The following is a 72,089-nucleotide window of genomic DNA, read 5'->3' as shown; positions in this document are numbered from 1 at the left end:
GAGTTGCCACAGTTTCCTGTTCCTTCCCTTGCTGTGCAACTCCAACTGGACATTTGCACTGGTTTCCTATGGAAGACTCCAAAGTATCTTCATCTGGCAACTGATCAGATGTATCCTACTCTACTTTAACTTAATTTGGGGATCCATTGTTCTATCCTGCTGTGATGTTTTCTGAGTTAGATTTTCTATACTAAATCCTTCACTTTGCAGATAATCCATAACCTCAGTTTCAAATTTCTCTAACTTCTCCATTACTAATCCTCTTTTCTACTTGTCCTCTTTGTTTTCTTATTTTTTGTATTGTAAAATTCTCCATGTCTGGATGGCTTTTCCTCTATTTTCTTCTAATATCTTTGGTGCTACTCTTTTTGTTTTGATTATTTGTGCTTTCTCCTTTGCATAAATATTGCCCCATATTAAATCTATTTTTCCCATGTCCATATTTCTTCTTCAGATGTCTCCTGATCCTCCTTACTTTGGTGCTCATTGCTCCATCAAGCTGTGATGTAATCTGTGTTAAACTTTCTACACTAAATCCTTCACTCCAAAAGTGTTCCATAACTTCAATTTCTATTTTTTAACTTCTGCTTTACGAATCTTCTGTTCTACATTCCCTCTTTGTGATATTATTATGTTCTGTTGTGAAATGTTCCATATCTGGATGCCGTTGCCTTTATTTCTCTTCAATTATCTTTGGGGCTGCCTTTTTTGTGTTGATTAGTTTGGCTTTCTCCTTTGCATAAATATTGTACCAGAACAGATCTCTCTTTCTTTTCCATCTCCATATTTCCTTTTTATACCTTTCAGAAGTTTCTAGATTTGGAGGGGGCGTGGCCAAGGATGAACACAGGATAGCAGCAGATTTCTTCAGCTCCACCAATTTCATTACATTGACAGGAATTAATTACCTAAAAAATTAATTCTTGAAGTAATTTTCTTTCTAAATATGTTTGTTTTATATAGTTCTTGAACTATATCTAAAAAAGAAAGGAAATCTTAATAATATTCCTGTCAGAAATTACTTTGGAAATTTTCCTGTCAGTTTATCAGTCTGAAATGAGTTCCAGTAAGACAAATTCTCAAGACTCCAGCATCAAGAAAGAACTTCAGTCTCTGATAATTATAGTCCAGCAACTTACTGCTAAGATGGATAAAATGGATACTAAAATAGACACTTTCATAGAAAAACTACAAAACAAATAGACTTGTTACATATGGACCTGCAACAACAGAAGATCCAGATGACAGGCATAGAAGAAGCTGTGAATGACATGGAAAATAAAATACAAGAACAGGAAATCAACATTGAGTTTCTGCTGAAACAAAATACACATTTACAAACAAAGCTGGATGACCTGGAAAATAGATCTAGGCGCAATAACATTAGGATTTTTGGACTGCCAGAAAATATTGAAGGTAACAATATTACTTCTTTTTAACAACATGGCTCCCTAAAACTTTAGATTTACCAGAAACATTCTCTTTTGGTATCGAAAGAGCACATAGATCTATAGCTAATACTAACTCTAACAAAACTATCCTAGATCAGTTATAGTTAGATTTCTATCATCTTTTGATAAAGAGATGGTTCTTAAATCTGCTTGGGCTAAAGCTCCTGTTAAGTTTAATGAGACAACTGTGCGTTTTGACAATGACTATTCTTCCATGGTAATTGCTAAAAGAAAAGTTTTTCTGCCACTAATAAGGGAGCTTAAAAAGCACAGTTTAAAACATACCTTCTGTTTCCTGCCAAGCTTAAAATCTTCCTTCCTGATGGTCCTAAGGTCTTCGATGATTTAGACTCTGCTTTACTGTTTGTCAAAGAAAAAGGATTTTGGATAAAATAGAAGAAATGGAATGGGCTAGTTCTTCATTAAAGAGATTGGCAACTGAAGCTTCCTGGAAGACTTCAGAGAAGAAGAAGAGACTAAAAACAAATGATTTGTTATATGTTTTTTCTCTCTCATCATTTTAGTTCATTATTAATCTTTTTGAATATAGTTCCTGCATTTCCAGAAAGCCACAAATATTTTGGAAAATATTTAATCAAAGTTATTCTCTATGTGCAAAGAAATGTTTTGTTTCATAACCAGTCAAAATGCCTGAGGATTTAATGGCAGGCTGTGACTCGATTTGTTTTTCTTTCTGAAAAAGTAAGGTTAGTAATTTGATACATTTTTTATCTTTACCTTTTTTTCCTTCTTCTTTTATTATTTTCTTTGTTTAAACAATGACATTCTATTTAGATTATGTAGTGGGTAAAGGGTGGGGGAGGGCAGGGAGAGAACAGTAATGAAAATATCATTAATAGAATAATAACATATTTATTTCTTGTAAAAGTTTATAAGTTCTTCAAATGCTATTTCTAATTATACTTTCTTGATTATACTGCTTATGCTTGTTTGTAAATAATCTGTCATGCTTTAACAAATAATAATCAGAACTAAATAAGAGTAAATAATATGTTTTATTTTTAACTCTATTAATATAAACAGTAAGTAACATTCCATTGTATATACTTCTTACAGCTTTCTCTTACATTTTTTATTTCTGCCTCACTCCCTTTTATTTTCTACTCTCTTTTCTTTTCTTTATTAATATATAGAAATGCTTTTGACTGTGTGGGCACAGTGAATAATAGGATTTGTATGAAAATTGAGTTGGGAGAAGAATACTGAGTTTTATTACTTGTTGGTAATTTTGAGTTTAATTTCACTTGCATAGAGGCTGTGATGATCTGTGGAATACATTGTGGAGGTTCTGTCATGTTTAGATGCATTTACACTGCTAAATGAATGTTTGTCACTAGTTTTTAATAAGTTTCCCACCAAAATGTTAAGAGAGACAATCTGGGATGTGGGCTGTCTTATGCACAATGTCCTTGAGTTACCTCAGAATCTTCAAATCACAGAATTCTCACAGAGAAACTGAAAGCAGTTAGTATAAACATTGACAAGGTTATCACACTGACACACCACAGATTCAGGAAAAATACTCTGTTCATAAAAAATGTCAGCTATAATGAGTTTAAATGATGTAGTTTCTTGTAGTAAGTAAATGTCTTATTTTAGAAGGCATAAAATATGAAACATTTATTTAAATGTTTTTGAAAATCTACTTAACAGCAGCATAATAATCTGTGTTAAAAATTTGTGTTCCAAACATATACTTTACTATAACTCATTTAATTCATCTGATTGACAAACATAAATAATCTTATAACTCTATTCTGGAAGAAATGTCATGTGATATATTTTAAAGCAGTAGGTTAGCATGATTGTAAAATCTGGTTACCAATATGTGTTTGTTGTGCATTATTTTGTATAAAGCAGACAGATTTATTCTAGGGACAGCAAGTAGGACAGTGCTCTACAAAGGCACAACTCAGTGAGATCAGATATATATATATATATATATATATATATATATATATATATATATGTGTGTGTGTGTGTGTGTGTGTGTGTGTGTGTGTGTGTGTGTGTGTGTGTGTGTGTGTGTGTGTGTGTGTGTGTATGTATGTGTGTGTGTGTGTGAGTGTGATGGCTTTTTTTTCTCAGAATCTGCATAACTATCTAATATGATTTCTAATAATTTCTATGAATACAATATTTTACTCTATTGACAAAATGAATGTTTGCCACAAGTTTTAATAAGTTTCCCACCAAAATGTTAAGGGAGACAATCTGGGATGTGGGCTGTCTCATGCATAGTGTCCATGAGTTTCCTCAGAAGCTTCACTCACAGAATTTTCACAGAGAAACTGAAAGCAGTTAGTATAAACATTGACAAGGTTATCACACTGACACACCACAGATTCAGGAAAAATACTCTATTCATAAAATATGTCAGTTATGATGAGTTTAAATGATGTAGTTTCTTGTAGCAAGTAAATATCTTATTTTAGAAGGCATAGAAATGAAACATTTATTTAAATGTTTTTGAAAATCTACTTAACAGTAGCATAATAATCTGTGTTAAAAACTTGTGTCCCAAACATATACTTTACTATAACTCATTTAATTCATCTGATTGACAAGCATAAATAATCTTATAACTCTATTCTGGTAGAAATGTCATGTGATATATTTTAAAGCAGTAGGTTAGCATGATTGTAAAATCTGGTTACTAATATGTGTTTGCTGTGCATTATTTTGTATAAAGCAGACAGATTTATTCTAGGGACAGCAAGTAGGATTGTGCTCTACAAAGACACAACTCAGTGAGATCATATATATATATATATATATATATATATATATATGTGTGTGTGTGTGTGTGTGTGTGTGTGTGTGTGTGTGTGTGTATGTATGTATGTATATATGTGTATGTGTATATGTATGTGTGTGTGTGTGTGTGTGTGTGTGTGTGTGTGTGGGTGTGTGTGTGTGTGTATATGTGTGTGTATATGTATGTGTGTGTCTGTGTTTATGTGTGTGATGGCTTTTTTTTTTTTTTTTTAGGTAATAACGCAGGTGTTTCTGAGAATCTGCATAACTATTTCTAACAGATACAAAACTTATTCAAAAATAGATAGGGTCTTTATTTCTAACCAGATGGTAACAGATTTAATTAATTCCAAAATCATTTCATGTCCTATATCTGATCATAACTCAATTGTTTTTGAATTCATGATAAAAAATACTCATAATGTTCAGATCAAAAGGATACCAGCATATTTAACTCAGCTAAAAGACTATAAAGAATATATACTTTCAGAAGTACAACATTTTCTAGACATAAATAATACTCCTGAAGTCTCCATTGTCTATGTTTGGGATGCCTTAAAATCATATCTATATGGACAAAGTATCAGATGGTATAATAACAAAAGGAAATCTTGGGATAAGGAATTGTTAGATATTCAAAGTAAACTGGACTCTTATAAGCATAATAATAAAGAAAATATTATGGACAAGAAAGTTATTGAAGAAATAAACAAACTAAATGAGAAATACAAAGAAATTTTAACTCATAAAGTTAAAATAACTTTAGAGAAATACAAGTGTTTGTCTTATTCAATAAGCCCCAAATACTTACATAGACTTAAAAATAAAACAAAAAGATTGAATAAACAAAACCATATCAAAGAAATATTTTCTCTAAGGAAAAAGAAGAATGTTTCTAGTATACCAGAAATACTGGACAAATTTAGAAATCACTTTCACAAGATTAACCATAACAACATTAACATGGAACCTAAAGATAAAATACAGGAGTTTATAACCACAAACATGAATAAAAAGCTTAATAAACAACAGATTAAACTATTGGACAAGAGTATTTCATATACAGAAGTTATTACACAAATAAATAAGCTTAAATCAAACAAAGCACCGGGTAATGATGGTATTATACCAGAGATATATAAAATCCTTTCTAAAACTACATATTCATTAATACATAAGGTTTTTATTCTGGCCCAAACTGAGTTAATAACCCCCCCATCTTGGCAATATACATTTATTTCACCAATTTTAAAACCTAATAAAGATCCAACTAGATGTTCTTCATATCGACCCATCTCATTACTTAATGTTGATTATAAAATGTTTATGAGTATTTTTGCTGATAGATTGAAGACAATTATCCCCGGCATTATAGACATAGAAGAATATAAGAAGAACTTTAACATTAATTGATTTTGCAAATAGGAAAAAGAAAGATTTAACACTTATTAGTCTTGATATAGATTCAGCATTTGATTCAGTAAGTTGGGACTATCTGTTTACCTTACTGAAATGCACAAATTTCTCTGATGCATTTGTAAATTTAATTGAGCATTTATACAAAGGAACGCTGGCTTATATTAAGGTAGGAACATATGTTTCACAAAAATACCCATTCTTAAAGGTACAAAGCAAGGATGTCCACTTTCTCCACTATTATTCACTTTAGTAATGGAGCCTTGGGCTAATTTGATTAGAAACAGTACTGACATAGAGGGTTTTGAAATAGAAGAAAATGCAACATCAAAATTCAACTTTTGCAGATGATGTTCTAATTACATCAGCAGGATCTAATTCTTCTATGCAGTCTTTATTTGATAAAATGATGAATTTTAAAAGTATTTCTGGTTTAATATTCAATGAAGAAAAACTAAAATACTACCTCTATATACACGAAAAAATACTCTCATTAGTGATTTTACTAAATATGTACCCAACTCAGGTCAGATAACTTATTTAGGTATAATACTATCTAAGGATATTAAATCTATTATATATAATAACTATAATACCTGTTTTCTTAATATATAAAATCTTTTAATACCTGGAATAATATGTTTTTTACTATGGAGGAGAGACTTACAATTATTAAAATGATAATATTCCCAAGATTTTATACTTAATACAATCAATAATACTTTCACCTACAAAAATAACTATCAAGAAACTGAATACACTAATGTTAAATTTCTTATGGGCACCTAATAGACCTAGGATTGCATTAAAGAAACATACTAATAGCTGGTCTCAAGGGGGTATTTCTTTTCCAGACTTTAATTTATATATTATCTCTTCTATTATAAAAGTTATTACTTTATTAATAGATCGGTCATATGTCGCAAAATGGAAAGATTATTGGGAGCTAATTAGTATGCACTTCATGAAAATCTCCTTAACACATAAAAATATGATTATAAATAACTCCATGTTGTGGTTGCTAAAGGAATTTTGTACTTCACCTATTACACCTAAACATATGGTCTGTTACCCATTAAATATTATTATTAGTTATCGTAACTTTATATTCATGCACCCTAAGTATAGGGAATGGAATTTTATTGTATTCCTATAATTTATACTCAGGGTATGCTTATGTCATCTACTTCTGAAGGAGCTCATTTAGCTATAGATAATAATCTAAAGTACTGGTATCAGCTGATATCTGATAATAAAGTTAAAAATCTAGATTTCTTAAAACAAGAATTTGATCTAAGAGAAACTTGCTGGTTAGAGGTTCAGATCTTTAGACAACATCTCATTGATAGAATAGATCTAATGTCTATAACAGTTAAAGAATCTATTCCAAAACTGATTGGTTACTTGATAATAAATTTACAGCATAAAGTTTCTGATAAAGGTAAACTTTCATATATACATAAAATTATCAGACAAGAAACTTTTTACAATGTAGATTCATACTGGAATTATTTCACCTCTATTAATGGGGACCCACCAACTCAACAAGATAAACAATATATATTGGAATCTGCTTATAGAACTACATCTTCCATTGTCTGGAGACTTTATACATGGACATTTTTACATAGATCTTTTTATACACCTTTGATGATGAATAAATGTAATAATAAAGATAATCTATGTAAGAGATGTAATGTAGAAATTAATGCTGACTGGGCTCATATGTTTTATGACTGTATGAAGTTGAAAGAATACTGGAAGTCAATTAATGAATTTTTGCAGGCTCTTTTTACAGATAATTTCATTATTTCTAAGTCTCTTATATTATTGAACACACCTGTACCTCAATGTGTTAAAAAGATTAAGCTTCCCTTGTTATGGTCTATCCTAGCAGTGGCTAGGAAAATAATAACTAGAAATTGGATTTCAGATACACCTCCTTCGTTCAATGAATTTAAAAATGTTATGAATATAATGTGTCATATGGAAATAAGCACAATTAGAATGAGAACAACTAGAAAAACATCACATTTTATTGTATGGGATAATTTACAAAATTTGTTAAAAAAAATCTAATTTCAATAGCACAGTATTTTAGTTTAATTAATTGATCTGATTGTAGTGGATGTCTTTGTAAATACTTTAGTTGTTTTGTTGAATTTTATAATAATACCTATTTTTAATTATTCGTATAAAATTGTTATGATATTTCTCTTATATGTTAAAACAATAAACTTGTTTTGAAAAAAAAAAAAGAAGTTTCTAGATTTTGTTCTTTATATTTTTATACTTCCTCTGTCGCTTCTTTTTCCATACAAACCAAGATTTCTTGGTCTAAATAATAGTTTTCCTAAATCTGTTGTATTAATGAACACAAATTTTTATTTGAAGCTTCTGACAAGTTTTATTGTGGAAGTATTTCTCTTTCCTCTAATTTCTCTCTTAATCTTTTTCTATATTGTCTGTATGAAAATTTTAAGCTTCTTGCATAATAGTAACAATACATAATTTCTTTCATATCCTCAACAGTCCACTCTATTTTTCTTATGGTTCTTCTTTGGCCTATCAATTTTTGTAATTCTTGTGGACTCTTACCTCCTTCTACAACAGGGGTCCATCTTCTCCCTCAGCTTAGCCTAGCCCCATTGTAGGAATGTTTCTGTATTTTGAGGATTCTACGCTGTCATTTTTTTCCAGTCCTGGCACCAGTGCACCTACCAGAATTGGATACTCTTTTATCCTGGGTCTTGTGCATTCAGACGTCTTTTTTTTAACTTACATCTGTCTATGATATATGCTTTATAAATACAGTTTATATATCAGTGTCATCTTGGTGAGATTTTGAAAAAAAACAGGGTCCACCTCATGAAGGCACTCACCAAGTCTTGAGGATGAATTCAGTTTCAGCAATACTACTCTCTTTTGCTTGCTGACTTATCATCTCTCCATTTGGACCCCAAACATTTCACTTTATGACTGTGGCCCTTTTTTAAAATATCCAGTAATAAGGAAAATAAGGGATCAAGCAGAGAAAGGAGAATTTCAGCCATGAGGAAATTCGCATCCTCACGACAGCCTATAGGACATATGGGGAACTTCTATTTGGTAAAGGGGGACCCAAACAAGCTGAGATGACCAAGGCCTGAATCAAGTACTTCTCAACATTAATGCAGTGGGAGACAGAAATGGAGCATTAGCACAGCGCAAGAAAAAGAAAACCTATGATATGGTAGGACATGCTAGAACCAAGGTCAGGCTTAATGCAATTTGCCGTACTACTATGGGATGGGAGGCTTTGACAAGTATTCGGTTAACACCAGATGAGGAATACCTTCTATCCATCCTTTGGGATGACCATGACACAGAAGATGGTGGCACAGGAATAATTAGAAGTGGTGCAGACACTGCTGAATGTTACCAATTTCTGCAGCAGCAACAGTTGCCTGCTCATGAAGGTTGGTGTAAAAACAATAACAGATACTTAGATAAAAATTGAATGCTGCAAGGAATGATCACAATTAAACATGTGACAATTAATTTTTAATAGGTGAACCTTGTACATTAACACAGAATGGCAATAAAGGCAGTGTGCAAGTTAAGCATCCTACTCATTCCTTTATAAGCACATAGTAGTGCATTCTATTTCATTATTAGTAATGTTTTCAAATATTTTTATACATGGTCAACATCACAAAAAACAAACAGTTCCAATGAACCAATAAATGTAGATATTAATAATGATGATGATAACATAATTACTTTTATGAGACAGCCTACGGAAAGTGACACACAGTCCCCAAGTTTAATGGCAGGATCTCAGACCCCACAACATATTAGTAACATGTTAGGGGGTCAGGAGTTGGCATAATGGCTAAGTTGTTTACCTCATATATAAGAGGTCCAGGGTTTGATTCACATCAAAAGAAACTGGCTAGACTTAACATGGCCCACAAGGACAGCTAGCCTAGTACTTACCTATGAACCCATGAACTCTACAAGAAGTGAAAGTGCATTACAAAGTCACACACATGATGACAGTATGCTCAGCTTTACATAGGAGGAACATCCATGCACCTCAACACCAGCATTTGCAAATGCAGAGGAACACTTTCAGGATGATGGCAGACATTCAGCAGTAACATTTTCCGAATGGACACTTTAACAAGAGGGTGCCAGGTGCAGGAATTTGTTACAGCTAACCCATTAAACGTGTAAAGCATTAGGGCTGCCCAGCAGGAAATGTGTTGTGACACTGTTAGGCCTCAGAGCACTGTCACAGTGAGTCAGCATGAAATGGACAGTTTACTTCTGGGTATATGTGAGGATTTCCAGCACTACTTGAAAATTGTCCAGAGTAGGAATAATGCCACAATCACACTAATGCTTAGTATGGTGGCACACCCAACATCAGTGGCTGCCTCCATTCATTCACTAGTTAGGACATGCCAGAATCAAACTGGAATCAGTCTTGCAAGGGAAGAGGATGAGGTACTGTCCGGACATGTCGGGGATAATCACAAGATAATACCATTGCTTCTTTGGAAAGTTATGTAAGTAGTCAAAGTGAACAAGCACAACAGATTTCATACAAGCCATATCAGCATTCACATACACCTAGCAGAACCACCTATTAGTGATCATGATCACAGTCACAGAGCGCTGTCAGATCACTATCTGCAGAATCAACTGCATCAAGTAGTTGAGAACATTGGATGTCACAGAGCGTTGTCAGATCACTATCTGCAGAATCAACTGCGTCAAGTAGTTCAGAACATTGGATGTCACAGAGCACTGTCAGATCACTATCTGCAGAAAAAAACTGCATCAAGTAGTTCAGAACATTGGATGTCACAGAGCGCTGTCAGATCACTATCTGCAGAATCAACTGCGTCAAGTAGTTCAGAACATTGGATGTCACAGAGTGTTGTCAGATCACTATCTGCAGAATCAACTGCATCAAGTAGTTGAGAACATTGGATCACTTTTCAGTTCTCATGGTAACCTCACTTCAAACTCCCTTGCACCATCACCTAGTCTATCTTTATGAGATGTGTATGACTCATTTGGTCTTAAACTACTGTGATCATGTCTGACTATTCTGTAACTTTACACTTTCACCTCAGATACGCAGCTGAATATTTAACTTGAATGGGAATGAGATAAAAAAAGAAATATTTTGGAAGAGTGGAACCATTTTTGCAAATGAATGCATTTCATCCATGTAAAGCTAACATATAAACTGTTAAAAAAAGCTGGAAAAGATCAGCGCTATATGTGTTACCATTATACAGGCAGCAGCTAATTACAGCATAAAACTATTAATACACAAAAAATGTTCAGCAGAAATGTAAGACAATTACAGATTAAAATGAGTACCCCGAAATGTAAATTTTCACTGCTACAACTTTATTTTTTATGTCTCTAAAGTCATACGTGCAGCACTGCAGCAAACACATTTTCAGAAGAAATGGCATAAACACTATATATATATATATATATATATATATATATATATATATATATATATATATATATATAAACAGTATAATACATTTTCTTTCAATTGCAGTGCATTAGCTCATGAAATATTTAAATGTTGAGGGCATTTGATACTACTTTACTTAAGTAAAGCAATATAATAAAATTAAGTCAGCAAACCAGTGAAAAATGTGATCATTAGCTATATGATTACAGGACTGTTGTTTTGACATCGGTGGTCATGAAGACTTTTGAGAGGCTGTTGTTATCTCACTTGAAGGATATTACAGCTCCATTGTTGAACCCCCTTCAGTTCGCTTATCGAGAGAAATGGTCAGTGAATGATGCAGTTAATATGGGCCTGCATTATATCTTACGACATCTTGACAACCCGGGGACATATGTAAGGATTCTGTTTGTGAAGTTCAGCTCTGCATTTAATACAATAATTCCAGATGTTCTACACTTGAAACTCTCCCAGCTTTCCCTTCCTGTTTCCACCTGTCAACAGAGCACCAATTTTCTAACCAATAGGAAATAGCAGGTGAAACTGGGTAAATTTACAGCTAGCTATCGCGTGACCAATACAGGTGCCCCCCCAGGGATTTGTGCTTTCTCCACTGCTATTCTCCCTCTACACTAATGACTGCACCTCTAAGGACCCCTCTGCCAAACGTATTAAATATGCAGATAATACAACTATCATCGGGCTCATCAGGAATGGTGATGAGCCTGCATAAAGACTGGAGGTTAAGCAGATGGCCCTTTGGTGTACTCAGAATATTCTGGAACTGAACATTCTTAAAACTGTGGAAATGACAGTGGACTTTAGGAGTGGTACTGTAATATTATCCCCCTCTTTATATTTAAAACTGCTGTGTCAGCTGGGGAATCCTTCAAGTTATTGGAATCTATAATCTCCCAGGACTTGAAGTGGGAGACCTAGTGTAGGGTCCATCATAAAAAAGGCACAACAGTGAATGCACTTTCTGCGACAGCTAAGGAAGTTCAACCTTCCACAGGAACTGTTGATTCAGTTCTACACAGCAGTCATTGAGTCTGTTCTCAGCTCATCCATAACAGTGTGGTTTGGATCTCTGTCTAATCATCGCAAAAAAAGGTTACATCAAATAGTCAGGTCTGCTGAAAATATAATTGGTGCTAGTTTGCTCTCCTTACAGGATCTGTACTATTCCAGAGTCATGAAAAGGGCAGGGAAAGTCATCACCGACCTTTCACATGTAGGCCACCATCCTTTTGAACTCTTACAATTATCCAGGCATTATAGATTAATATGCACCAAAACAAGCAGATATAAGAACATTTTTTCCACAGACCATCAAGTTCATAAATGGTTAAATCAACTTATCAAGCTGGGGTATTCTTTTCCCCAAGCCTCCAAGGATTCTTTAACATTGTTTACATAATGTTAATACTTGTTTCTTTCAGAGTTTATTTCAGTATTTCTTGCACTGAGTTGCACTTTACACCTTTTATGTATATGTATATTTACATTTTTTGTCTTGTTCTTAATAGTTGCATGTATGTCATTTGTCTTGTTCTTAATAGTTGATGTATATCATTTATGTAACTCATACTTGGAGAGTCAGTAAAATCGGAGTCAAATTCCTTGTATGTGCCCATACCTGGCCAATAAATGTGATTCTTATGCTGCCTTACAACATCAGGAGTCAGTGAGTGCTTAGGCATAACTTTAAGTAATAGTAATATGAGTAATTTTTTTGAAAGAACAAAAATTAAGATGTGAAAGAATGTCAGATGAAGAGGGACAGGAAATTATGCACCACACAGCATAGCCCACAGATATCCCTGCATGTATCAGTTATGCTCTATGTATTTTTTACAAGACTGGAAACACAACCTGAATGCCAAGGCCCACAGTTCTGGACTAAATGCTGTTTTTTTACCTGAGCAGCCATTTGTCTTGCATGAGCCTGCCACATGGAGTCCCTTACTACTGCTGCTTGCTGGTCATCATTAGTCATAGTGAAAATGGAACTGAGAGCTGCAGACACCATGGATCACTTCACCACCAGACTGGCACATGATCATGTTATGCAGAATGCAACAAGTTCTAAACAGAATTTTGCTTCATCTTTTACTCATTTCGCAAAATGTGTGCTTTTTTTCTGGCAAATCATTGTGGATTGAAGTTGAAAAGTAATAGACAATTTGAAAATGTTCGAACACCTGGGACCAGACATATATATATGTGGTTTGGTGAAATACAAGACATCTCCTCAAGTCAGTGTTCTGGTTTTAAAAACTGTATTAAATTCTCTTGTGGACTAATTGCCCTGCAAACCCATGACTTTCTTAAATGTATTTACATCAGTTTAAAATAACTATATTTAAGCTTTGTGGTCTCAGCTTTTGCTTGACAAAATAAAAACATTTGCAGGACAGGCTATCTTAGCAGCCTTGCTGTGTTTTTCTTTTGACATTCTTTGTTGTTCTGCTTACTGCAGCACATGAAAAGTAGGGAAAAAAGTCATGATGCAAGTTAAAAAAACAGTCACAAACTGAAAACAGTGACTCAGAACGAAAAGAAAGAAATAGCCACACTAACGGATGATGTTGTTTTAGCTTTCTTCCACTTTTATTGCACGTGGACTTCTTCAGAAAAACCAGGACGCCTCCCTACGTCCTGGTTTTATAACCAATAAATAGGAAGTGATGTTAAAATCATTGACGTTGTGCTTTACATTCATGTATATAAAAAAACATTTTTTGTGTTTCAATCATGAAACGCAAAAGCATAAACTCATATTATTACAACACATTATTACTAAGATGAATAGTGCCTTGAAAAAGGCATACTTAAAAATCATTTCATAACATTTTTTTATTATTTTAATTTTTTGTTGTATGTTTTAAATATTGTCTATTAAACTTAATGACTAGAATTTACTATGTGTAGATGACAAATCACACTTATATCATACCTTGTAGCTTGGATGTGATAAATCATATTCCTATTTTACAAGGTAATAGATAACTTAGATCTATCTATTATCTCTCTTTTATTTTTTATTTTTTATTATTACCACGTACTAGGAAGTGGACGTGTGATAATCCAACACAACATTACATTGCATCACTAACCACTGTACAGTCATCATGCTCGAATATGTATGTAGTAGTCCTCTCTCTGCTCGTGTCCTTCTCTACTCAAAAAACTTAGCACTCCATGATAGATCGTACAACAGTCACCTCCACATTGATGAAATCACCTGACTACCCCCAAAGAACGGAACCCAAATTTGGTGAGTGTGGTCAGACCGCTCATCAATACATGTGTGTGTAATGTGTGTGAAATTCTAACAATTGTGGCCATATATGTTAATTGAAGGGAACACTCCATTAATAATGAAAAGTGCTAAACTATATGCCTACCTCCACTTTGTAAGGCATCTTACACAAAATTATTATAATATTTTATCTATAATTTAAAAAGCATTTGATGTTTATCCCTTCATTTAGGCCTGGCGATTCATCAGCCCCTAGGCATAATTGCCATATTGACTCCTTTTGTTCCAATTTGTTGTTCAGATCTCCTTTAAGTAGACATTTGTCTACATAGTCTAAAACAAAAAATTCAAACTTCTTGAAATCTATACATTCCTGTGAGTGTCTTGCCAAGGAATTATTTCCGTCCTTATTCTTGATGGCTAAGTTATGCTCATATATCCTACGTTTAAGCATTCTTTTGGTTTTCCCCACATAGTACTTATCACATGTTGAACAGATGGCCAGGTAGACCACATATTCACTATTACAATTGAAATATTTCTGTGCCCAAAATATCCTCTTTGTGTGTTTGATTGTCACAAAAGAGGTATTTGTGATGAACCTACACTGTCTACAATTCTGACAGGCAAAAGTTCCCTTCTTTTTACTGATGTCCCTGTTCGATGTCACTCTTTCTTTATGGTCCCTTTCTAACATGCTTTTTACATTAATGACATTTTTGTATGTGAAACTTGGTTTAATGCCCACACATGCCAAAAGAATGCTTAAACGTAGGATATATGAGCATAACTTAGCCATCAAGAATAAGGACGGAAATAATTCCTTGGCAAGACACTCACAGGAATGTATAGATTTCAAGAAGTTTGAATTTTTTGTTTTAGACTATGTAGACAAATGTCTACTTAAAGGAGATCTGAACAACAAATTGGAACAAAAGGAGTCAATATGGCAATTATGCCTAGGGGCTGATGAATCGCCAGGCCTAAATGAAGGGATAAACATCAAATGCTTTTTAAATTATAGATAAAATATTATAATAATTTTGTGTAAGATGCCTTACAAAGTGGAGGTAGGCATATAGTTTAGCACTTTTCATTATTAATGGAGTGTTCCCTTCAATTAACATATATGGCCACAATTGTTAGAATTTCACACACATTACACACACATGTATTGATGAGCGGTCTGACCACACTCACCAAATTTGGGTTCCGCTTTGGGGGTAGTCAGGTGATTTCATCAATGTGGAGGTGACTGTTGTGCAGATAATACAACTATCATCGGGCTCATCAGGAATGGTGATGAGCCTGCATAAAGACTGGAGGTTAAGCAGATGGCCCTTTGGTGTACTCAGAATATTCTGGAACTGCACATTCTTAAAACTGTGCAGATGCCAGTGCACTTTAGGAGTGGTACTAGAATATTATCCCTCTTTATATTTAAAACTGGTTATTGGAATCTATAATCTCCCAGGACTTGAAGTGGGAGACCTAGTGTAGGGTCCATCATAAAAAAGGCACAACAGTGAATGCACTTTCTAAACAGCTAAGGAAGTTCAACCTTTCACAGGAACTGTTGATTCAGTTCTACACAGCAGTCATTGAGTCTGTTCTCAGCTCATCCATAACAGTGTGGTTTGGATCTCTGTCTAATCATCGCAAAAAAAGGTTACATCAAATAGTCAGGTCTGCTGAAAATATAATTGGTGCTAGCAGAGTCATGAAAAGGGTTGAACTCTTACAATTATCCAGGCATTATAGATTAATATGCACCAAAACAAGCAGATATAAGAACATTTTTTCCACAGACCATCAAGTTCATAAATGGTTAAATCAACTTATCAAGCTGGGGTATTCTTTTCCCCAAACCTCCAATTTCTTTTTAACATTGTTTAATATTGTTAATACTTGTTTCTTTCAGAGTTTATTTCAGTATTTCTTGCACAGAGTTGCACTTTACACCTTTTATGTATATGTATATTTACATTTTTTGTCTTGTTCTTAATAGTTGCATGTATGTCATTTGTCTTGTTCTTAATAGTTGATGTATATCATTTATGTAACTCATACTTGGAGAGTCAGTAAAATCGAGTCAAATTCCTTGTATGTGCCCATACCTGGCCAATAAATGTGATTCTGATGCTGCCTTACAACATCAGGAGTCAGTGAGTGCTTAGGCATAACTTTAAGTAATAGTAATATGAGTAATTTTTTTGAAAGAACAAAAATTAAGATGTGAAAGAATGTCAGATGAAGAGGGACAGGAAATTATACACACAACACAGCAGCCCACAGATATCCCCTTGCATGTCAGTTATGCTCTATGTATTTTTTACAAGACTGGAAACACAACCTGAATGCCAAGGCCCACAGTTCTGGACTAAATGCTGTTTTTTTACCTGAGCAGCCATTTGTCTTGCATTACTACTGCTGCTTGCTGGTCATCATTAGTCATAGTGAAAATGGAACTGAGTTCACCACCAGACTGGCACATGATCATGTTATGCAGAATGCAACAAGTTCTAAACAGAATTTTGCTTCATCTTTACTCATTTCAAAAATGTGTGCTTTTTTTCTGGCAAATCATTGTGGATTGAAGTTGAAAAGTAATAGACAATTTGAAAATGTTCGAACACCTGGGACCAGACATATATATGTGGTTTGGTAAAATACAAGACATCTCCTCAAGTCAGTGTTCTGGTTTTAAAAACTGTATTAAATTCTCTTGTGGACTAATTGCCCTGCAAACCCATGACTTTCTTAAATGTATTTACATCAGTTTAAAATAACTATATTTAAGCTTTGTGGTCTCAGCTTTTGCTTGACAAAATAAAAACATTTGCAGGACAGGCTATCTTAGCAGCCTTGCTGTGTTTTTCTTTTGACATTCTTTGTTGTTCGTCATGATGCAAGTTAAAAAAACACCTGATGCTTCCATGCTTCCAGTCCATATATTCAGTTAGTAGGTGTTGGAGAATGATTACTTCCTTTAAAGGTACACAGAGTTTCATGTGTTTTACTTAAGTGTAAGATTATACTAAAAAATCTGTAAAATCAGTTCATGCATAACTTTTTTTTCCCATATCATCATCTCATTTCTTTGATTTCGTCAAATAGCAGGGTGCTGCAAATTCAGTATCACTATTTCCAGTACAGGTGATGATAATAATATTAAAGAAAACTCTTAAGTGCTACCTATTACTTTAATATAATGTCATTTTTCATTTTTGATGTTTTATCTTGGTAGACAACTGTCTGGATTAGGTCTGTCTTGTGAAAATAGAAACACCTTGTAATGCCACGATGGCAAACTGACATAAAATAATATAATGGACTTCACAGTAAACCAAAGTACAAGCAATAGAATTTCTTTTTATTTCCAGTGCATGATGCTGCATCTGCACCAGAATGCACCATTTTTAAGAATGCAGTCGTTACAAGTATGACAGCCCCTCCAATTACCCACCCATCCACCCTGGTCATTATCTCACCTAACCTGGTTACTCTGTGTTGCTTTTAGTCTTGTTAATACTGCTAAAAGAACAAGTAGCTGTAGCTATTTCATCTGTTGCTTTGTACAGTTCCATAAACTGGCACTTCCCTCGATTTATAACCAACAGAGCACTTCAATTGTAACCGAAAATGCAGTATTGACCTTCATTTCTGAAACTGCAGTGCTCTTATGGTTTCAAAACTTAATTCTGGTTCCGCATTCCCACACCATCAGCATCTGCTAACTCATCCTTAATAGTTAATTACAAGTGATAAAACCAACCAAACTGAAAACACAGTCCACCAAGCTGTTAAAATGTACCTTGCTTATTGAAGTTTTAATTGCTTTCATCTAAAAACCTTAGACTACATTAGAAAGCAATTAAAGCCATTAATTCAATGCTTAAATAAATAATGGCTTGATCACTTGAGGTTATTCAACCAATAAGATTGAACTTCCACCACACTTTCATAGGATACATTATTTCATCTGTAATACAACAACAAAATATATAAAAGTATCCTAATTATACTAAAAGGTTTACTTATAATAATATTTAAATTTTAGCAAACAAAACAAGAAATAGAAACCATGTCATTGAGTCCAGGTGGTGTGGTTGCACTTAATTGCACTTGCCACCAAAACTCCTGCTGTTCTAACCTTAATTTCCAAAGTCCATCCCTTGGATTGTTGCCTACTTGTTCCAATATATTAAATTTAAAAGAGTGAGAAAGGTTACTATTAATATATGTAAATAAGGCATTAGTTTTTGTTTTTATTTTTAATATCATAAATGTGCTCGTATACTCTCCCTTAATTTCTGCTCTGCCTTCCCCATGTAATGCATGGAGCATTGCTGACAGGTAGCTAAATACACAACTCTTTGACTATTACAATGACATCTACCTGTAACCTTGATGTTGTATTACAGATGAGACAATGCATCCTATGAGAGCATGGTGGAAGTTCAATCTTATTGGTTCACTAATTTCATGTGATTAAGCCATTACTTATTTAAGCATTGAATCAATGGTTTTAATTGTTTCTGATAAAGTCCAAGGTTTCTGGATGAAAGCACTTAAAACTTCAATAAACACGATGAATTTTAACAGCATGATGGACTGTGTTTTCACCTCTTCACCCCTTAATAGCTTGTATCTAGGGCTGAAACCATCTCATGCCATTCTAGTTACAGCTCTGGCTGAAGAAGCAAACCTTGCCAGGGTCTTAAAAATATATAAAACTTGAAGCCTAACTGTTGTGGAATACTTAGCATCTTCCTGGCAATACCTTTGGTTCAGCTATAAAATAAATGAATGTGAACAAATAAAAAAGGAGTAAATAAACTAACACAATGACTAAGTAAATAAAAATAAATAGACAATGAGAAAGAAAGATAAGAAAAGAAAGGACAAACTGGAAGGTTGTTGCAGCCTACCTCTAATGCAGAATATGCAACAGCGACTGTATTGAAAGTAGGTTCATTAGACAAGGACCCTTCATGGCAAAATAAAAGTAAAAGTGTACGACTTAATAGATCTTGAACTCATGAGTGATATGGAAGATACATTTGCAGACTCTAAATATATGTTCACTTAATAGTTTTTCTTATGCATTTAATACATTTTTGTTGACCTAGATATCCCTGCAGGGAAATTCACAATTTCAGAGGGGACTAATGTTGTTTCATAGAAAAAGAGTGAGCATGCATCTGGAAAACTGTCTTACATATTTCCAACAGATGATAACTTATGAATATAGAGCTATGTCTATGAGCACTGACAAAAGAAATATAAGTATGTTTTGAGTATGCAAATGAATAAGGAGGAGGGATTGTTGCAATATTATTTGCAAGAGCGGGACATGAGAAGAGATGAGGTAGAGAAGTTTCGTTTTAGTGTAGTGTAGTGAGTAGCAGAGATAATAATATTAGCTGGTGTAAGACATGAGTGGACTCAGTGGCGTATAGGAAATAGTAATGAAATATAACATGGCTAGTGAAGATTAATGCAGTATGCCAAAGTTATACCTAGAATAACTAAAGAAGCGTGATAAAATCACTACACAGGCTTCCAGTTATAGTGCAGAAATGTGAGAGCAACTTTGTGTGCGCCTCTTGGTGATCTGATGTTAAATAACGTTAAGCAAGTGAAATGTTTAAATGGTTTTCCTTAACTGTGTGGCATTAAATTCTGGCAGCAGAGCATTGATTAAAAATTGTGAGAGCACAATGTTTGTAAGACATATCTAAAGAGCATGACCTGACCACCACTTTACAAGCTTGTCTTCTGATAACACTAAAATTATCTCTCCCAAAGAAAACACGCCACCCAGAATTTAACACTCACCAAGAAACTGAACAAAGAATGTGATCCCAAATCACTGATACTTCAACTACCATCTGTCTGCAAACTTTACAAAATCATTGTTAGGTTTCTGTATTTTACAGAAAAAGATGGTCTTCCATATAGTTTGGTACTCGTCAGATATGACTTAGATAGGAAGGTGGGATTTGTCAATGGCTTCTCCTGATGCAAAGGAAAGTTTGTTTCAATGCTACAGCATCAGAAATAACAGAATGTAAGGCTAACCACACTCTAGCCTTCATGAGAAGGTCTTTGTTCTAGAAAGTGTAGATATGTTTTAGTACTCAATTGTCCTGTTCAATTCTCAGCTAAAGCGTCTTCTGTATGAAGACATGAGTGAATGGACGTACCTTCATTGAAGGATGTGCATCATAGCTTGCAACTCGGCATGTAAAAATCTACTGCCAATCATTAAAGTGTCAAGGATTTCAGCCTGTCCATGTAGGTCATGGTTTGGAGTCTCTGCATTTTCTTAGTGAGAAACCTCTGAGGTGTCTCCAGCTGCTGCAGGTGTCTGGTGAGGTACACACAAAAGGGTGCATTATAATATATTAGTTGTCTGATAAGGGTTGAGTACAGGGAGTTATAACATCCCTTGACCTGGACGCTATACCCTTTCTTATGAAGTGTGCTACATAGAAGTCTTTCCTTACCACAGTGGAAACTTGGTGGTCAAAGTTTGCATTGTTATCAATCTGTGTTCCCTAGTCTCACAACACAGGGCTGGAAATCAGGGTGGGGGTGTGCTGTCAATACTGTAATTTGTGGAGAATTCCATTTTTCCAAAGAGAATAAAAATGCATTTTTTTGTATTTAGTTTTAGACCATGGCTTTGGCAACAATCATTTGTTTGTGGTAGCCTTCTTGTAATGTGTTGACATTGTTGGGGGACTCAGTGATTGCTCCTAGTTTGCAATCATCAGTGAACTTATTGAGCCAAAGGCCATCTATTTTGGCCTTTACTTCTGAGAATAGATGCCAAACAGTAAGGCACCCAGCACAGACCCCTGTGGTACTCCACTGGTGATGGGTCTACTGGTGGAGATGGAGTCACCAGTTTTAACAGAATGCATTCGGTTGGTAAGCCAAGTGTCTACCCATCTAGTAATATAAGGGTTAATCCCTGAGTTTCTTAATGATACCAGAGTGAGGAATAGTGCCAAAAGCCTTGGCAAGGTCAAGATAGGTAGTGTGCACTGTCTTGTCATTGTCCATGGCTTTGGTGACATTCTTAAAGATCTCTACCAGTTTTAATAAGCATGATCTATCACATGATCTATCCTTAACAAAGCCAAACTGGGTTGGGTACTGGGTTTGGAGGTTGCCTATTTCCTTGTCGATAAGCTCCATGATAATTCTTTCCATGGCCATGGAGATGAGGTTGGTTAGACTTATGAATCTGTAGTTCCCAGGGTCAGTTGATGGTCACCCCTTTGTGCAGGGGGATTACTGTTGCTGTTCTCCGCTCTGCAGGAATATAGCTAGTTCTCAAGCTATGATTAAAGAGAACACCAAGTGGGTCTGCTAAGTCTTGTTTTAGATTGTTTAGTAAACAACCTGGGATACTATCTGGTCCCATTAAAGCTGTGTATTTTGCTCTGGCATGCACAGAGATGACCTTTTCTCTTGGGATACTAGGCAGAGGACTGGTGTCAGGTATGCTTTGGGATATGCTAGGTGGGGATAGCAGGGTGAAGTTTTTGCTCAATCTGTCACCTAGCAGGTTGGCGATATCCTCTGGTGTAGTATAAGTGATCCCATCTGCAACCAGTTTTGCACAATTCTGGGGATTCCCTTTTAGACTTAGTTAAAGAATGCCTTATGATTATCCTTGGCTAGGGATGTGATTTTAGTTTTGTAATTTGCTTTGGAAGACTTTACAACTTTTCTGAGTTTCCTGTTTGGTCTTAGAAGGGAAGTTTTCCTCTGCAGAGTGATATTCCTCTTGCTTTTGGACAACAGTTTCTTCCTCTTTTTTATATAATCTGTTTATACTTGAAGTCTGCCATGGTGGCTTGTTTTCACAGGAAGATCTGATTTTGATCCAGTCAGGTCCACCAGAGTTTATGCAGTTGCTTAAGTGTTTGTACAGGGCATTTGCATACACTTCTGTTTCACCTCATATCATGCGTTCCGGCCCCAAAATCCGGACAACACACCAAAGGAGGGGGTGTCCCATATTCAAAAGGACACCACACCTGGGGTTGGCACGACGCGACGATGCATCGGAGACCATCAGGTGCCATTAACCATACACTAGGACTGACTCTGCTGCAATTTGTAGCATACACTCCACCTCTCTCACACTCAGGAACCACATGGCCTCCCTTCCTGAAAATTGGGGAATCTCCAAACACCAAACACCATCATACTAGGTGACTTCAACTTAATATAATATAGACTGGGAACACTACGGAACTCAAACCAAAGGGTTCTGAGTTCATTCCTTCATCAACCAAAATGCCATGCAACAACACAACACCACACCATCCCCACAAGAGAGAAATCATCTTGATCTCATCATCAAAATCAACATGTTCAACAATGTCATACACCCTCACTGACCTATCACTGGAGAAAATGGATCTCGCCATCTAATCATAGAGGCTCTCATCCCAACCCCCCGCCCAAAAAAAAAAAAAGCCGACAAACAAAAACTCAAAAGCCGATTTCACACTTCTAAAACTAGTGTGGTCTCCCTTTAAGGCCCCTGAGCCAGTGGCAGAACAATTACTCAAATCTTTTGAATCACTTACAAATGCCTTCCTACTAGCACCTACAGGACACAAAAATCCAGGCCAAAAAAAACAAAGGCTACTCTCTGTACCAAACCCCCCAGGTGGTCCCCAGCTACCCAGCAATAAACAAGCAGAAAGGAGGAAGCTAAGACAGCTAAGATAGAGCAGTAAAAAAATAAGAGAAAGCTTAAAAACCTAAAAGTAAAAACCAAAGAAAAAAGAGGAATCATCATAAAAAGAGAAAAATCAAAAGTGAAGAAAAAAGAAAAGAGAGGACTATCTTTTAGCTTAGCTAGAAACCTAGAAAGGAACCTAGAAAATGTACTCAAATTATCAAAAAATGATGAAAAAATTACTGAACCTACACATTGCCAACATACTGGCTGACAGGTTCAGTGTAGACTTCTCCCAAGAAACAGAGCAATATTCAAGAAGAGGAGAGCCCAGTACAACAGAAACCCTCACATCAAACATGTCTCTGCGCCCACTAAGGTGAAGCACACCTAAGGCGAAAACATGAAATCCATGGTACGTGTGCTGTCCCACCAATGTGGAATTAAACCCACAGTTAGGACAGCTGTTTAATCTTAGCCTCACCTCAGGATACGCAACCCAAGGAGTCCAAGCCGGCGACTGTGGTCCCAAGGAGCCCAGGAAGGCTTGACAACCACCCTCTGAATTACCGCCCCCCCTCTACACAAGCCTGCAAATACAAAGCCTCCATGGAGAGGATCATAATGGAAAAATAATGGAACCAATCAAGGAACTTGGAATAAATCCAAACCCTTTGATCTTTTTCAGTTTGGTTTTATCCCTCAGTTTGGCCTTTAAACTGAGCTGTGGAACACTTCTGCATACACTTCTGCATAGTGATCACTGGTGTTTTAGACTGTGCGTGGTATGAAGATTTTTATACCATCCCTTAATACACTGTAGTTAGCTTTGGTGAAGCTTTTTATAATCCATATTCCTGTGAGGGTGTCAGTTTCAGTAGTTACTTCAAACAAGACTGATTTGTGGTCTGACCTAACCAGGGAGGGCATTATGCATGGGGAAGTACGGTGACCCCCCATGTTGGTGATTACTATGTCCAGAACATTAGAAGCCCTAGTGGGGGTGCAGGATATCTACTCCACAGCATTGATGTTAAGAAAGTCCTGGTACCTCTGGGCAAGCATGTTTTTGCTCATGTATGTCCCTCAGTCTAAGGAAGGATAGCTGAAATCTTCCATGACTAGTGTTGGGCTGTATGTTGAGGGATTCCAGTAAATCGAGGTAGGTTGTGTACTTATCCTGGCTCATGGTGGGAGACCTATAGCTAGCAATGGTGTGGAATGGTATTTTCCCAATAGTTAATTGGACATGGAGTAGTTCAAGAGAGTCTTGCTGTTTGACCAGTCTTGAAGTGTGTTTGGTTTTAATGAAGATGAACAAAACAGTGCAAGAAACTTCTCTGTGTGGAAGATTTTCAGTCTATATATTTCTAGTTAATCTTAATCACTGTATATTAATCAGATCAGACAATAGTAGTAGTAGTGAATGTAAACTCGTCTTAAGTCAAAACAAAACAAAAAGTAATAATAGAAAATATATAATTGTACAGCATTACTAAGTATTCAAAAGTAATCCAAGCAAGTCAGGCAGTCTGTTTCCAGTCAAAAATCCTTTATTAAGTACACAGACAAGCGATCCAAGTAAAACAAAAATAGAGTAATAATTTCCTCACAAGCTTTCTAAATATATATATACTTCTTATCAGGCACGGGAGTGGTTTATTGTGCTGTAAAATAAAGTGTTATTGGTACACATGTTAAATTTACATCCCTTCCCCCATCAGTGTGACATTCGAGCTGGTCCTGCCCTACCTAGTTGCTGTCATAATAGTATATAACCCTTATGTACTTTAAATAAAATTTAATGATGTAGTACATCTTATTTAACCAAATTATTAAGCAGATTATTAAGTCTGTGATTTTATCCAAGACAATATACTACATGGCTGGAAATATATCACCTTAGTTCATTTGGCAATCAAAAAATATATGTATTCTATTTTCCTAACCTATTGTTAGCAAAAATCACTTTCGTCCTTCTAGACTTCTTCAGGTCTGTGTACAAGAACCCTAAAAACCTATATAATTGTATAATTAGTTAGTATTGTTATTACACATCATTTTGAATAAAGTGGAAAAAAGAACCAGAAAAAAATAAAAATAAGAAAAAAATGTATGTATGATGATGGAAACAAAATATACACTTAAATTTCAACTGATTTAAAATGGTATTTAAAACCAATTTGTAGAATAAAATAAAATAAAATACAATTAGTCATGTAAACAATGTGGCAATTTTCTAAGTTCCAGTGCAGTTTTAATTGAACAGTAGTAGTTTAGTCCAGGCTTCCTAAAAGAGTTCAGCTTTAATTGCCACATGAGTTCATGTTTCTCCAGAATATCCAGCCATGTAGTATATTGTCTTGGATAAAATCACAGACTTAATAATCTACTTAATAATTTGGTTAAATAAGAGGTATGACATCATTATAAATTTTAAAGTACATAAGGGTTATATATTATTATGACAGTTACTAGGTAGGGCAGGACCAGCTCGAATGTCACACTGATGGGCGAAGGGATGTGAATTTAACATGTGTACCAATAACACTTTGTTTTATGGCACAATAAACCACTCACATGCCTGATAAAAAGTATATATATATTTAGAAAGCTTCTGAGGAAATTATTACTCTATTTTTGTTTTACTTGGATCGCTTGTCTGTGTACTTAATAAAGGATTTTTGACTGGAAACAGACTGCCTGCCTTGCTTGGATTACTTTTGAATACTTAGTAATGCTGTACAATTATATATTTTCTATTATTACTTTTTGTTTTGTTTTGACTTAAGACGAGTTTACGTTTGCTACTTCTACTACTATTGTCTGATCTGATTAAAATATACAGTGATTAACTAGAAATATATGGACTGAAAATCTTCCACACAGAGAAGTTTCTTATACTGTTTTGTTTTTGGACCCACTACACTTTAGTGGGTTGTTTTGAGACTTTGGGGATACCACGGAGATTACTTGTTATAATGAAGATGGATACACCTCCACCTTTGGTTCCTTCATGCTCATTTTGAGGTCTGAACATGTGAGATGCATTGTAGCCTTGCACGACTTGGGTGCTCTCAATGGCCTTAAACCATATCTTGGTAACTAGACAGACATCAGCATTCTCCAAGGTAAGGAGTGCTTCCAGGGAGTGCAGTTTCATGTTTAAACTCCTAGCATTGAACAGCACAACCCTCAGTTTATCTCTATTTGATTTTGTTATATTAGAACATTTGTTGTTTTGACATTGCACTATGGGGGAGGCAAAGGCCTGTGCCAGTATCTTAAAGCCTAGTGGGGGGCAGGTGCAGACCATCTCTATCAAAGCAGCAAGGTCTGTCTACCATATCCTCCCAGGCTGACAGATACTAGATCCCTCTACACACACACATCAGAAGCTGAACCAATTGTTGAAGTCAATCATTTTTTGATTATATTGTGACATCATCCTGGGTGAGGGTAGGATATTATTTAGGGTTTGGGACATACCTGTCTGGGACACATAATCAGAGAGCTCTGTCATGTCTCTCTTTATATAGTCCTGAGAGGTGCATCTCAAGTCATTCATTCCAACATGGACTATGACAGAATCATAACGGTACTTGTTGTTGAGTGACTTGAGTGCATGCATGATTTTTCGGATCCTAGCACCCGATAGGCAGCTGACTGTGACTATCTCCTTGTCCAGTCTGGTGAGGAGGACATCTTTGTGTTTCACTATGGAGCCGCCTTTGACCAAGACACTTCATGTGTTTTGCCTTAGAAGCTTATTAGTTTAGACACAGATGTGTGTATTGATATGTATAGGGTTTCTTTAAGCTTAGTGCCGAGTGTGGGTGGTGTGCATTTGGGAGGTCACTGTTCTTTTTTGTAGGATTTCATTAAGTTGCTCCCCATATGTGGGTTTTTGTGTCATGACTTTATTTTCTGTGATAGATCAGGTTTGCGTTAGAAATGAAGAGTGTGTGCTGACGACCTGCTTGATGTCTATTTTGTTTTTATGTGAGAGAATTGACTCCATTTCAACAGTGTATTTGCATCTCTCTCCTAGGGTGTTAATTTGCTTTAGGGGTAAATGTTCGCCAGTATACATGAAACAATTGGAACATTGTCTCAAGAAGCCCATATCAATCAAGCTGCCAGGATAAATGATAGGAAACTGCTTCTCCGTTGTAGCAGGATTTTTCTGAATGTGATTTTTTTTTGGAAAGAAGTGGGCTAGCTGGACTTAGTCACAAACAGCAAAAATAAAGCATCATTTCAATTAAATACAGTCAATGAAGTGTAGTGCTGGCTTAAAATATACGTATTTTTCATTTTTTTTCAGTGGATGTCTTGGATTTCAGTAGAGATGCACTGTAGACCTCCTGCTAAAGCTATCAAATGTTGAGCAGCTCTGGTAAACTGAGTGCAAACCTGCACAAATGTGAGGCTTATATATACAGGCAAATGTAAACAGTTTTAATGCATCTACTGATGAGAAAGCCCCAAACCAAACCTTTCTCCAGGAATCCCAAACTCAGATGGGTCCTGAGCTACACACTTCTGCTACAAGGTTGCATGGAGGCCCTCTTAATGTAAGATGTCTGGTCTAAGAGCAGTGTGATACCAGTCTCGATTCACCAGGTATGAATCTGACCTATGCTATGTAAGGCAAGGATGCACAGTTTGTAGATGGGAAAGAGTAAGAGAGAGTCACTTAAAAGTCAAAGTGAGAGTGTTTAGTAGTATACTGTTCGATGATCTGCAGTAATACCACCCTATGCACAAAGTGGCATCTCTTCAAGCAAGATTTTATGTGGCATGGTCTGAAGCCTTCTTCTTCTTTATTTTTGCATAGTACAAAATCCTGATGTATGCACCTGGTCACACAGCCAGTAGGCCTGTGCATACCTAGTCCAGTGAACCTTCAGATACTGGACAGGTGGAGGGTGACACACTTGATCAGTGCAGTGTGGTTACTGTGGCATCAGTGACAATTGACTCTGGCCATGGCCGAAGTGCAGGTGAGGTGCCACGCAAGACTGTTGTTAAGGGTGCCCAGAGGAGGCATGGTGTCCACCCTCCACCTGATCCTGGTGTGTCTTTATGTGACACTCAACATACATTCAGAGCCATCATGGAGGTGCAGGCACATTTCAATAGCACCTCCAAGAACGTGCTTAGGGTTGTAAATGTGGCACAGGCTGACATGCATGAATGACTCCATCTTGTGGCTGATTTAATGGATTAGAAAAATGCCATGATGGAATGGGCAGTGCCTGTGATGGAATGTCTGCTGGGAGGGGGATGCCATCCATGTGGACATAGGGCACCAGCATCATCTGATGTTAGCCAATGTGCCTGTGCTTGATCACACTCCTACTGTGGCACTACTTTCACTGCTCTATCAGTAACTGAGGTATCCACACCCAGATGTGGTAGGCCATCGGTTCATGGCCCTGGGCATACTTGTATTAAGAGCTCGTCCAGCAGCCATTAGTCATGGTAGCAACAATGCATATGGCAATGGGTATGGACTTACCAGTGCAACTCCTGGCAGAACCAGTTCTTGCTGTCAGGGGCGACAATGATGAACTTTTACCTCTACCATGCATGGCTTACACCTGTCTGACATGCCAGGATGGAGATCTAGCACAGAGTTTGGCTGTGTTCTTGCAGACACTCCCACACATCTTTCACCATGAGCGCCCTTACAGACATACACACATAACAGCTACATGGGTCAGTCATGAGTCTTACAGCTGATTCGGTGTCAGTAGCCATTTGATAATTTATCTAAATTTCTGCCTGCCTATCTTTTTTACTCTCACACACACGCACACACATACACACACACACGCACACACGCGCACACACACACACACACACACGCACACACGCATGCACGCGCACACACACACACACACACACACACACACACACACACACACACACACACACACACACAAACACCATATTTTGTTTCAGCCTTGGCCTTCTTCCCACCCAAACAACACCCTGTGCAAAGGATGATAACTGTGCCATATCCTTGTTTTCTATCTTTTGGATTCAGGGATACATAAGTCTTTTGTCTGACGCATAGAATGCTTAGCTGACTGAGTGCTTAGTATATCTGTGTTTGTGATTGTTGTACTGCTTTCTTACAGTTTTTTGTAATGTGTGAATCTTTGATGCATGAGGCCTATTAGTTGATAGAGAACACATCTATTGACATAAGTCATTGATGTCACAAATTGATGTCATTGCTGTAAAAATCACCCACCTACTTAGTTACATTAGCAAGTATGCAAGGATATGACATTCATTTGTGTTCCTAGCCATTTATTTTCCTATTTCAGGTTCAGTACTTACCTTGGAAGTCAGGCATTTAGAAGAGTTTTAATTTGGAATTAATTCTGTATAATGCTAGCAGTACACAGCCATTACATGGGTAAGTAAAGGTTATGAGCATTGCCTTGCATCAATTTTACTGAATGTATGTACATAGGATGAAGATTTTACCCCCTTAGATTGTGAGCATGTGTGCTATCCTTGCCTCTTGGCCACAGAGTGGGGATATTTTGCAAACCTACATCCACCATCACCCACAGTAGCTGGTGGTTCCACCTCTGACTCCTCACCTGCATGTGGCTGTAGTGACTGTGCCAATGGTGGTGGAATGTCTGCTCCTTCCTATTGGTGCTCCTGCTAAAACTATTTTTTTATAATAATATTGTGAAAGATGGCACAGAAAGTGAAAATTTTAGCACCAGTACATGGATTGTACTGCAGGGTACCCCCAGATGTATCTTGGCACTGGAACTGTGACTTCAGCAGTCAAAACACACAGACTGTGATATTTCTTGTGTGAACATGTGTCTCATTATATTGTTCTTCGGTGGGTTTATGTGCATTTGTGATAGGCGTCATCACCCATAGTTTGAGTGTATAACCTGCATCTACCAGTAAATGACCCTGTGGGATATCCCCCTAGAAAACCTCTGATAGAGTTTTGAGTTGTGCCAGATATGAGAATGGGGGTAACTGCCTGTGTTGCCAGCACAAACATACAGGATGATTCCCTTAGTGTTATACATGACCTGGCAGTTACTAGAGTGGAAGCCCTTTCTGTTTATATACACCATTCACTCTTCCTGAGGTGGTGCTTTGATTTCAGTATGCATGTAGTCTATGGCACCCAAGATTTCAGGGTAATGTGCTACAGGGTAAAAGTCTTCATTGCTGTAGCTCTGTCTTCGGGTGTATGGAGAAAATGTATGTACTCACTGGCATGTTGCAGCATAGCATTCAGGAATTGATGGAGGATCCTGGATGCTGACACCTGTGACACCCCCAGCATATCCCCTGTTAGACTCACTAAGGTTTCTATAGCTAATACCCTAAATGCTACACATGCCTTATTTTCCACAGGTATTGGTTCCCCTTAGTTTACCCTTGCTCTCAATTGAGGATGACACAGGTTGCAGAGTTCCTGTAGTGTACCTCTATCCACCCTGTGGAGTTCTACAATTTCCACATTATGCAGACCATGAAAAATTAAACGGGGTCTAAACACTCTTGTCCTTCTTGGTCAAGGTTTATTAGCAGCAGAAGCATAGACTTGGGCCTGTTGCAAATATACATATATAACAGCAACAGCAGCCCCTAACATTGTTTCCAAGAGTCTGCACGGTTGTTTTATAGCTTGTTGAGTAGTTTCTCCATCCTGGATTGGTAGATAGCATACACTTCAACTGCTTATGCAGTAATTAGCATGCCACAATGTTTACCATGTTACTGAATGCAAAACACCATGTTACCATGTGATGCTCACTAGGTTGTGCACTGTGTAGGCTTTATTGATTCCAGCCGATAATTTATTGTTGTATTTTTATTTGCTTTCATTTCATAGTGTATGTAAGATGCTTGCATGTTAACGGAGATATTGCTTTTCATGTTTAACAATAACCTGATTTTCTGAAATTTATCAGATGTGAAACTTAGGTGATTATTACATTGCTAGAGAAAAAAAGGCAGGAGTCAGAGCTTGATGTGGCAGAGTTGAAGATGTTAAAATTTGGTGTGACGAGGATGGACAGGATTAGGAATAAGTATATTAGACGGTCAGCCCAGGTTGGAAGGTTTGGAGACAAAGCCAGAGAGACAAGATTACATTGGTTTGGACATGTGCTGAGGAAGGATGCAGAGTATATTGGGAAAAAGATGCTAAGGATGAAGCTGCCAGGTAACAGGAAAAGAGGAAGGCCTAAGATAAGGTTTATGGATGTGGTCAGAGAGGACATGCAGGTGGATGGTGTGACAGAGCAAGATGCAGAGGACAGGAAGAAATGGAAACAGTTGATCTGCTGTGGCGACCCCTAACGGGAGCAGCCAAAAGAAGAAGAAGAAGAGAAAATGAAAATCAGCAATAATAAATGCAATGTGTATGTTTCTGTGTGAGGATGTACACGCTGGGCGCACATGTACACATGAATGAATGTAACCCTCTCTGTTTTAGGTTTTGTTGCCAAGTCCATACAGATGGTAATAACATGAGTGCTTTAAGACATATATAGAGTGGTATTACTTGCTTTTAAATTAAAGTACTCACAAATCTCTGTATCCACATTGTATGATGACATTCTTAACTTCTAATCAAAGGAAGATACCTTGAATGGCATAAGGTCCTTCTGAAGCTGTTCAACATCCTCTCTGCCAAACATGCAAAGTAATGGCAGCTTTGGAACATTAAAATTAAAATATTGTATAACACAAGGTGGCGCCAAAAAACATATATGTCAATAAGTTTTTAAGAAATGGTTATAGTACCATGTGATGACCTGCTTGTTTGTATAATGGTTAATGGTGCCAATATACCAGTGCAGTGTTAATGGTTTGATTGATGGAGTATTTTTGCTGTTGAACTGGCATGTCTTCATCACTCTTCTGCAGTGAGTGCAATTGCCAGAAGGAAAACATCCCTTAAGTTGGTCCCCCACAAGAGTGGTTTGTATAGAATCACCTTTACATCTTCAACCATGTTTGTAATGACTTCAAAATTAACCCAAATTTTTGCCTCTCCTGAATCATGATATTGAAACAAACCATGATTTGGCAATACTGTCTGCAGATAAGAGTGGGGCATTAGTGGTACAGGATTGGACCCGATACAACACAGAAGCCATGAGACAGCTAACTCACAGTTGTTATTATACCCATATGACACTGGATCCAACTCCTGGTTTCCTGTAAAAGACATGCCAGTTCAGCAGCAAAAATATTGGGCAAGTATTTGATATTTTCTTTTTTGCAAACTGTCAGACAGACTGGGTGATTTATTTGGTTACTTGCAGCCGCTCTGCATTTTGTGTGTGACAAATGTCCAGGCCTTTGAAATTTAGAATGTCTGAACATTTAAGTGACATTAGACACAAGAAGCTCATGAATGCTTTAAAAAAAGCACACTGAAGCACATAATAATGCATTCTTTACTTTGACTGTGATAGACAAAATTATTGGACAAAGAACAAATAAATTAGGTTGGCATCAGATTTTAAACAATATAGAGATGAAATGGATTATCAAACTGGGGGCTTTGTTTTCACCAGGGCTTAATGAATACCTTTAATTGGTATGGCTAATTCATTTACTAATTTGGAGCCTCATCTAGTGGTTGTCTATAAATAGGAGAACAAGTGTATATGTCCTTACTGCACTGAAGAAGGCTTTGTAATTTTTACAGCTGAAACCGGTCTGTTTTGTCTCTTTTTTATTATGCTTTTGAGTTAATAAATGGTTTATGCTACAGTCTGCCAGCTCTCATGTTTTCTTCTTCTTTTATGGACTCTCAAAGACATTCAATATACTGATAGCTGGTTAGAAAGAGTACTTTGTCAGTTTAGTCAATAATATGTATGCACTTTGACAGTTTGATGTCAGTTTGTGGTACTCAGTGGTTACTATCTGTGGAGTTGTTATTTATTTATTTATCTGATTTTTATATGCATGTTCTGCATCTATGTACTTTACTTTGTTATCTTATAGATTTTTTGCTTACTTACTTAATTTACTTACTCACTTGTATGTTCATGTTCAGAAGCTGCCAATATTTTATTAGCTTGGCAAAGCAGATATCTGACAGCTTCAGAATGAGATTATACCATCCAATGCATCCTACTTCAATTAGAAGTTAGGTTACCTCTGTGTGACATTAAATTTGACAGCTACTGAGATAATAGAACATAGCAGAGCAGGAAAATGACATTTAATATAAAACAAAACATAAAGTAAGATTTCACAAAATTCAATGTTTACACTCTAGGTATGTTTAATTTCATGATTTCCTCAACAGATCTGTTTTACATAATAATAAATAATTAGAAATAACCTACCCAGTATAAAGATATCCAGTATAAAGATCATATGTAAGGCTCACAACCAACTTTTGTATCCCATAATGATACTCAAGTTTTAGGATACTTTGGACATCTTAATGGTTACTTTTGAACTCTTTCTACAATCTGGACCTGTGAATGGAAGCATGTTCATTCATCAAAAGGTAATATATCGAACTCCAACTGATCAAACACAAATTCTCAATCAGCAACTTATCAAAACCAAAACAGAATTAATTAAACAACTTATTTTTTTCAGGGGCAAGCCCCACTGCACTTCCCACCCCCTGCTAATAATGTACACCAACTACAAAATCCCATTAGGGTGTGGAAAGGAAAAATTCCCCCGTTCCCAATGCACCATGATCCTACACAGAAAAAAAGGTAGTAGCTTTTTATGCACTGAACAAATTGCTTTTTCAATGACCTCTGTAGTCTTCCTTGTGAACAAATAAGGAGATGGTCGCTTGTGGTATGAAACAAAGCCCAAACAGTCTAGCCCTTAGCCACATTCATCAACACAAGCACACCTTAAAGGATGAGTACAAACAATAAACTACAACAGGATAAAATGTGACTTTTTTTTTCAAAGCAACATATTAGCATTGTAAGAAAGACTAAATTCTAAGCTGATGTATTCTTCACGAGTTACTAACTTCCTTTGGTTTACTATGCAACAATTTACATTATGCTTTGAATTTAAAAGATACAAATCTAATTTCAAGCAAATAGGCAACTCTCATACTAAAAGTAAAATTGAGGTCATCTTCTTACTCACTACTGAGTTGCAGAAGTAGGCAGCCTGAAGAAAAAACATGGAATGGTGCGCACCTATTATCATTTCAGTGTTGACTGCTTCATTTTCCACCAGACACAGAATGGAGCAGTATAATATATTTAGCACAGAATCAATAACATTCATCAATAACAGCCTAATGATGACTCCAGGTATTTTTATAGTTATTACCTAGTGACACCTGCAGGTGTGAAATATTTTATGTTCATAATCATGTTACTCATTCCACAGCTATACCACATTAAACTGTTGAAAGATTTTATCTTAAAACATCTATACTGGGCAAAAGAACTGCAATCACACTTGGCCCCAGTCTAGTGCAGCTTATGAGAGATTAATTGTCATTCATAGGCTGTTTATTTGTACTGACATCATTTTCTTATTTCTCTAAATGCCTCATCAACCAAGTCTGCCAGACAGACAGAACTGCTTAGCCTCCTATGAGAGCTGACAGCTGGCTAAACAAAATACTGCTGACAGTTTATGAATAGCTTGAATGGTTACTGAGATATTGTACATTATTTATAAAATATTAGTAAGTTAAACTTTGCTATGTTTATTGTGAATTATAAAATTCAGATTAAGAAGTAGCATATACTGAATGCTGCCAGGATAGAGATTTATTTACCATGAGCTGATTGTTATTTACTCTTTAATATCACCACTATGTTTGTAGAGACATGGACATTTGTTTAAAATGTGGGGCTGTAATTTGATTTTGTCAAAAACTTCAGGATGCAGGCATTGGAAGTAGAAGTACAAACTTTCACAGTTCCATTAATAGGAATGAGTTAAAAAAACAGCAAAATATCCAAACAATAATTGAAATTGAATCACACTGACCACAGACATTTTTACAAAAGAAAATGGGAGCAATGAGTTGCTTGCGATTTGCTTTCTATGCTTAACGCTTTGACTTCAGAATTTTTTGTTTGTATACACACACACACACACACACACACACACACATAGATAGATATATATATATATATATATATATATATATATATATATATACATATATATATGGATCTACCTGAAAAGACTGAAAACACCGACAACGACATGGCCGACACCACATCTCCGACAACCAAAATCTCGATAATGCAATAAAATCATAAAAAAGGAACATAAAATTTCCTTTCAACTGGTAGCAGGGGTCTACACCCCTTGCGCCCCCCACATCCCCCCGTAACTTTAATATACCAACTCTGAGACTGCACTACAGTGCAGGATTTGAAATCATTCCATTCCGCACTATAGTGAGATGCCAGTTCCGCATTGTCAGCATTCCGAATGTCGATCATATGGTGTTGGCCATATAGTTGTTGGCATTCTGGAGTATCAGCAATGTCAGGTAGACCTATACATATATATATATATATATATATATATATATATATATATATGTATACAGATTCACTTCATAATCTCGAAATACTGAAAAATCGAATTTCAGTATCTCAAGACCATGAAACCGAATCCACAAAACACCAAAAAACCCTGAACCCAAAACCACAAAATTCAAAACACAGAACAAACCGCACACACTACACCTTACACACACCACAACACCCACATCACAACAAAAAGAAACAAAACTACACACATGCACAACTCATGCACACATCCCTCACACCCCCTTCTTATAAATACTAACTCAGAGATTGCACAAACTGGAAACAAAAGCAAACTCACACAAGCACATTCTCCACTCCCTCACACACACATATCAAACATATCATCACACTCACATACACTCTAACTCCCACTCAAAACCCTTACAAAACATTCACTTACCTGACATAACACCTAGATCCACACACGGCACCATGCACCATCAACACACAATCCCAGACATTACATATCATAAGGCCATAACCGCAACTCGAGATATTCAAATTCATGATTATGGACTTCCGCTATTGTAAACATTCAGCTTTATAGTCACAAGATACTGAAATTCAACATTTCAGTATTTCGAGATTATAAAGTGCTCCGATATATATATATATATATATATATATATATATATATATATATATATATATATATATATATATATATATATATATATATATATATATATATATATATATGTATATATATGTATTTATTTATTTATTTATAGAAACTACATCATAGATGGTGAGAAATCAGAGATGAAAATGTAAGATCCTGCTAAGCTGATATTTGCAGTGTTTCCTATCTGCAGTTCTTTAAGTATGGAGACTTGAATTCCTTTTTTGAGCTATTTAACAAAGCCAACATGATATGGAGATTAGAGATGGCAGCTACATCTATTTTTGTAATGTGCTGCTGCTGGTCCTTAATGAGCCGTGACTGCCTTTGATTAATTGTCATGAATATGTAGTTAAGTTTCCTGTCAATAACAACAGTTTTTCCTGCAAAATTGTTGTTCCGATCAACTTAAAATATTAGAATATTATAAGTATCATCCCTTAATTTGCTGTCATCCATTTTATAGCAACATGACATCTATAAATATTGCAAAACACAGTCACAATTATTACTACATAGCAAACATTTGTAGAGTTTGTCCTTTGCTAGCATTTAAATTAGAAGTGTTTTACAAATGGAAGGGTACAGGATTCAACTCACTGTTAATTGCTGATTATCTGCAATATTTTTAAGTGCCACATTGATGTGAAGTGCACCTCATTTAATGTATTATTCTTTTGTTATTTTACACTACCAAAGAAAAAAGCCAAGATGTCCTTAATATTTACATACATTTTGCTTGTTTTTGTGAATGCACGTTTTCTTTATAGCAATACAATCATGTCTATGAAATGTACTTTACCAATATTTGTTGAGAGCATATGTAAAATAATGTATATTACTGACCATAGGGAATGCAGAATGTCTTTCTCATCTCCAGTTTCTGAAGATGCTACTTGGAAAAAATTAATCTTTTAAGGGACCTGATACGTAGTTATCAACTGTTGATACTACTACTACAAGAAAGAAAAACTATTACCAGATTTCTAGATATATCAAACTATACATTAATATCAGAAAGTACTCTTCAGTGTTTTTGTCTTTTGCTTAGTCCTCTTTGTGGTGCCAATAATGTGAATCTTTTACTCAATTACATTTTATATGCAGCTTATTGCATTTGTTCCCAAAACTTGAAACTAATGAAGTGAATTGAACTGGCCATTTACTCAGCACTTTTCTCACTACCTCCTTCCTCTACTGTTCTACCTTCATCCCACCTATCTCTCCAGCATCTTCTACCTCCCACCTGCCATCATCTATACTTTCTCATACTCTTCCTCTTTACTCTCAGTTAAGTACGCTAAGCCCTACTCACCTGACATGATATGTTCTCACATGTCTGGACAGTACTCTGTTCTTATCCTTAATATTAGGGGACAAATTAAAGTATTAAAAAGCCGCAGTCTTCAAATTAGCTACCATATTATCATCAGAAGCTAAAATGATCTCCATGCCTATCTATTCCCAACTAATAAGGAAATGAGAGGGACAATGTCCATACCGTTCTTGTCTATAAAAAGTCACACTTTATTTCATTGTGGTGCTTGAATTATGTCCATCTCTTCTTCTTGTGTTCATGACAATGACCTCCTTTCCCTCCACTGGATAACTTCTCTTGCCATTTTGAAAAAATGCAGTCTCTTTTCCACTGTCCCTGGTTTAATTTTCTTGTCATCCATCCCAAGCCTTTCTTGTACTCATTCTTCCTTGCCATGTTTCCATAATCTGTGCTCCACTGGAAACTATCTGTACTGCTGTTTAAGTTCTTATTTCATTTTTTTTTATTTTACTTTTTTCACAGAAAAACAATATATTCTTGTAGTCACTTAAATCTGTTTCTAATGTATTTTTCTTACATTTTTTGCAATTCATCTATTGATACCCTTTAGTTATTACATATTTATTTGTCATTTGTTAACCAGGTTAGCCCATCTGAGCCAAAGGCCCATTTTTAGTGGAGACCTGAGGAGAAAAACTCCAAAAAAATGTGAAAATTACATAAATTCAAGATTGTACAAATTGACAATAAACAATTACATACAAAGTTTTTCAAGATCAAATGGCATGCTATAAACAGCAGAGATAGACTTAAGTAACAGAAGATGAAATAGCTATGTAAGTCTAGAGCAACAAGTTAATATTTATATTGGTAACTACATTGTAATACAGAAAACAATCCAGATCAGCAGTGTAGCATGGAAGTGCTGCTATTTACATAAAATATATGCACAACGAAGCAGCTGATAGCTGATAGCCAATAGAAAATGTTCAATTTATATACCTAGGAGATATAAGTTTTAGGGTGAAGAGAGGTAGAATGGGTGGGAGGTATATGGTCCTGGCAAGGGCATGAGCTTAAGTTTGCAAGGTAGTTTTTCAGCTCTTTTTTTGACGTTGTTAGTGTGTTTGATATTTCAAATAAATTGTAGGAGTTTCTTCTAGGCTTGGGGCACAGTGCTTTTCTAAATTAGTTTATCTATGTTTTTATTAGGTTTTTATATGTCAAGAAAGAGTTGATCAGAGCTACAGAGAGTACAAGTAGGTGTATAGATTGATACTAGAGAGGAGAGGGAAGGACAGACCAAGGGTTTATTTAGTAAGGAGTGAGTTATTTGAAGCTGGGATAGAAGCAGCAGTTGGGGGAATTCAAGCCATTGGATTTATTTTAGAGCAAGGCAGTGGTGAGATTTTTATGGTAGGTTGCTGGCAAATCTAGCTATTTTGTTATATGTTTGTTTAAGTTTGCTTGTTTTGGTGGATTGTACATGTGTAAGTATTGGAGAGGAGTACAGAAGGCAGGGAAAGAGGAATGCCTGAGTCAGAGAAGGTTTGGAGTCAGGGAGCAGGATTTTTGTATTTCTTTAGAGTAGACACATTTTGATGTGTCTTTTTGATGCATTGTTGAATATGGAGGTCAACTTTTAACTAGTTATCAATTATAGTGCCTAGGAGCTTAGTGTGAAATTCAGCTTTAATAATAGTGTTATCAAGAAATGAGATGGTGAAGGTGGTTTTATGATGGGAGAGAGATTTATGAAGGATGAGAAGGAGTTTGTTTTTTAAGATTTAGGGTGGGCTGGTTATCAGTTAGCTATTGCTCGGTGGTGAGAAAAGAGTTTTGAGTAATAGAATGAAGGTGAGTAATGTCATCAGAGAGGGAGATAAGAGTAGAAGTGTCAGTGTATTGTATAAGGGAGGAGGTGCTGCAGGATGAGTGGAGGTTGTTTCTAAAGATATTGAAAAGAAGAGGGCCTAGAATGGAGCCTTGGGAGACTCTTGTCTGGCTAGGGAAAAAGGGGACCAGGTGTATTTTGCCATCTGATGACTGCAACCTATTAGTAAGATAGCTGGAAAACCAGAGGATTGTGGAGGTGGAGCGGGTGAACTCAAATAATTTAGTTAGTAGCCTAGAGTGAGAAACGGTATCAAATGGTTTTGAGAGTTCAAGGAATAGACAGAAAACCAGTTATGTTTTTTCTCTAGCTTCTGTGACAGTGTGAGTGAAAGATAGAAGGACAGTAGAAGTATTATGATTTGGCCTAAAGCCATGTTGAGTGGAGGGCAGAAGGTTTTCCTGAATTAAGTATTTGAGAAGCTGGTTGTGAATGCATTTTTCAAGGATTTTAGAGAGTGGGAAGAAAATGGCTGTTGGCTTAAAATTAGAAGGATTGGTGGATTTATCTCCTTTGTGTAGTGGTATGGTGTAGAAAGTTTTCCAGATGTCAGGGACAGTAGATTCTTGGATAGATTTGTTTACAAGTATTGAAATAGGACAGGCTATGGAGTCAGCTGAGAATTTAAGAAAGAGGGGAGGTAGATTATCAGAAGAGGGGGAACATGGTTTTAGTTTAAGCAGAAGAGATTTTATATAAGCAGTGGTGACTGATTTAAAAGAGAAGGGGGATATTGGTAGTCATGGAAGAGGTGGGTGGAGGATTATTATTTTGGTCAGTGTGGCAGTTTCTTGAGGTGTATTGCTGGGGAAGAAGTTAGAGGTAGTAGGTCCCTCAGGATGAAGGATTTTAGCAATGATGTGCCAATATTGTTTTGGATTAGAGTGCTGGGTTGATTGGCCATCATAGTAGAATTTTTTTCTTCTCTTTGTTGATTTGCTTTTTGGTGAGGTTTCTAAGTTCTTTGTATTTTTGGAGTAGCATAATGGATTTAGCTTTTAGTCATTGTTTCGAAATGCTATCTCTTTTTTCATGAGGGAGCAATTGTCTTTTGTGAGCCAAGGGCATGGCTAGCTTTTATGCTAGTTTTCATCAGTAGTGGTAGGGAGTTTAGTATATCAAGGAAGGTATGGTTGAATTATAGAACTGTATCATTTAAGGGGAAGGTGCTGGAGGCTGGACCAGTTGACTAAAGAGAGCCTATTATTAAAGGTGTCAGCATCAAAGCAGGAAAGGTTGTGGCAGTATCAGTATAGGTGGGACCTGGGAGTTTGAAGAGAGTGTCTTTGCACATAAATAGGGAGGTGATCACTCAAGGAATTGGGTAGAGTGCCAGGGTTATTGTACTGGTTTGGATTGGAAATTATAATCCAATCCAGGATGCAGCTGTTATTGTTGTTTATATTTAAGTGAGCAGATGCTGTAATTAGTTGATTGAAGCCATGGAGGTTAATGCTAAAATCTGGAAAGATGGTTGATAGTTTTTTTTCCAATCAATGTTGACATATCCGAGGATAATTGTCTCCTATGGTATATGGAGTGAAATCCATGACAAGATAGGTTCTAGGGTGGGTATGTTATTTCCAGGTGGTATATAGATGGCTACTATAGCAATTTTGTTTGGGGGGGGGTTAAGTGACAATTAAGAATAAGTAGCTCAGCTAGGTGGAAGTCTGGGAGAGGTAAAGATAGGGGGGGTTAATTTGATTTGCTTGGAGTACAGGATTGCCACCCCCCCCTTTTGAAGAGTCTGTCCTAACAGTAGATGTAGCTAGGAGTTAAGATTTCAGTGTTAGAGATGTGCGGTTTTAGCCATGTTTTGGATAGGATTAAGATATGAGGAAAGCAGTGCAGTATTCAAGAGTGCAGGTAAGTCATTTTCCCTTCTTTTATTGTTCATTTCTTTTGTAAAAATGTCTAAAACTTTTTGTGAAACTTATTTTTTACTTTTATATAATTCATTAATTTTTCTTTTTACCTTATTCTTTTTAATTCATCCTCGTTCTATACACATTTGTACACATTCAGTGGCACATTGATAAGGAACTGCTAAGCAGCATTCTTTGAGCATTCACTGCATTTCACCTGTCTCATCCAATGTAATCATCTATAAATGATACATAAACAAAAACAGTTTGCCCCCAAACTTCCAAGTCAATGTATTGAACTGAACTTGCCACATACTCAGTACTTTTTACACTACCCCCTTCCTCCACTTTTTCTATTCCATCCCACTTATCTCTGCGACATTTTGAACCTCCTACCATTCCTCCCCTACTGTCTCTTATTCTCCCCCTGTTCTATTCTCAGTTAAGTAAGCTAAACCCTACTTACCTGCAGGTCACTATCACAGGCTGGTGGTGAATACCTTTTTCCTTGATGCATGTTGCAATCAGACATAGTACTACCCCATAAGTGCAACATTTTCACTGTTTTGAATGATGCTTTATATTATTTAATATTTAGTGCATGAAACTTGCACTAATGTTGAGCAGCTATTAGCATTTGTGCATTTTTTACACTGAGGCTAACTATAAAATTGGTTCTCTGTGATCAGTTCTCTATCATTGTTAAATTTAAATAAAAGAAAAAGCAATTGTATTTTATATACGTTTTGGATTCAGCAACATGCAGACTATTTGGCTTGCAAAGACTGTAAACAACAACATCATAAATACATGCCAGATAAAAAATGCAATTTTCTTTACTTACTGTTTTTCTATTTCTGTGAGGTGTTAACCACACAGAAGGGTACAGCTGAGCAGCAGCACATGCTTTGGAAATGAAACCACTTCTATTCATAGGTGTCATCATGATCTAAAAATGGGAAAGACACCCAAAACTGGACAATATCATCCTGGCAGAAAATGAAGTCCTGCTACAGGTATTCCGAATGCACAGCAGGAACAGAATTTGATGGCCTCTCTGGGACTACATATGGGATTCAGAGGTCCAGGACTTCAATACCGTAGGTGACAAGAATCGCACAGTACAGTAGTGCTGAAGATGTGTCAGTGACATGATCTAATGGGTCAGCAGTAAGGCCTGAACCATAATATACAGAAATCATCAACTGCAGGGTACATAGCATCAAATACAGAGATGATGATGTGGAGTTCCTAGTGTCCCTGCATAGAGATGCTAGCACAATCATTGTACCTTGAAGAGTGGACCTAGATACAGATGTTGAGATGGCCTATCTTCAAATATGTCAGAGAGATATACCAGGTCAGTAACAAATGCAGAATACCTATCTAGCATCTGTGTGCACAGAGACTGTAAGTAGGCCAGACATATAAGTGCATGTGTTTCCAATAGGAACATCAAGTATATTAGGTGATTTTAGGTGATTAGATACAGGTTAGTGGCAGATGTTTTGTCTGAATCTGCATGACCACCATTTTCATGCTCACCATTGGGCATCAGATTTGGCATTGGTATTCATATTGACTCTGTCATGTCTTGTACTTTGTATTCATAGGCCAGACAACTGTTATGGTGAAACCTATAGAAGCAAGTGTAGAAAGACAGGCAGATGTTAGGGCCTGTGCAGGAACTGATGATGATGATGATGATGCCAAAATGCATATGATTCCAAATCCCATTGTACAGTGTAAAGATGTAGACTCAGTAGGGGGAAGAGCCTAGATGGCCAACTGAGAACAGTGACTTTTGAGAGCTCCATAAACTAGTATAATAACATAGGAAAATTGTAATATTTTCAAGCTTAAAACATCAGAAATCTATAGATAAACTACTAAAGTACATAAATATGAATTTTGGTGGAGATGTACAAACATTTTCATGTCAAGTAACTTGGAGATATATTGAGCCACTGAATATGAACAACTCAAGGAATTTTCACCCAGATGCTGCTTTGAAAAAGAGCTGCAATTGATGACAGCTATCTTACAGGAACTATCTTTGAAGATGGAGGTTTTTAAAAATGACTTAGAAAACCTCAAATTAAATTCTCAAAAAACAGACTGATACTCTTAAGGAACTATTAAAGAAACACCATACAAAAATAACACATATAGAGACTTCTCTAAATGACATTGAAGGGAGACTCAGAGAAATAATTCCAAAAAAGAATTTCTGCTTAAACAGAATACATGGCTGCTTAACAAAATAGATGACTTAGAAAACAGGGAAAGGAGAAACAACATATGGATCTTTGGTCTGCCTGAAAACACTGAAGGAGAAGACGCTATTTCATTCTTAACCTGGATTCCTGAATTTTTAGACTTGAAAGAGAGACTTTCATTTAGAATTGAAAGGGCGCATAGGGCACTGAGGAAACCTGATTCTAACTCAACAAATACTCCACCTAGATCCATAGTTATAAAATTTATTTCATTTCTGGACAAGGAACTAATATTAAAATCTGCTTGGAGAAAATCACCCTTAAAATACAACCAAAGCCTGATAAGGTTTGACAATGATTATTTTTCCAGAATACAAGAACAAAGGAAAAAAGTCTGGCCAAGACAAAAATACTTTTTGCCAATGAGATGAGAACCTTTAATGACTTAGAAGAAGCAACTATATTCATCAAAAACAACAGCATAGTGTCTATCCCAGAAGAAATGGAATGGATTGCCCCTACTCTTAAAAGAATAAAAGAAACAAATCCTTGGACTGATGCTAGAAAGAAAAAACAAAAAACTGATTCCAAGATAGCTGTCCCCAAAAAATAACTCTTACAACTACATCTAAGTATCAACTGATATGGTACATCACTTATCATCTGTTTTTATTTGAAAAAGGAGAGTTTCTTAAACAACTGAGAAACAGCAATGATTTATTCAGAATGTTCAAAGAGTCCAGTAATTCTTCACAAACAAAAGTAGGTTAAGATGGGTCACTATTTACATTATATATAAGTCAAACAAAGCAACATATAATACAAACACAGAAGTTTATATTCCCCTACTTGAACTCAATGAATACTTATCTTGTTCATTTTTCATTGTTTTTACTTATAATAATTTAAGTAATTAATTAACTAATTCAACAAGGTACCATCCATCAGAGTTCAGACTCAAATGTAACAAATTAACATTGTATATAATAGCAGTAACAGTAGAGTATTTTGAAAAAAAAAATACTGTCATGGAGATTAATGCCATCTTCAGTTAAAGTATGATTTAGAAATGTCATGTATATCCCAGTTGAATAATTGCAAGCTCTTAGTACAAATGTCATCATTATTCTGTCTAAATATAGTTAATATCAATTATGGCAGGTATTACAGCTACGAGTGCTGTTTGATCAATCCTGATATGGTGTGTGTGGATGCAGCTGTGTTTGGCAGCTAGTACAAATGTCATTATTGTTCTGTCTAAATATAATTAATATCAATTATGGCAGGTATCATAGCTTTGAGTGCTGTTTGATTAAGCCTGACATGGTGTGTGTGGATGTAGCTGTGTCTGGCAGCTGTTGTATGCTGCAGTTTTCATCTCCGGGAAGCTGTGGGTTGCGGCTTGTGATTGAGGTTTACTGATGCTTGTGTATTAGGAAGAGGCATTTGGTGTTTTAGCCTGGAACCAGGGGAAAGTGGGTGGATAAAACTGTGATTTGGGATATTTTGGCAGAGAATAGTCTGTTTATACATCTGCTGAGTGAGAGGTGGGAAGGCTGGAAGAATGTGTTATTTCTTGTGGCGGCTTGTTGGGAGTTTTTTTTTTTATTTTTTATCTTTTTGAGCTCCATTCTTTTCCTGGCTAATGCATTACTGAAAGAGAGGGAATTTAGGCTTGAAGTTGCAGTGAACTGAAGCTTTGCATCAGGTGCATTGTGAGCCTCTGGTATGCAGTATACAAACACACTAACAGAAACAGACACTCCCAGGTTGCTATGGTAATGGAGACAGAGTGATGATAATGCTTAATGGCTCTGAGGAGCCTCCAAGATGATTCTCGGCAATGCTTTTGGTTTAAAAAAAATACATATAATAAAAGGGCTGTTCTAAACCACATGTGCACATATTGATCATCTCCCAACACTTTGTTTAGCTCATTAAGTTGATTCTTGATTAAATATATATATATATTAAGCCCAATTGTATATTTAAAATGTATTTTGGTCCAAACGCATTAAGGACTTACATAAGAGTGGAAGGCTGAGTTATTGTGAAAGACTAAGAGCACTTGGCCTTGTGCAGTTCCCTTTGCAGTGGTCTGGGAGATGAACATGCTTGGACGTGTTGGGAATATGGGGATAGCTGATTGTAGGGGTGTTTGGAGTTGCCAGGAATTGCTAGAGAGTCATCAGATTTCTTTTATGGAAATATCTGTGGTAATGGAAGGTGTGTTGAGTGGTTCACTGGCAGAGTGGCCACTGCATAGAACAGGCTGGTAAAATAGAACAGGACAAATATTGGTTTAGATATTTTAAGAACAGCCTGGAAACACACCACATGAACTAGTGAATGGTATTCTGGTAAAACTGGATGGGTATTGTTGCCCGTGCTTGAAGTACTGATATGTGTGTATGTAAGGATGGAAATATACTTATAACAAATAAGAAACTAGAAGGGTCTCATAATTTAAAGTCTATGGACTATATAAACATGCTTGGAAGTAACTAATAATAAGAATAAGCATTTCAGCTTGTGGTCTCTCAAATAACCAAGCAACAGCCGAAAAAAAACATACACAATAGTTATGTAATGTATGATTTTAGTAAATCTAGACATAAAATATATAATCGTCATATAAGATGAAGCAGTCTGCTGAATTTAGATATTAAATACAGGATTTAATAACATGGTCTGGTGTATAATAACACTCCTGCCTTAACTTGTCATAAATGACATATTCTATGATACGTTTCTTATATAAGTAAATATGCATAACAATTCATGTAATTCCATCAACTTGAATTGTAGTTTTTGTAACCCATCTTGACCATATATAATACTTAAGCAGTTACCAAGGTAACTAATGTTTATACATGACATCAAACTGACAAAGTTGCTCAAGAGAAACAATATAAGACTGGACTTGAAATGTCACAGAATATAACAATCATATTCTGAACAAATAGTATTAAATTGACAATAGACAGTTTAATAACATGGGCTTGTGTATAATAACACTACTGTTTTAACTTGTCATAAATGACATATACTATTTTGAACATCAAGGGGAAGCATGATGATTTTCTCATGTAAGTAAATGTGCATAACAAGTCAAATAATTGCTTTAACTTGAATTGTGGTTTTGTAACCCATCTTGACCATAAATAATTCTTAAGCTGTTACTAAGGTAACTAATGTTTTATACATGACATCAAACTGACAAAGTTGTTCATGGGAAACAATAGAAGACTGAACTAGGAATGTCATAGAATGTAACAATCATATTCTGAAAAAAAATAGTATTAAATTGACAATAATCATTCAGTTTAACCTTTGATGATTATACAAAATATAATACATTGCCATTTAAATCTAAAAACTTTCAGTATATGCCATAAAATGGCAATTTATGAATATGGAAAGGGAACTTGTAATCATTAATCACAATAAGTGAATTTGTTGTTTTTAACCTATAATTTCACTCATTTTATAATAAATAACAGATATGAAAATCCTTATGCGTAGGAAATGGGGGAAAGAGGGATGCACTGATAATTAAAATGCACTAACTTTCATCAATGTTCACATAAAACAAACTTGATGCTTTAAGTAAATTAGCAACAAACAAAGTGATTACGTAAATGTTGGCAAATAATGAAATATAACTTCTGACATATCCAGTAAAATACATTGTATTATAAACATTAGGTATAAATATTATTACTTTCTATTTATATTAAGTAACATGTTTTGAAATACTTCATTAATAAGGGTGAATATGTTAAATAACTGTCTGCTATAACCTTTTACTGAAGTTTCATATATGATACATCCTACTTTACTATGATTTAATTGCTTGTCATCTATCTTTCATGTAAATATTAATTGCTTATACAATAAGTAGATATTTATATTGTATTAGAATTCTGTCTAATCTACAATAGTACTATATCTGTTCAAAATAATATAAATATTGCTTATTCCTATTATAAATATCCTCTATATGATAATTCAATTTATGGTGCTCAGATGTTCTGGATTGTCAAGGTATGAGTGATAATTTGATGGACTTAGGTTTATCCATCAGATTAGGAATGATTGTCATTCCATGGCTAGTCTGGATCTTAGTTTTGCTAACATTTATTAATTTAAATTTATTTCACAAAAACATTTTTAGTATGCCTGACCAAAACATTACTTTATTGGTAAACACTCAAAGTATAAAACTGATAATTTCCTTTAAAAGCTCAAACACATACTTTAAAGTTATCAGAGGAAATGTTTAATAGTCACAATAAAACAAAAAAATACATAGTCTAAATAACCTAAGATGGATCTAACTTTATTATCTTTAAATACCAGTGGCTTAAACAATCCCAGAAAGAGATCAAATCTACTTAAATATTTAAAATTGAACAAAGCACAAATTGTCTTCCTTCAAGAAACTCATTTCAAAACAAATGACAATTACAGATGGAATCCTAAGGAATATATGATATTGGCACACTCCACTTATAAGACAAAGACAAAAGGGGTAACAATTTTATGGAAACAAATGTGATTAAGCCAGAAATCATTTATAAGTATGAATATAAAGAAGGCCTTATGGCATTAGTAACAGTTAAATATAATAACATAATATGGACCCTAACCAATCTATACTGATTCCCAGGCATTGGAACATAAACTGTTAAAATACACTTGGATTTCATTTAAAATAATTATAAAGGCAACTTAATATTAGGAGGAGATTTTAAATGTATATTTAATATTTCTGAAACTACAAATAAAAGATCACTGTGTACATCTGCTGTATCAAAAGCTTTAAAGAAGTAGGTAGAATCATTTCATCTTGTAGCTACTTTCAGATTTAAAGAACATAAATCTTTGTTGTTTTCCCATCAAGATCACAGATTTGATACCCATACTAGAATAGATAAAATATTTGCTGCCCATTACTTACATTCTAAAATCATTAATTTCTCAATCACGTCCTGCCCTTTTTCAGACCACAATTCATTGATACTAAAACTTCAAAATGGGTACAAAGCATTAATCTTTAACTCCAGAATTCCAGCATATATAACTAAAATTGAAGAGTTCAAACCTGGTTGTTATCTAAATTACAGATCTTCTTAGATATTAATTACACCACAGAGATACATAAAATAATGATGGTGGACTCATTAAAAGCTTACATATAAGGTAAAACCCTAACTTGGTATAAATAAATCAGAAAACGGGATTCTGAATTATTAGATATACAATCCAAACTTTTGTCAGTATAGGCTAAAAAAATCAACATCATTTGTTGATGAAAAAGAAAGAAGAAGTACTAAACAATAAATACAACAAAATTCTAGTACATAAAACTAGTTTAGCTTTAGAAAAACAAAAAATTAATACCTTAGCTACTTCTCACAAGTATCTACATAATTTATCCACAAGAATCAAAATACAATCAAAAGCTAATAACATTAAACGTATCTTCCATTAAAAGAAAGGGAAAATGTCTTGAATATAGGTGACATTCTTGATGCCTATAGAAATCACTATATGGAAGATTTCCAAAAAGAAAATATACATATTGATCAATTAAATCTAGGTGAAAAATGTTCTAATATAGAAAAATGCCAGAAAAATTAAAACTAGATCTGCAAGCACCCATATCCTACAAAGAAATTGCAGATAAAATAAAAGAGGGTAAAAATAATAAAGCTCCAGGTATAGATGGCATAATTACAAAAATATATAAACTTCTTCCATCAAAGATACTATCCCTCTTCCATAAAACTCTATTAGAAATTAAGTCACAAGCTTTAATACCACCTTCTTGGAGATATTCCTTAATCACACCAATCCTAAAGAAAAACAAATCTCCAAACCTCTGTACCTCATATAGACCCATATCATTATTAAATAATGACTATAAGATATTTATGACAATATTAAATAACAGAATGAAAATACCACTATCAAAAATAATGATCAAACTGGATTTGTATATCATAGACATGCACATGACAATATTAAAAGGATAATTTCTCTTATAGATTATGTTAATAAAGAAAATAAAGAAACACCCATAATTGGCTTAGATACAGAGAAAGCCTTTGATTCTCTAAATTGGGAATATTTATTCAAAACCCTAATGCTATTTGAATTTCCTGCATTCTTTGTTTATCTCCTAAAGAATATATATACAAATAATTTAGCATATGTCAAGTTAGGTCCTTTTACCATGGAATCTATATATATATATAACAAAAGGCACTAAACAAGGATGTCCCATGTCACTGATTCTATTTGCTCTGGCTATTGAAATGTTGGCAGATTCAATTCGTAACAATATAAAAATCAAAGGAATAGATGTTTATGAACAATACAGTTCTAAAGTAATGCTATTTGCTGATGACATATTGCAAACATTATCTAATACAAAAGAGACATTAAAAGAATTAGATAAATTAATTGACACATTTCACATGACTTCAGGACTCCATGTCAATAAATCAAAATCAAAATTTTTATTTTTAAATAAAAAAAAAAAACAACTGCAGACTAAGGGGGATCACATCATAGGGAAACAAGAATCCACCTTAAATATCTGGGAATTGAGTTATGCAAGGATAATAATAAATTAGTCTCTAAAAACTACAATAATATCATTAATACAATTTAAAATCTCTGGAAAAATGGAACAAAATAATATTAACATTTGAAGATAGACTTAATAAAAATGTTTTTACTGCCCAATATCCTATATATAACCTTGGCAATACAACTGTTACCAGAAAGGAATATACTTAAGGAAATAAATGCATGCCTAATAAAATGTTTATGGTTTCCCAAAAGAAACAGAATAGCTTTAATATATCATATCAGACCATGGAAACATGGAGGATTAGACTTTCCTGATATAGAAACATATATAAAAGCATCAATATCTAAAACAATCTCAGATTGGATAGTCCAAATTACTCTGCAAATTGGAAAGAATTACTAACTCTAATATTAATAAATGAATTTGATTTACAAAAAAAATTAAAATAACAGATAGAAACAATTTGCCATGCACATATGTATTAGTATGCAATATAACAAAACTAAACCCACTAAAACCCATATAATTAATTATTACATTTACTCATTTAGAAAAATTATTAATGCAAATATAGATTTAAAAATCTGGTTTGATCTTTTAACACCATTTATAATCACAAATAACTTTCCACATAAAATATATAGAGAAATTATTAATTCTTGGGAACAGAAAGGATTTGTTTGTTCATAGGTTCATAGGTAGGTACTAGGCTATTGGCTCTGGGGCCTATACAAGCCCAGCCAAAAAGATTCCCTGGCTTTTGCCACCCAAGAAAATTATTTTCCTGTGCACTCCAATGTATCAAAGAACTAAAAGTTTTAGATATGGAAGTAATAAAAACAACATACAAAATTCCACAACAGGACTGGCTAACTAGATAGTGTTCTGTCATATTTGCAATATTTAAGTAGAATAATTAACAGTTCATTTAAAGAAATACCCAGATTTATGAAATACATTTAGGAAATCATATATAATGACTTCGACATGGGAAACAGTATTTCAAAATTTTGCAAAATATTGATAAACTATAAAACAACACCCAAAACCTCATATTGGAAATATATAACAAGATGGCACTCAATACAGTTAACTGAAGATATTAAAACAAATATCTTATTATCAATAAAATATACATCCTTCACATAATACGGGGAAGTTTTTAAATGGAAATGCTTGCATAGAGCATTCTTAACCCCAGATAGCATCAATAAAATTAGCTCTTCCATAAAAGGAATATGTTGGAGATGTGAGCAAGTACACATTGCAGATTGGAACCACATTTTCTTTGACTGTGTTAAAATTAAGCCATTTTGGAATGGTATTAATAACTTTCTACAAGCTTTATTTAATGAATCATTTTATTTAACTAAATCTCTTGTATTATTAAATGTGAATGAAGGTCCTCATTTGAATAGGTCAAACATGTATCTAGTATGGAGATGTGAGCAAGTACACAATGCAGATTGGAACCACATTTTCTTTGACTGTGTTAAAATTAAGCCATTTTGGAATTGTATTATAACTTTCTACAAGCTTTATTTAATGATTCATTTTATTTAACTAAAGCCCTTGTATTATTAAATGTGAATGAAGGTCCTCATTTGAATAGGTCAGACATATCTAGTATGGACTATACTTGCATTTTCAAGGAAGTAAATAACAAGAAGATGGAATACAAACACAAAACCAACTTTGGAAGACTTCTACACCCTACTGAAGACTGCAGAATTATGGGAAATAAAATTAAAGAACTAAGAATTTATCCAAAGCCATTTATCAACAACCCTTGGGGAAAAGTCTTATTGTTGATTGACACTTTACAATAATTGATCAGACACTCTGATAATGGATTGGACATACTTATAAAGTAACTGTATACATTAAGATCTGTTACAGTGTCAGGCTAATGTAAATAGTGTACACAGTTAATTAAGATGTTATGTATAAATACTATGGAATTAATTCAAATGTATTTAAAAAAATAAAAAAAACATTTGAGAAAAAAAAAGATGTGCACTTACACACAAATGAGCTAGAGGCTATACAGCATGCAGAATACAAGGACCAGGCTATGTCTGATGTTGGTCTATGCATCGTATGACAACCTAGCAGGGGATCCTGGCACCATCATACATCACAGCTGGCCCCTGTTATGTGCATGGCACTAGTGCTCAGTCAGATGTGCACGGCTATCATCTGGGCACTGCATGAAACTACTCAGGATGACATTTGCATGGATGTTGTTTTGCACTGCCAATGCTGCTGTGAGGTCATACTATTGAAAGACAGTATCATAGTAGGTCTATGGTCGGGCATACAGCTACCATATTCACAGATCTCATAAGCTGTGTAGTGGCACACACTTCTGCCATGTGTACATCATTCCCCTTTCCAGCACTGTTGTCTGTGGTCATGAGTAGATGCATACATGGGGCACTGGTATTGACAGGACATTGTTAGGTGCACAGTCCACATCAGATACACTGGAGTCCTACTCTCCACAACCTCTCATCATGGGTGGTAAAAACTACCACCCTGAAGGGGTAAGAGATCTAACATTAGGCCTCTATTTGGGGCATGTTCACAAAGTAGCATGCCAACAATCAGTGAACCCAGATCACATTCATGTAGCCAGCTATGCTACCAGTCACAGGAGGGCATTTTCTTTGACATTAAATATCCTGTAACATGATAACCACACCTCCGCCACCAGTGACAAGCTGCCTAACCCAGACTGTGTTAACAGATATGTAGCATTGTATCCCTTGACATGTATGCATATAATCATGACTGTAACCCTCTTCAGCCTTCACTCTTGGATGGCACATGAAGATATGTCTGATGTACAGTGTGGCTTGACTATGCACTGCCCAACATAGCTGGTACTCAGCATTCCATGCATTATGTCTATTCTGCATAACACTGTACTATCACTCTGTACTTATCGGGTCCCATAGAGCTGGAGTAAAAATCACAACTTTATCTGCACTCTCATGTTGTGTGCCCTTTGTATCTGGATTGATTTGATGTCAAAATGGTGGCTGTGACAGGGGATGCTATAGTGGAGCTTATATTTTCAGGCACAGGTGATAGGGCTGCATGCTTCATCAAGATCATTTTGTGTTATACACAGCATGTTATAAATAGCTTTCAGATGTGGCAGAGGCATGCTGCTGTCCTCCCATATGTATAAAGGCACCAGAAATGGGCTTTCAACAGGCCAATTACCTGTTCAATTATGTTTTTCGTTGGCTTGTGGGTATTGTCAACTGCTGCTCAGTAACACATTGTCTGCTCTGTACAGACCTCATTAAATAGATCTGCAGTCAATATCCTCTATCACTTGAAAACACATAAGAAACATATGGGAAGGAGCAGACAAATGTGCACACTCCATATGTCTGTGTTGAATTACCACACTGCGTGCACTTTAACCTGCGTGCACTGGCAACCATCTGAAATTTCATCATAAAACATGGTGTGACAGAGATGAATAGTATGACTGAAGTGCAAATCATTGCCACTCCCAGGATGTTGTGTAGACACATTGGTGATCATTCCTTGAGTATTTCACACTACTTGACAGTTTACAGGAGGGTAACCTGCCCTATTCATATACTGCTGTGAACATAGATCTGTATTGCCATATCTGGGCATTGTCAAGCTAATAGAACTTTGGCAAGGAAGGCATATCACAGAAGCCATGCATAGAGGTGTCTATCTCTCCTATTATGGTAATGAAAAAATGTGTTCATCCACATATAGAAGTAATGTATCAAGGACAATATTCTAACGACATTCTCTCCAGAATTAAAGTTTACTGTAGCTAGTATAGTAAAAGTTAGACATTCCATAGTCTTTACTTCTACAAGAAGTGCATGCATTCCTCCTCATCTTGTATCTGGGTGATAAATATCAATGAATACATATATAATATCATTATGTGCACAGAAATGGTCAATCAGTCAGTTGTTGGTTGGTCATCGGGTGGTATTTGCTGTGTTACCTGTGCCGCTTTTATTCTAACCAGCAACTACCATGTTACACTACCAGCTGAGAGGTAACATCACTCATGGAAAGTTAATGCTGCAGAACAATGGCTAAAGCTGTTGAACCAAGCATCTTTGTTTTTCCATATCCTAAGTTTTCTGCTTTGCTTTTATAGTGATACACTACTTGATGAGTACCTTCTATCATTGATAATTATGAATTGTGACTTTCTTTCACAGGTATACATTTGCATCTTGTATACCCTAACCTGACCATGTGTCTTCATCTGCATGTCATGACACAGTCATTTGAGTATATGTACTAATGTGCAGTTTTCCTCACTTCTCTGTAGTGTCATTTGGGAGAATAAATTTGCAACATTTTCACTTTTATTTTACTCAATTGTTACTCAGGAAAATTCACAGGACATAGGTGTCCCCTTCTGGGGTGACCCAGGAGCACTGTATGATTAACTGTGTTGCTGAGATTCACAATGTAGGCAAAAAGATGTGGGTGGAATCAAACCCTGTCATGTTGACTACAGGAAGCAGTTCATTATGAGGTAAGAGCCTTAATCCACTGTGCTAATTGTACAAAATTCCTACATGTGATAAATTCATGTTTAATAGCATGCTGAGTACCACTTAACTTGTCTGCTAACTCCAGTTTAAATATCAATGGCAACATAGGATATACATTTCATGATCATTTCAAATGCATATGTCAAATCACTGCATACATTAGCAAATGAGAAGTTTCATCCCTTATGGCTGACCAGTCTGTAATGTAACATGTATTAATTCTGGTTTAAACCAGTAGCACTTTGTGCCATAATGTATCTCCAATAATTTGTTTAACCTAGCTTATTCCATGCATAAGTAAATTATAAACCAACAGTACTCAATGAAGAGACTAGAACTGGTGAAATATATATTTGCTTCATCCCTCCCCATTAAAAAGCTAGAAGTATATTTAGGTTATCTGCTATCTCATTTTCATATTTTAAGTAAATCATGTTTCAAAAACAGACTGAACAGGTAGTCATGTCATGCTCGGACTATGTCAAAGCACATGTCATGATAGACTTTATCAAGCCTTTCTTACACCTGAGCAAACTTTCAAAGGCTTTGCTTTACTTGGAAAGGAATTGAGGTTGTTTAGCCATTAAAGTGGCAACATCACATGAAAAAGTCTAGGTTTTTCATGCAGTTTTCAGTAAATGTGCCTAGCATTAACTCTCCAAGTGTCTGAATAAATTTCCAGGGCAACTTAGGTTACAGTCTTTGTTACACTAAAGGATTTTTCAAAGCAAATAAGTGGTTTTAGTCTTTACAATCATTTATAGTTTTGCAGTTTGGTTCATGTTTGCATCTGATACATTTTTAATCTGAAAAAAAATCATATGCTTCTTCATAGAAACAGTAAAAAATAAGTTTTGGACTCAATTTAAAAAAAAAAAAAAAAAAAGATTAAATGATTAAATTACATCAATGTGAGGTTGCAGTGCTATCTAACTACAATTATATAGTACAAGCGAGGGCTAATATGTTTTAGAACAGCTCCATTGAATTCATAAGAGAGGTAACATGGAAGGGTAAGACAATTATATACATTTTTACTCTATGTAAACATAGTACTCCATCCATGCAGAACATATGCAAATGGCCCCAAGCATGTGCATAATTCAGAGAAATTACACTATATTCATACTGGGTGATCCCAGGATTCAAATCATATACACGCAGCTGGTGTAACATTTGTGAGAACAGTGATTACTGTTCCTTGAAGCATATAAGCTTGGGATATAACCTAAAAAAAGAAAAAAAAAAAAAAAAAAAAGAGGAAGAGGAGGAAAAAAATCCTTTGTGTAATACGAAAAACCTACTGGCAAAAGAGTTTACTGTGGTGAAGGCAACCGTATGACCACAACTGCACCTGTCTACATCACTGCACTGTGATATTGTTGAGTACATTACAGTGTGTGCACCTTGACTGCTCCTTACTATAATATCGTAGTGCACCTAGATTCACTAACATACCAAATGAATTAAACTTTTTATGAATTACCCTCAAGTATGAATGCAGATCATTCAGCAACTAGCAAATGCTTGTTAATAAGGTAAAATATATATTATTAAATTAGTTGCCACATTTTTTACTAATATTATACCTAAGTAACCTAATTTTCCTGGGTGCACTGTATAGTACTGTCATGTGTCATGGTGCATTCCTCATCTGAAGCATAGCTGTACATATTACAGACTGATGTACTATATAAACTATGTAAATCTTTCCTGTGCTGCCGTTAGGTATCATGGTCATGGTACTTAAAGGTGATATAATAAACATATTGTAAAAGATGCACAGTTTTATCTGAGTGCTATGTTTATGAAATTAAAGAGTCCATCTTTTCCTATTAACACATACATGACTAAAATTGATTTTTTACTACTGTAAGAAAAACATATCAGCCATAATTTCTCTCACGCTCTTTCACCCCACTTAAAAGGACAGATACATAAGTTATGCAATCATCAGTATTGCACAGTACTGTCGTAGCAACAACATTTTTACTACATCTCTTCTAATTGCTTTGCAGTCAACTCTAGTTTCAGGGAGAAGACAAAGATAAATGGTTTCAGCATGACATTATCATTGTTAAAATGTTGAACCCTAATTTCTGTTGAGAGAAGATGTAGAGGGCAGTCAAAATTTTCTGTGTTACTAAAACAAACAAAAAAAATGTCCAGAGCTTGTTTCCTGCCCTTCCTGTAACTAGTCTAGTCCAGATACAGATTTGCTGCATCCAGGACTGTTTTGTAAGTTTCTGAGTCCCCCAGCCCTTTCTGTGTTAAAAGGAAGCCTACCAGCTTATCAGTGGGAGTGATAAGCACCAGGTAGCCTATCTACTAACAAAAGGAGTGATTTCAGACCCACAAATTGTAGTTCATTGGCTGTTTGGGCAGCTTTTCCTTCCCATTCAACTTTCTGGTTTAAAAGCCCATGTTTGCATAGGTTTGTGCACCAAGCAGCAGAGCTGAGGTAAACTATTACCCATGCCAGAAAGTCTGCTCTTAAATTTTTCCCTTAGAACATGCTTCTTCCTTACTTCTTGCACTTCAATTAGCTTAATCAATTAGCACTTTTTACAGGCTTTAGCAGCATTCACCTTAGCACACTTAAGCGCTATCAGCACTAGCTGTTTCAATGCAGTAACAGCACCAGTACTTATTAGTTATGACCACCCCTCCGGGTATGACTGTAGGGCAATTTCCTGTGCTTTCCCCTGCTAACCTGGTGCACTTGGGCATTCTTCGACAGTGTAGCAACTGTGTCATGTACACAGACAACCCTTTTCTCTCACCTCCCAACACTCACACATTGTGAGAGATGCACATATGTCACTAAATTGGAACCAGTGCACTCTCCAGCCAAGACTGGAATAGTTGGTCAAGAGGAGAAGGTCAACACCTGAAACTCACTACATGGAACACACATTCCTCTAAAACACCAACTAGCACAACCCACACATAAAACACCCACTTTTGTGGAGGTTCTCAATAACAATTTACCTAAACAACAGAGACCCCAAAAACAGAAATGCACTTGACCATCACAACACAACACCAACCTCAGAACAAATAACTCACCATCAAAGTGTGCCCCTAAACCTAAGCTGTTAAGGCAGAACACTTTACCCAATGTACTATTCATAGTAGGCTCAATTGTGAGGCACACAAATGTCCCACTCATTAGGTTGAGCAAGGAGAAGGTGACAGTCAATTGTCTATCTGGTGCCAGGATTTGCCACATAACTCACGCACTCAGGTCACTCCACAACAAGTACAAATATGACTCAGTCATTGTCCATGTGGGTGTGAATGACCTGAGACATACCTCTCTGGACTACATGAAAAGAAATGTGATGGATCTCTCAGATTATGTGGCCCAGGCAGGATTGACCCTAGCCCTGAGCAGTATTGTATCTTCACCCAGAATGATACCACAGTATGAGCAAAAAATGATTGATTTCAACAATTGACTAAGTCTCTGGTGTCATTCTAAGGGGATCCTGTATCTGTCTGCCTGGGACAACATGATCGACAGACCTTGATGCTTTGCCAGAGATGGCCTGCATCTGTCACCCCTGGGATTCCAGCAACTGGCTAAGGCTCCTGCCACCCCTATAGTGCCTTTTTTAGGCAGTGTTCCAAAGACCAAAATTCCACTTTAACTTCTACAAACAAATGCAATCTGAGGGTCGTGCTGCTCAATGCTAGAAGTCTAAATCTCTAGATGCACTTGTTCGAAGCTCACCTAAAAATGGAGAATGTCGACATCTGTGCTGTAACAGGGACCTGGTTTAAAGAGGCAGAAAACACCCTTGCACTCCCAGGCTACAACTCATTCAATACCTTTCGGCTAGAGAAAAATCCGGAAGCTCCAAAGGTGGTGGTGTCTCCATATTCATAAAAGATGCACACACCTCTTAGACTGGTAGCCCAGCATAATGCATCTGAGATACTTCAGGTACAATTAACACCGGGCAAGATGGCAATGCAAGTCATTACCTGCTACAGAATCTCAACTATGTCCATTGACTCTCACGCCAACTTCCTAAGCACCCTGGAATCGATCAAGTCCAGCCCAAAACTCTCATACTGGATGACTTTAACTACCCTTCCATCAGACACATTGATGAAGGGTTTTTATAACCTGAAAGCTCTGTGAGTTAATAAACTTTTAACGTTCAATGTGTCCATATTTTTGGAGTTTGCGTTTTGTGCTCAAAACTATTCTAGTACCAATGTACAGGCCCAACGCTTCCTGGAATTTATCAATCACAATGTATTGGGCCAGTTCATTCTGACCCCCACTAGGGGAAGCAATAACCTCGACCTGGTTATCACCAACATGGAAGACCATTGCTCCACACCTATAGTCCACTCCTCCCTGGTTAAATCCGACCACAAACTGATCACCATGGAAAGCTCCATCTCATCCACACCCCCTGCTAAGGTGACCACCCTTAAAACAAAGAAAAAATGAAGGCACAAGACTGGAAAACTTCCCTTATCAGACTCAACAAAAACTTGAGACCCTTATCAAATTATCTAAAGCCAGCTATGAAGGCAGAATTGAGGCTGACACTAAAAACAACTACAATGCCTTCTATAGCTATATCAAGAACCTCCAAGGCAATACCCAGATTTGCTCCGAGTTATTGCACAATGGCACCTCTTATAATGACCATACAAATATAGCCAACATACTAGCTGACAGATTCATTGCCAACTTTCCCACTAACCCCCCCAAAAGGCCATATCACAATACCAGAAGAAAGCCTGGTACCCACCATTTCTGCAGCACAGGTAAAAGCTGCATTGTCCAAAGCCAAAAATGCAGTGTTCATGGGACCAGATAATATCCCTGGCTGCATCCTACATGAACTTCAAAACGAACTGGCACCAAACCTGTGTGCCCTGTTCAATCACAGCCTTACCTCAGGTTTTGTCCATAATGAATAGTGCACTTGCTACAGTCATCCCTCTCCACAAAGGAGGAGCAACTATAGACCATGGGAACTACTGCCCCATTAGCCTGATGAGTCTGGTACTCAAAGCTATGGAGTGTGTCATCATAGACCTGCTCAACGAAATCATAGGCAATCTCCAAACTCTTGATCCCACATAGTTTGGCTTCATCAAGGGGATATCTTCCCTGCTAAACCTGGTTGACTTCTTCGAGGCAGGCACCAAGACTGTGGATAAGGGCAAGGCAGTGCATACAGCCTACCTCGACCTGGCCAAGGCCTTGATACCATTCCCCAATTGGGTATTATTGATAAACTCACCAAACTAGGCATCAGTCCTTATATAACTAGGTAGTTTGCAAACTGGCTCACAGACAGGACCCACAGAGTGAAAGTTGCAGACTCCAAGTCAGACAGTCAACCAGTCATGAGTAGAGTCCCACAGGGCTTGGTCCTGGGCCCTCTCCTGTTTGGCATCTACTTCTCAGAAGTCCAGGCCAACACAGAGGGACTCTGGTTGACCAAGCTCATTGATGACTGTAGGCTAGACTGGTTTTGGAACCATGGCCTTAAGCTCAATGCCAAAAAAGGCATTATCATTCCCTTTGGAAAAAACTCAGCCCCCTTACATTATCACATCGATGGGAGCCCACTAAACACTGAAGGAGCCATAAGAGATCTGGGCACCCAGGTCGATAGCCACCTCACCTTCAACCACCATGTTGCCTCTGTGGTCAGAAAGTCCTTCTATGTGGCACATCTTATAACCAAAGGGTTCACATTCAGAAATAAAGAGGTCATCGTCCCTCTCTACTCATCCCTCATTACACCAGACATCAAATATAATGCCCTGTTTGGCATGTACCTGACCAGACGCCTACAACAGCTGGAGAGGCCACAAATTGCTGGAGCCATGTCAGACTCCAAACCAGTTACAAGTGGCGTCCCACAAGGCTCAGTCCTGGGACCTCTCTTGTTCGGTATATATTTCTTGGAGGTACAGGCCAACACGGAAGGACTGTGGCTGACCACGTTTGCAGATGACTGCAAACTGGGCACCATAATCGACTCTCCAGCCGACACAAGCATCCTACAAATGGGCCTCATAGAAACAGACAACTGGTGCCAGAGCCATGGCCTCAAGCTAAACGCCAAAAAGTGTATAGTCATCCCCGTTGGCAAAAACAAAGTGCCCACAAATTACCACATGGATGGCAATCCATTAAGTATGGAAGAAGTAATTATGGACCTGGGGACCCAAGTTGATAGCAATCTCTCATTCGACAACCACTTGGCCAAAATGGTTAGAAAATCATTTTATATAGCCCACCTAATCATGAAGGGATTCACATCTAGATCAGGGGAGGTCATCGTGCCTCTTTACTCATCCCTCATCAGGCCCATAACTGAGTACAATGCCCCTTTTGGGATGTACCTTACCAGACACATGCAGCAACTGGAAAGACCCCAAAAGTACCTCAACAAGAGGATCAAAGGGCTCAAACAGATGCCATATGCTGCCCGGTTAAAGAAACTCCAGCTCTACTCAGTGGCATACCGCCTGCTCAGAGGCGATCTGTGCCTGACGTATAAAGCCATGTCCAACCCGGAATTAATGGACATGCTGCACCTCAGAAAAAACAAATCCCATCGAGCTACGCACTCGAGAGACTTGATCCTCAGCACTGAAATAAATAGGACATGCTGGAGGGACAGATTCATAACCCAGAGGCTCCCTTCACTCTGGAATAAAATCCCAGTCCAGGTTAGGCAGAGTCCCTCATTGACTCTCTTCAATAGGAATCTTGATGTGTGGATGGGACATCGTAGATTTACTCCAGGTATCACTTCTGTGTCACTGTTAGACAGATGCACAGTATACTAACCTCGAAAAAGGGCATAGCAAAATTCATTTTAAAATGGGTGGCGAAAGCCAAACACACTCTGGCTAGGCTTGTAAATGCCCTAGGGCAGATAGCCTAGTATGAACCTATGAACCTATGAATCTATGAACCTAAAAGTACCTCACAAAAAGGATCCTAGGCCTTAGAAACATGTCCTACATGGACAGACTCAAGAAACTTTAGCTGTTCTCAGTCTCTTATAGTCTACTTAAAGGTGATCTTTGCTTGATGTACAAAGCCATGTCCGATCCAGCCCTACTTGAAATGCTACTTCTAAAGAAATCCCAATCCTCCTGTGCCAAATGCTGCAGAGATCATAACCTCACTACCACAATCAACAGAATATGCTGAAGGGACAGGTTCATCTCCCAAAGACTGTCCATACTCTGAAATAAGCTTCCCATTTATGCTAAGCAGAGCACCTCGCTTGCCATCTTCAAGAGAAATCTTGACGAATGGATGGGTAACAGAAAATTCACCCCAGGGATCACTCCAGTTGCCCTACTGGATAGAGGCACTGTGAACTAATATCGGGTGACATGGCATTAGGGAAAATTTCTTTCTGGGCTAGGCCGGTAAAAGATTCAAGACCATTAACCTAGTACACACCCATGAACCTATGAACCTATAAACTAGCTAGAGTGTGGAAGACAGCAATGCTGATTTAGTAATAGAGTAACAAAATGATATGCATTTGCTAAACACAATACTGTAGTGTCAAAGTTAGATTGCTCATATTGCTTCATGATACTGGAATGGTGTGATATGACCTCACATTTCCTCAGTTTGTAATTTTTTTTTTACTCATGAGTTTTTATTATTTTTCTTGAAAATTTAACAATTAATTACTTGTAAATTATCCAAAAGAAATAAATTGCAAATATTAACAGAAATAACTAAATATTTACATTATGTACATTGGCCTGAGTATAAATTATGCAATAAACCAATCCCAGACAGTTATACATGTTGTTTAGACAAAAGTTTTTTTTTTTTTTTTTTTCCTTTTGTCTTCTTAATACCGTTCTTTCAGGAAGAGACTGAATCCATTCTCAATGTTTCGATAAGATGAGTTACCTTCTTCCATGGATTGTTGCTCCATTTCTTAGGGGTAATCCTTGACTCTTTAACTTTGACTTCCATAAACGCAGTTTCGTTCCTGAGGTTCAAAAATTCTTCAAAAGTTGGTTCAGAATTGGAGTTTGTAATTTTTGATGTGTTACTAGTAAGAAGATGGAACATACAAAGAAAAACTGAAAAGGACCATAACTGATTTTTTTATTTATTTATTTTTTTATATTCTATAAATTATCAGGCACTATAATCAAACACTTATTTCATTAAACTTTAAATGTTATGATCTAGGTGAATTAACCATGAGAGCTTTAAAGTTATGTCACATTTTCTGTGGCACTTATTCTAGTCATGCCATGGAATGACCTTTGCAAAAACTGATTTCTGTGTTATTTTTACTAATTGTGTGAGACAGCTACATTACTTCAAATCATCAAAACTTGTTAGTATCTTGCTGGTATGAACTTATTTGTCAGCAAATACTAACAATGCAGCTAATTAGCCCTAATTACAGTATAGAAAAATATAAACAGCTTTGACTTTCTTGCAAATCTCTGTTGTTGGGGAGATGTGTGTTTCAAAACTATTGCATTACACTAGGTGATTCATTAGTTATTACTTAACGATACTCTCCAAAGGTAAGAAAATTATATAACTGTATCCCTTCTTCATGGCATAGTTAGGATGCTACTGTTTGTAGAGGGGTAAGTACCATAACTATGTTATCTTTTACTTAATGTCTGCCCAGTAATTAACAAAAGAAAAGACATCTATAAGTTTATACAAGGAACTTAGACTGAACAGAACATATGTTGAATCATGGGTTTTCATTTCTTTCTTTCTGTCTTTCTGTCTTTTTTATTTTTTTTTTTTTTTTTTTTTTTTTTTTTTTTTTGCATTTTCTAAATCTTCAGCATTGGACACATCTAATGGGAAATTTCATGACCTGCACTTATGGACAGACAGACTGTAGATTTTGCTTATGTATAACTCCATAGCTAAGAAATCTTCAAATCTTGTGAAGCTCAGTTTGCTTTTTCTAGCATGTTTATTAACTAATCCTAAAAGGAAAAGGGAGATACAGCAAGCTTAAGTTGATGCTTTCTTAACCTTGTTAGGGTGACAGAAGATTACGACTGCAGTTGTGTGGGCTCTACTTACCCATGGAAGTGGATGTTCTGATTCCTCATTGCTGCAGTAGCTATGCTTACCCCTCATCCACATTTTGTATATAGTTACTTACTGGGATATATCTTGTTTGTTATGCTTATTTAAGTGGCTCAGGATGAGCATGCTTATTTATTTTGGTAAATAACATTTGAAAGATATTTTCACTCAAACTGCTGTGGTTTTCCCTCCATAGGACTGGCCAATAAGCACTCAGAGTGAGTGTGGGAGGGAGCCAGTGCTTTTGGAAACTGCTAGTTGTTGTCCTGGGTATGACACAATCCACATAGACTAAAGGCTACTGCAGTGGTGAGGAATATGAATGTCTACTGCTGTAGGTGGCTGCAGCTTGCACAATGGTACTTTTCAAATGCTCCATTTAGCCAGAATTTATATGGAGAAGATATAGTGTTTCCTCATATCTATTTATACGCTGCATTAGCACCTTCTGTCTTTTCCTGTTTCATTTCCAGGCTTCATCAAGACGTTCCTATGTTGGGCATATCAGGTTTAACTAGATCCAGGTCCCTCTCTTTTCTTTCCTATTCTGAGCTAAGTTTTAAAAGCAGATGCCTCAGTCTTTGCCTGAAGAGCAGTGTCCAAAGGGATCAAAGTTCAGGGGGAGGATCCCCACTTCGCTTCCTCAAAGTAATGATCACCCTGATAAAAGTATTAAAACTTAAATCAGCTGTACTCTCCAGGACCACTGTTGGTAGTGCAGCAGGTATTAAAGAATACTAGAAAACATGCACCTAGAGAATTATATTCAGCCAAACTGAAGAGATTTTCTAGTTGATGCTGTAGCAGAGACCATGAGCCAACCAACACAAGACCAGCATTGGTTCTTTATTACCTCTGTGTTTTATTCAAATCAGTCCTGTCTTACACTGCTTATATCTTTAGGCCATGTCAACTTGGCAGCCATTTGATCCCCCCTTTCTTCTTTATTCCAAGTCAAACAATTTGTAAAAGGAGATTTACATATTATACCTAACATGAAACAGGTTAATACATCCTGGGATCTTAATTCTGTATTGGAGAAGCTAAATTTACCTGTAGTACTTCCCTAAACTTTCTCACTTGGAAGAAGGCTTTACTTACTGCTCTGACTTTGTCTAAAAGCATATATGAGCTGCAGGTTCTCATGTCTTTTCAACTCTTTTTTGCTCTTTGATAATGACAGAATAACTTTCAAAACTACTTCACCATTTTTTGAAAAAGTGTTTTTCTCAGTTTACCCTAAATCCCTCTATACATCTATCTGTTTTCTTTCTCCAGACTAAGTATATACGAGAAGGAATTGTGTATTCTCTAGATTTCCACTGACAGCTCAGACACTACTTGGATAAGACAAAACATTTCAGACTGCCAGACCAACTCTTTCTTTCCTCCGAAGGTAAGACAAAACGACAATTGTTTTTCAAACAAACTGTATCCAGATTCTTATCTCATGCTATTTAGTTCTGCTTTTGTCACCACAGAAAAAGTTCCTCTCCCCATGCCCAGAGTGGTTATGCACACTCCACTAGAGCTGTTGCTACTTCTGAAGCCTTCTGAAAAGGGGTGGATTCCAGAGCTATTCTAGAGAAGGTAACTTGGTACCCAGTGAACCCGTTCATTGAGCACTACAAAACTGATTCCTTTTCCAGAGCCAGATTTGGATTGACTAGATTTGTCCTCCAGGGCCTTCTGGATTCCTGTCCTGCCTCCTCCAAACATTCTGTAAAAGGTTTGGCACTCATCACATTTAGCTCATGCTACTGTGGCAGTGATATAATGATGAGCATAGTGCAGTTGTGTAAAAAAGCTTTCCAAAATAGTTGTTGAAACAGATCACTGTTGAAGTACTAACACCCTCCCTCTATAAATGGGAGATAGTTTTTCTTGACTATTTTCCTCTGGCTAGGGCAGGGTCCCAGTCTTATTTGTCCCTTTGTTTCTGGTATGATACAAATTTGGCATTTTTTTTCTTTAATCTGTTGTATCAGCACATAACATCTTTTGCCTGCATCTTCCCTTATTTGAAGCAAGAAGGCTCAAAATTTTGGTGCCTTAACTTACTCTTTATACCAGCATGCCCAGCTGCTTCAACTAATGTATAGGGGCTGGACATCTAATATCCTTGGCAGGATTCATCTCAAATAGCTCCATGCTAATGAAACAGTGATCTATTCGAATACTGATGTAAGTTTACTTATGAAAATGCACTTTTTATATTTTTAGATGTAGCTTTATTAGCTGTTCCACCTTAGTGCAGGCTAGCTAAGCTGTGAAGATAATAAATGTTTGCATAGGATTATGGGTAAGGGGGAGGAAGCATCAGTAGCTAGGAAATATTAAGATACCAGACAGTATACGTTTTGCCTGCTTCTGTCCTAGGGTCTGATTAAGACAGAAGTATTCTTTCCAAATGTTACATTATGTTACAGACATTACTGGTGAGTGCATTTAAGCAAGCTTGTTTTTTATGATATATACTGCACTCAAGTAAGCATGTTTGTTGTTAACTTTATCTTACGCTTTGTTTTGTGAACATGACTAATTTTCTGCATTTCTTTAATTTGTTTGATTATTTTGATGATTTTTCTGCACTTCTTTAATTTGTTTGATTATGTTATTTCTAATGCTACTTAAATTGCAGTATTCTTTTATGATATATAATTTTTGGTAGCTTGGAAGACTTTTTTTGTCATGACATTTCCAATTTTGTTGAAGACTTTAGAAAATATATTCTAATGCCATGAGATTTATGCTTTTTATCATGTGTTTTCCTGATTGCTGTTCTGAAGTGTATATTGAATACAGCTTATAATTTTCCTCTGCTTATGTGTATGCAGACAAAAGTGCTATTATGAGTAGGGCTCAGAAACATTTATATAGTTTTACAGTGTACACTTTTCCACTGCATTGTTTCGATGGTGTGCCTCCATCACTAAAGTCAAAGTAAACTTTATTGTCATTTAGCACTACACACATGCAGCGTAAACAAAATTTCATGCATTAGCTCAGTTCTTGAGATTACAAAGGGAAGTAAAAAAACACATACAAGTAGAGGAATAAACATAACTAAGAAATACAATAATACTCCCAATATATGGAAGAAAGAGCAGAGACATTTACCAACACTCTTATATGAAAAGAATACTCTCCCCTGAGTTAAACTAACTACACTATTTAAAGTAACATAAAACACACTACAGATTGAAATGCCTAAGTTATTTGTCTAATATTGAATTTGAGTGAGTTAAATAATACTGACCATAGATATAATAAATAAATATTGCACTTACTTGGAATATATGTAAGTATATATTGCACAGATCAATAAAAATTGACTTATGTGTCCAACATAAAATAGCATAACAGCTTTTCTGACCTAGGAAAAGCATTGTATTAAGCAGGTAATTTGGTTGATTAAGGTTTTAATTGCCATTAGCATGCATTATAAGTTAGGATAAATACTAAGCTGTTAATCCAGAAGGACATTTACTGCATATCTTCATGATCTCAAACTGTGAATATCCAGTGACATGAACAACTGATAATAAATTTATCCCCATTCATTGAGGGCTTGATGGGATAGACACACAGTATATGTAATTTCCAAGTTTGACTACTTTCATTGAGGGTGTATGGAATCAGACATAAGGTGCATTTCCAATTGCTCATACCTTCATCTATGATGTGTTTAAAGAGCATCAGGGAGCTACTTTGTTTTACACTCAGGAGAAGTCCATTCTATAAAAAGAGGGATTTTGTGGGAAAGACATCTGTCTCACTATTACCTCCTACTTTTGGTGGGAATTTAGATCTTTTAACTGGGTGTTAAATGTGTTGTTTTTGAATGTGCATGAGGTCACATAGGACTGGGTCTTCCCTGACTCTGTTTGGAGAACTGGACTGGTGGATGAGAAATCAAAACTATACCCTGGGTTTAGCACCTATTTCTCTAATGGATGGAGAGAACCTGTAAATCTTATCCTAGCTTACATATACCCATTTAAATTAACCTCTAAGGTACATAACTTTGTGGAATGCATTTGGGAAGCTTGGTTAGACTTACAAAGTCCAGCACGTAAACTTGCAGGATGCATTTGCATTGCTTAGCTAGTCTTATAATGGCCCCAGTGGTTGTTAGCCTAGTATAAACCTATAAATCTATTAGGATTGAATGAAAGCACTGAAAGTTAAATCTCTCATCTGTCCCTATTCTGGAGAAATATGCCTATTTTCAGATCTGATTTCCCCCCGGTGTGATTTACCAATTTTTGGAGGCATGCTCCAATTTTCAGGCTTGATTTTCCCTGTCACACAATTTTCCAAATCCCCCTCATCACACATTTTTGAAGCTGTCTAGAATACAGAAAACCCCTCTACATGACCGACATACTGGTTACACCAATAAATTAATGAAAGAGGTCACACATCTTACATCTCCCTTTTCAGAAGAAAAAATAAATTAACTTGTGTGATATAGTTTTCCAATACTATTTATTAAAGTCTATGAATTGTATGCTGCCTCTTTGATAATGTACTTATATTTTTCCATCAATTTTGTCACTCTCTTGTTTTGAAACATGTTTCTGAGTAGTATCCAACATTCCTACTGGAAGCGAGAAGTGTATTCAGGTTTTATGTTAAAAAGAGGTACAGATTTTTGGCTAGCTGTACCTACTTTTTTATAATCCCTACCTATTTCATTGTCTGCTGGTTGAAAGGTATGGTGAAAGGTCATATTCCAATAAGGAAATGTTGAAATGCAATTAGTTCTTATCTAATATTTGTGTTTCCTGAGTAAATATTCTTAACATGAATGTCTCTTTTCAGTGACAACCAGGGAGTTCTTCCTTGTTGCTGAACTTATTCAAGGTATCACCGCTGACAAGTATAGTATGAAGTAATCAAATCAAGGACTACAGCAGAGAATATTAAAAATTCATTATAATTCTTGGTGCTGAATGATTATCATTCATATGTAATTATTAGGCTTATGGCGCTCGAGACTAAGGAGCCTAGACCAGTTTGCAGATTGTCCCAGAGCAGTGACTTACCCAGTAAACAACACTCGGCTAAGGGATTCAAACTGAACTTCAGGCAGCACTTTACCTTATTTCTCTATGCTGACTGCCAAAACTAGCATTTTAATATGCATATTTTCAGTTGGAAAGTGCACTGCAGTAAGCTGAAACCTTTACAGAGTTAATACTGGCTTTGCAAATAATGTATTTAATAAAAATAAACTGCTTAAAATTATTTTCCAAAGAAATTTCACAGCTAGACAAAGCAGTTCATTATTTTGTCTTCACAGTGGATTGCAAACATTTGCATTTCACAAATGATGACACTAATGGAAGAATAGTGCATAAACATGAACATCACTGTCTTAGATGCTTTCTTAGCCTTTCTAGTTATGTTTCAATACAATGGCTAGCAGAAATTCAGTTCTCGTTTTAAAACAGACACTGCCTGTCTTTGAACCTGCTGGAAGTTCTATCTGATGTAATACTGTGGCTATTTAGACTATACTGTGTTGAATTGTATGAGTACTTAATTTACAATATCAGAATCATTAGCCTTGTACAACAATGTTCTCATGTTTAGAAAGTTTTTTTTTTCTGGATACTGGAAAACAAAATCTATTGTGGTAGGGGTGAATTAGTCTTAAAAATGTGATGTAAGTGGAAAGATTTCAGAGAGAAGAGACAAAACTATTTCATTATTATTTATTTATTATATTGTCAGATGTCTGACAATATAATAAATAAATAAATAATGAAATAAATGCAGTCCTGAAATGGGAATACAGAATGTATTGCACAGCTAGTGCAGCCGTCTCTGCTAGAATATGGCCAGGCAGCTGTCTGCACGGCTCACCACTAGTTACGATATTACTGTCCATCGTTTACAGCTGCGGTAGCTACGCTTTTCAGCAGTATTGCTCCACGGCGAAGTGCTGCAGCATCCATTGGTTTTGGTGATGTAGCTCGCATGGCAATGTCTGTTTTTTTTTTTTTTTATTTGCAGGTCTGAGCTAAAATTTATAACATATTCTTTAGTATTAGGAATGAGTCTGATAAAAAAATAGAATGGACAAGAAACTCGAACAAGCAAAATATCAAAGAAGTGTTTTGGGCTTGACTAGTTTACAATTAAAATTTAAAATAAGAGTACCAAGTAAAAACTTATGGATCTAACATTACTTTCTCTAAATGTCAATGACTTGAGTCATTCTAAGAAGAGATCCAATCTTTTAAGATATCTAAAATTAAATAAAGCACAGGTGGTATTCCTACAAGAATCACATTTAAAACCAATGATGAACACATATGAAATCCACATGAATATTTAACATTAGCTCATTCCACATTTAAAACAAAAACAAGAAGAGTAATAATTTTATGGAAAAAGAAAGTTATCAACCCCCAGGTCATTTACAAATATGAAGATAAAGATGGTCTTCTAGCACTTGTTATTCTAAAGTTTAATAATAGGATCTGGACTCTAGTAAACCTATATTGGTTTACTGGCATAGGCACAGAAACTATTAAGAAACAACTAGATATAATAAGTAGAACATATAAAGGTAATCTAATAATAGGAGGTGATTTTAATTGCATTTTAGATAATTCAGAGACTATCAACAAAAGAAATGTGTGTCTTAAGCCTACAGCAAAACTACTTACAAATTGGAATGAAAGTCATAACCTAATCAATACTTTCAAATTTAAAGAAGACTATTCATAATTTTCCCATCAAGATCATAGATTTAACACCCATGCAAGAAAAGATAAAATATTTGTATCGCAAGAACTAAATACAAAAATAAACAAGTTCCTAATAAACCCCTCCCCCTTATCAGATCACAGTTCTCTTATTCTTAATAGTCAAATAGACTTTAAAAGATGAAATTATATAATTAGAATACCAGCTTATATTATAAAATTAAAATAATTTAAATCTTGGCTAAATACGGAACTTCAGTGTTTTTAGAAACTAACTATACTGAAGAGATAAATATAGTAATGATATGGGATACCCTGAAAGCATATATATATATATATATATATATATATATATATATATATATATATATATATTTATTTATTATTTATTTTATTTATTTTACATTTGTTAACCGGGCTGGTCTAGCTGGATACATATCCGTTTTCAGTAGAGGCCCGAGGAGAAAAGCTCCAATACAAAATGGAAGTACATGTTTAAATTACAAAATTCAAAGTATAGTTACTACAAAGAGAATATAGATTACATATGCAGGAATGAAAAATTACATAGATGTTATATAAGACAAGGACAGACAGGAGGTTATACACAAAACATTGATTTTGTTATATTACTGGAAAATAGACTGAAATCGAGAATCTTCCTAAATTGTTATAAGGAAAGAGAGATTTTAGAGATCTGCAATTAGGGAAATGGGCTAGGGATATGGGACTAGAAGGTATGAGATATGTAGTTAGTCAGGTTCACGACATGGGCATATCCATTGTGTGGAGAGATATTCTTTAAGGTTAAATTTGAACTGATTGAGCAAGTAGTAAGTCTAAGGTTGTTTGGCAGGAGTTCCACTGCTTGCCAATGGAATTAGCGTAGGGCATCCCCACCTAAGTTTTTGCTTTAATAGTTAGGATCTGGATGCTGTTTGATGATCGGAGACTGTTGAGGTTAGTATATGGAGTCAGAATTCTGCACAGTGAGGGAGTTCTATCAGGATGGTTGATTATTTTATAAGCTTCGGCGAGTTGGCTAAGTTTGAGGAGATTTGGCAGTTCCAACCATCCAAGTTTCCTCAGGTTAAGGCAATGATGGGTTCGATAAGGGGAACCTGTAATAAATCTGGCAATGTGGTTGTAGGCAAGAGAGAGCATGTTAAGTTCACGTTTGTTGAGAAAAGAGAGGATCGGGGAAGCATAGAGGAGGGAAGAGAGGAGATGGGTAAGGGGCAATAGTTAATTTGGTAGTGGGAGTTAGGAAGTTTTTAATTCTGTACATAGATCCTAGTTTTTTGTTAACAGACTTTACTGTTTGGGTAATGTGTATGTCGAATTTGAGCTTATGATCAATAGTAACACCTAGCAGTTTGGTACTGGTGACAGGGGTTATGAGGGTCCCATTATTGGATTTAATATGGAAGGTTATGTTGTTAGTGTTTGGGAGTTCTTTACCTAGAGGTGAGAAGACGTTGGGGAAGAAAAGTAATAGTTTCGTTTTAGCTGGGTTAAGTAGGAGTTTTA

This window comes from Protopterus annectens, chromosome 9.part0 (assembly GCF_019279795.1).
Source record: "Protopterus annectens isolate FY-2018-M chromosome 9.part0, PAN1.0, whole genome shotgun sequence".
In the NCBI taxonomy this organism is placed as follows: domain Eukaryota; kingdom Metazoa; phylum Chordata; order Ceratodontiformes; family Protopteridae; genus Protopterus; species Protopterus annectens.
Note: the sequence above shows the minus strand (reverse complement) of the source record.